At 38.6% G+C, this 72,089-nt stretch overlaps 1 protein-coding gene across 6 annotated transcripts; it reads right to left on the reverse strand.

Moving 5' to 3' along the window:
* Positions 1–514: 514 nt before the first annotated feature.
* On the reverse strand, positions 515–44,268 carry C25H21orf91 (chromosome 25 C21orf91 homolog). 6 transcript variants are annotated; one of them, XM_070455097.1, is made up of 6 exons: positions 43,948–44,268; positions 40,035–40,099; positions 32,057–32,190; positions 7,816–8,352; positions 6,528–6,590; positions 515–5,092 (listed from the first exon to the last, which is right to left on the reverse strand). In XM_070455097.1, the coding sequence occupies exons 1-6, from the start codon at positions 43,972–43,974 to the stop codon at positions 4,926–4,928; spliced, it is 993 nt and encodes a 330-aa protein (XP_070311198.1). In that variant the 5' UTR covers positions 43,975–44,268; the 3' UTR covers positions 515–4,925. The 6 variants fall into 6 exon arrangements, with proteins under 6 accessions (XP_070311198.1, XP_070311203.1, XP_070311200.1 ...); XM_070455102.1 differs by lacking the exon at positions 40,035–40,099 and having other exon boundaries at positions 43,948–43,971; XM_070455099.1 differs by lacking the exons at positions 40,035–40,099; positions 43,948–44,268 and adding an exon at positions 33,435–33,541.
* Between the last annotated feature and the right edge of the window lie 27,821 nt (positions 44,269–72,089).

Below are 72,089 nucleotides of genomic sequence, written 5' to 3' on the forward strand. Positions count from 1 at the left end.
GAAGACCAGTACCAGTCAGCTCAAAAAGACGGAATGAACTACCGATCCTTGCACTAATACAGATGAGTTTTAAAGTAGCCAGTTGAGTGGGGAAAAAAAAAGCCAGAGGCAAACAAGTACATCCTGCAGAATAACATTTATGTAAAGTTCTAAGGCAGGCAAATGCAAGGTACGGTGACAGAGATCAGAACACTGGAAAGGAAATGGAGAATGAAGAGATTTGAAAGGCATCCTAAGAGGAGATGGTTATACAGTTGTATACACTTATTAAAACTTAACACACTTAAAACCTTAAAAAGTTGCACAGGCATCTAGGAAGCCACAAGAATCTTATTTTCTGCTTCTGAACTCTTGGGGCAGAGGGAATATTATCAAAGAAAGAGTCTCACCAAGAATTAAGAAACTGTTAGATAACCATTCTTAAATACAGACTTCCTAAACCTGAAAATTAAACTTTTCACTTGGTCAATAATTTAGAGAAAATATATGGACACTTAAAAATAGCCACTAAAGCTAACAGATAATAAAATATTTATTTTATTTTTGTAAAATTAAAAATAGTAGACAAGCATATGTAGTTACAGTTCCAAAGCAGAGCAATAGAAATATATAAATTATTGCAGTTTTAAAAGGAAAGTATAACAGCCAAGTAATGTCTAAATAAATTTTGAAACCAACTTGGTTTTCATCACGGCAGCTTCCTTTTCTTTTCTCAAATCTTAGACAATTTTGAATGTTCTGCTAAAACTTAAAGCAAGATTAACACACACACACAAATTATAAAAGTATGAATAGCATTTAACAGAAGTCACTACTGAACACTTTCTAAAATGCCTCTTTTGGAGGCAGCAGGATGGCAGTAAACATTCTATGTTTGAAAGAAGAAACACATTTACTAAAATTCTTTTTTTTGGTGCAGTTGAGGGAAGCTCCAAGTAACACTTTTTGAACAGAGGGTGGAGGGCAATACTCACTTGCATGATTTTTGTAATTTGTTGAGGTTAAAATTGTGGACTAATTCAACATCACTAAAATGCATTAGTAATCTGGATTCTTTTAAAATGAAAAAGAGTATGAAAAGTGTATGTTACAAACTAGGTGTTAAAGATATCTCAGTTTTAGAGACTTGCTATGATATGGTTCACAGCAAGGCGATCAAGTTGCTTAATAGGTTAGGCTACATTATTAATAAGGGCAGTTATGAAAGGATGAAGTGGATGAAAATCCCGAGACACTGGACAGAACCTTGTTATTCCAAGCACAGTATTAGAGCCCTTCTCCAAGATACATTTACTTGTGCCAGGGCTTCATTACCTTATTATTTGGTCAATGAACTCTCTCCCATTCCACCACAAATTTCCTCAAATAATTATTTCCACCAACCTAAACTTAAAAACGCAATTGAATACTGAAATCAATTATCTTTGTTTTACAGCCACATCTGAACAGAGACTTGAGTACTAAACATTTATTAAGTACTTTAAAAGTACTCAAACATCTTACTTCAGCATAAAAATAACACTACAAGAACTTTACACTGTACCATTTGAAAGTTTTTATGTCACATAACCTAATTTTATGGTCACTAGACTGAACTGCTTACTGAGCTACACAAATAATTTACTCTTTAAAAGTTCCTACTGAAGTTTTCAGCATATACATTTTGTATTACATTTTACAACATTAATAACACTAGCAGATTTCTTCTAAAACAAAATAAAGCCAAAATTTGTAAACATTAACACACACATCTATCCCCAGAAATTAATTAAAAACACACACACACACACAGCAAAAGCTGACTGAAAGGAACAGCGTAAACACCAAGGTAAAAAAATATATAAACAAAAAGAATGAGCTCTAAACCATTTTCAGTGGTAAACGGTAAAATAAAAAACCCCAGAAATCTCAAGATGCCAACAATATATTTTGACTATATTTCTGAAATCACTTCCCAACATGAACTTATTTAAAAATAATCCTCCAATGTTTATAAAAATGGGCACTCTGTGGTGAAATGAACATATAATTTGAAAAACTAAAAACATTTCTTTGCTCCAACACTGCAAGAAGCTACATAATGGAGTGGCACACTGGCTGCCTGCATGCATCATCTATTGCTGGTCTGGTTTGAAAGTGCATGCCTTTCAAAAGACTAATTTGGACACTGAATACTAGGATCAAAGGATAATAATCGCAAAGTAAACACATTTTTAGCTTAATTAAAAGGCTGACAGCATTTTAAATCTTTAAAGAGAACAATCTTGTGTTGTCAAAATCACTTTCAACTTCAAACTAATTTTTTAAACTTAATTCAACTTGTCTAATTATGAAATCTAAAGTGAAAAAATATTAGTCTTATTTCACTCTTCTTAATCATATAAGCTATTAAATAGCTGACTGGCAATCTCTTTTTTGCCATTTTTGAAACTAAAAGTATAGGTGAGATTTTCTTCTAAACATCCTCAAAAAGTACTAACAACTCTGCCGAAAAATGGCCAAGGATGGTAACCAATATTTGGAGTATTTCATGTTCTCTGAAGGTAGAACTCAACTCTATCCCTTATCCTTACTTTAGCATATAGAATAACTGCATATTTGAGAAAACTAACATAGGAATATAAAATAAGTTTACCAAATATTTGGATAAACTGCTGTGCAAAATACTTTTGTCAAAAAATTTTTTAAACTAGAATATCCACCCAAATCAAGTACTAGTGTGAGTACCAGCACCACAGATATTTTTTAAGAGCACCATGCCTTTGAAGAGCTTACGTATAAATATCTAAATGGAGTAAGTCAGTCTCCAAATAAGACCTTGGTACCTATATGATCCCATCTAATTGTGCCAAGCTCAGCAGTAAAGCTACATATTTGCCAGAAATAAGCAAACACTTTCTTTGGATAACACTGTTGTATTCAGGATGGTACTATATGCCTGCTGTTCTGGAAACAAGCTACTGCTTCTGTCAAAGGCAACACATCCCCAGTTTTTATGACTGTCCCTAAGTGATCTAAATAGAAGCACAAATGTGTGCAAGCACACTGGCTGGTAACATCCTTAATGAATTATGCCAAAAAAAGAGAGTAAAGTCAAATTTGAGCATCTGTCCATAACAATGAAGCACTGAGATACTTACTGGCATCAGGAAACATCCTATTCAACTTACAATTTATAGGGATTTTTGATATTGCACACATTTAATTTAAAGCTTGTCAAAACTAAGGCAATGAATTCATTCCCCACTCCTTGGATTTTAAATTCATTTTGGATGACTCAAAGAATCGAGAGAAATGGAAAGCGTCTTTCAAAAGCTCCCTCCAAAAAGCAGTTATGTCGTATTTCACAAAATCAGTAACCTATTTCACAAAAATCAGTAACGTATCAATTAGTATCCTCAGGCAAATTTAACACATTTTATATTTTAGCATGACAAAAATTTGTTTTCTACTAGATAGAGGTGTTTCTTTGTTTGGTCAAATACTCTTTGTGTTCAAGACTAAAATCTGACCCAAGCCAGGGCAGCCTGCCAAATTTAAGGCAGAAGTTATTCATGTCTTTAAGTACGAAACTGCCCAGTTAATGGGCTTTTCTGTTGATGCTTTCATGCAAAGGATCCTGTCTCATAAATACATTCTAAGTACCAGTAGAAAACAGAATTTAGAGCCCATTTTAAATCTGCGTTGGTTATAGCATTCACTATACTATATGGCTTGAAAACTTATCTGTTTGAGACAACCTATTTGTTCAGAACTCTTGGAAACATGAGAAGCAACTAACAAGAATATCTTCTTAAAAAGGAGCTTATTTTTTTGAATTAGAATTTTACTTTTCTGTCACAAGCAATCTTCTCTTTTCCTTTTGATTCTAAAATTTAGGAAATGCTTTCTTTGGGCATGACTTTCAATGATGTTAACAGAATTTGGACAGTTGAATTCTTGAACTTTTATCTAGCACACAAAATAATTTTTTTCAAAGATAGGACACCAGTTTCATGGCATATTAAATTTGAAGATAGATAATATATTTGACTTGGAAGTGAGGCTTGACTTAAACTCTTGTCCAAATTCTAACACATCAAAGTCATTATTGAAAGTAATACTGACTAAAATAGGCTCTTACTTCTACAGAGATAAGCTGACATACAAAAACTAGATTAGTATTTTCTTCCTGAACTCATAATTGCTTTTGTTATTAAAAAATAATGTCTTTTATTTTCCCGTATACTTGCTTTAAAAAGTTATTAACTCCTCTTCCATAAGAGTTATTAGAAGTCAAAACAGTTCAACTAGATAGATTTCTATTCCAAAATACATTTATCTTTGGAAAACAAGGTAACAGCTGTAAAAACATTATTAAGAGAATAAAATGCAGTGATGTGAAATATGAGTAACATACTCACACACGAAGTGTAACTATAATATACAGAGCCATTCAAATGCACATTTATAAAGAGGATGAAAAGTACCTAAAATAGCATTTTTATATATAAAATTTTCATATTAAAATATTGCTCAATAAATAAGAGGTGATATTATGAATTCCATTTCCCTCTTGTTATCTTTAGTAATTTAGACTAATATAAGAACTTTATTAACCTTCTGTTGTTTTGACAGGTGAATTACATTAAAACATGTTTAATAAAATCACACTGTAACAGTATATTTAAGTAGTCACATGTGGTATAAATTAGGGAGGGCTATTTAGTAATTATGGGAAAACAGATTCCCCAAATGAATCAAAATGATTAACCCTAGAAGACTAGAGTGTAATGGTCTGCTTTATTTGGCAAAGATGTTGCCTTAATCTTTGCAAATTTAATGACCATAAAATAATTGACCATAACTTTCTTCAATTTCTTCAAAGTGAACATGCCCAGCAGACCAAAAAATGGCAGAGCATGGGAAGGAAGTGTAAGCTGAGTTCAGTTGTTTATGGGCAGGTGTGACTTCAATCCCGTTCGGCCCATCTGCAGACATGGTAACTTGGAATAGTTCTTGAGAAGCTGTTCGATGGCAACGTGGCGGACATGGAGCTCTGAGGCTAAAGAATCCTTCTCTTGCACTTGGTGGGCTAACTCTTCAAAAACTCCTGTAAAGATTTAAAAAGTAATTCTATTTTTAATACACAGAAAGCTAATCTATGATTTATATTTCAAGTACTTAAGCTGAAATGAACACATTGGGCAAGTGTTTGTAATGAAAGTAGTTTGAAACCAAGGAACAGCTGAGTTTGATCATCCTAGGAAGTTGAAAACTTTGCATAGCCAACTGGAATATGGTGTCCTTCTCCATCAGATAAAACTTGCGAGTCCTAAGCAATGACCCAGATGCACAGCAGAGATGGCCGTTACAATCACCTCTGAGATCTTTCCTCACACCGAATAAAGAGGTTCAATGAATTTCTAATATGATTTATGGACAGTAAAGTGCCTGTTAGTACACAGGTCTGGAACCTCCTCTAAGAGGCTTTGGAATCAGACTACCTGAATTTTTGTTCTGACTCTTATGTGTCTCAGGCAAGTAACTTAAAGTATGTTTTAATTTCCTCTTATGGAATAACCTTGATAATGAAAGTAAGCACCTCACAGGGTTACTGTGAGAATTAAATAAGATCATACTTGTCATACTTGATAAGTACTTGTCACAGGATAAGTACTTGACAAATGTTAAGTTGCTATTATTTTATTATCCTGAGAGGCTGTGTAGTCAAGAAAGACCATTACCTTTGGAGTTAAAAGGACAGGAATTAGAATCCTTAATCTGTTGCTTACTGAATGCAAGATCTCTGTAAGCAACTAAAGCAATTGTAAGCAACTTAAGGTTTCTGAAATGTGGTTTCCTTACCTAAATGGGAATTAATTGTAGGGGAAAAAGAAAAAAAGACAATTGGGGAAATTGAACACCGTTAACTGTATTAGCATCCTGCTTGAATGATATTAACACACTACTGTTCTTTTTTTAAAAACATGAGGTTGTGATTGCCTAAAAAAGAACATTATCTTTTAGAGAAAATTCTACACTATTACATTTATGGACAACAAAACAAAATACTGTCTGGAATTTGTTCCAAAATAATCCATGCTGGAGGTGGGGGTAGGGGAAGGAAAACGGGTGCAAGTAGAGAAGGAAAATTAGCCAGTTGAAATTGGGAAAGAGGGTTTCACTACATTATTCTGACTACTTTCGTGTTTGGAAGAGTTAATAATAATTAAAAAAAAAAAAGAAAACAAAACGGGGCCAATACCACCTGCCTTAAAAATCTGCTAAGGAGCACACCTGTGCAGTGCCTCACACAATAGTAGGCAGTAAAGAAACATGTTAGTAAGAGATTACGTTGTAGTCTCTGTTTTCACCAGAAAAAGAAGAATCTACGTCATCAGCAGTTCACTGAGAAGACTAAGAAAAATGCTTTTTGCTCTGGAAAGTCTAAGAGGATCATTTCTAAATTTAAATGCAAATAATGATAATAAGGGATTTTCTGTAACAAAACTGGCACATGTAAAAAGTATGACATGAGTCTTTACCCTGTATTTGTTGTTGGAGCTCTGCATTCAGTTGCTTTACCTCACCAAGAGTCATCGAATTCACTGAAACATGAAAATACATTCATTACTACCATGACAACCTGGGGAAGTAAGTTTTCTACACCATCAACACAACATCCTATTTAAAACAAAGCATCTGCATTTATTTCTGAACATGACATTTAACAGGACCCTAGGATTCACTCATTAACTCCTAAAGTGCTGGGTTTTCAAATTCTGCCCACAATCCACAACCAGTCTATTTCACAACAGGTCTCTCTCCACCTGAAATAAAACGTTCACTGAAAAATTCTTAGCACTAGGTCCAGTGGGTTCTGGTGTTTCTTATGCTGTTTCCATTTTTAAAGCTCGTTACTAGCCACTGAGTTGACTTTGCTAAAGCGCTACATGCTTCATGATGTGTAGCTTGAAAAAGATTAACGTACTGCAGAAACAGTTTGAAAATCAATCTATCTAGCTGTATGTTGTTGTTAAGTCGCTAAGCTGTGTCTGACTCTTGGGACCCGATAGACTGCAACCCACCAGGCTCTTCTGGCTGTGGACTTCTCAGCCAAGAACACCGGAGGCGGCTGCCATTTCCTACTCCAGGGGATCTTCCCGCCCCAGGAACTGAACCTTCGTCTCCTGAACTGGCAGGAGACTCTTCAGTGCTGGGCCACCGGGGGAGCACCGTCTACGTATACGACTGTAGATAACTCAGATGCAGAATCAAGGAGTTATACAAAAATAGACCCAAGGGCCCTTCTAGCTCTAAGATCACTTGATTCTAAGTTAATTAAAATCACGTTTGCTCCTGTGCATTTCTGAAGAAACAGATGCAGACTGAATGAGTCAGTTTTTCCAGGTGCACACATTACCTTTAACCTTTGGGAACATGTCAGATTTCTGCTTTTGAAATACCAGCCCCAATTAGTCTTGTAGGATTAGCAACATGACCGTGTGTGTTTGTCAATGGTGGAGGCTCTACTTCTAAACTATATGAACCCTGAACTTCCTAATTCCCAAACTGTTGATTCCATTCTATTAATAATTTAAAATGGCAAAACAAATGATGGGACTGTAGAATTCCAGTGGTTTTAGGGCGTACTAAGAAATATTCCAAAGAAATGATAGCATTTTTGCTAGGGTGAACCTGTCATTTAAATGCTAAATTAACCAAATCTGTAATTCCACAGCAAAATTCTTGACACATCACATATGTGAAACATTAAAAAAATAAAAAAGAACCAACAAAACTCCAATCTTTACCCCCTTCCCCTATACTTACATTCCTCTCTGCTGTAATGTGGATGCTGGGTCTGGACATGAGCCTCTGGACCAGAGATGGTCTTTTCCTTTTTCTGTTCCCGGTTGTGACTGTGAGGCCACAGTACATTACTGTGGCATAAAGTGGCACCCGAATCTTGTAACACAGCAAGCCCAAAGTCTGTGTTCTCCCTCTGTTCCAACATTCGTTGTGTACAGTTTGAGAGGCCACCTGCATTTCCTTCTATCCACTTTGCAGAATACTTTGGTACTTGAGAGTCAAACTGTGGGAGTAACTTTTTATCTGGCTTATGCCTGAAGTTAAACAGGTGATGCTGGGGGTTTTTAGAACACTCGGAGTCTGAATCCAGATCCTTATTTTGTGCATATTGTACAATCCAATTTATCTTCTTGCTCAAAATGGTTTTAACTTCTTCATAAGTACTTTTTGAAAGCTTAGATCGAGGACAATCCTGGTTTGCAATCAAATGATATTTTTCAAAGCAGTCTTTATGGCCCCTTAACGATTTGGTGTGCAAGAGATCAGATTTTGGTATTCCTAAAAGAAAAAAAGTAAGACGTGACACAATTTTGTTTTTCTATAAGCTGCATTAAAAAATATAAATCTTAGTAAAATACCGAGTCACCAATTAATTTACGAAGTAGTGGAAAAATGCTAAAGAATATTAGTAATATACATATATATTACAATAATGATACAGCCTAATAATTTATTCTTCAGTTTAACAATATATTCAATAAATTCTGAATAGCAGAAATATTAAATTCTTATGAATAGCAAAGCCTTTCTTAAGGACTTAATGATTCAATTTCAATATCAGTCCAGGGGCATGTTATTGCACAATATTAAAAAATACCACCGAACCAGCAATTTTTATTTACAGAATGTTGACCTGTACATTATAAAGCTTTCTTCACTAGCTCTCCTGAAGTTATACACTTGTAAAATTTTTGTTATAGGTTTAATAAGAGAAATGCTTCACAATTTTTTCCCTAACAAAAAAACACAGTAAATCATGATTTTAAATTAATAGTTATATTTTTACTGGGGAAAGATAAACCAGAATCAGAAAAATATACATTAATAAAAGCCTCAAAAAGTCAATGAACTGTTTAGATTTTTTCAAGTAAGAAAATAAAAACATCTAAAATGTTTTCACACGTTTAATACTTACTAAAACTTTATAATTTTATCTCTAGAAGAAATGCACTACACACAATTCTTATTCACAGAGCAACAAATTCAATCTACCAAGACACGATATAATTCTTCAACTCACAAATGTTCATTACATACCACAAATCATGGAAAATACTACACATTTACATTTCCAACTTTTTAGTAGAGCTCAAGTATGCTATCTCTATTGTTTTTTAAAAGAGAATACATTTTCAAATATACAACATACTTTGAAATACAGAATACATTGATACAGTTTTGTAAGTTCAAACCATTTAAAATAAAACAGCAGTGCTTTTATGTTGAAGGTGAACATGGGATGTGGAATGGAAAATTAATGCCTGCAAGAATTAAGCAGTCTAAATTGCTTAGCTTTGAAAACAGGAAGTTGAGAACCACTCAGGTGTTAACTTAAAAAGTTTTAACTGACTCATCAGAAAAAATTACATTCTGTATCCATCCCTTGTTTTAAAAGCTGAAGTTGTAATAATTTAATTCATTGACTTGCTGGCTAATACTAAAATAGTGATGTATCTGTATTTTAACAGTATTAAATCAGGTGCAAAATACTTACAAATACTAACTTGTTCTAAAACATCACATCAGCCAATGATGGGTCCTGCCCAAACCAGTACTAACTGGGCTGTCAGTCCCCTCACAAGTAAGCTACGGGGGCACCCCTCTTAAATATTAACCGTCTAACTAAGCAGAAGTGCCTCACCAGGTAAACTCAACCATCTCAGTCGTGTTTCTTCCACTAAGTGCAAAAACGAAACTTAAAACAATTGCATACACATTTTATTTACTCCTTTGGTGCCTGTGCTGTATTTGTGTGTGTATATACTTTTTTACCAGTTATTGTCTGGTTAGTTCAAATTTCCTGCAAAATTAAAATATTCAAGCACAAAACTTCAAAGCTCTATTTGACAACACTGTGTATGCCTTCGAAACCTGGTAAATTAACATAAGGAAGTGCACAAATCTTGATTAGAATAAACATATTAAGAGTACTTTATAATATTATGTATATTTTAATATCATAAGACAAAAAGGCAGTAAGTATCAATTATAGATAAAAGAAGAAACACCTCCATTCTGCTGTCTGATTCTAATACTGATTGCTAGGCAGAGAGAACCTGAAGCTCGCTTATTTTAGTAACTTTGGAAAATTCATTAAAGAGCTTTCTTACTCTCAGGGCTCGGTGCCAACAGGTAGCTGGCCAATCCCGGAAACCGTAAATGGTCTCATTCTCACTCAGTCCATTGCCACAGCACTAATCTATGTAGCAATGGTTTAGCTGAATCTAAACATTGTAAATTGTATTTCTCCTTTACTATACATGAGAGGAAATCCTTCTGTGTATAAGAAGGATTCTAAGCTAGGCTATGTGCATTTGTGCTAAGTTGCTTCAGTCCTGTCTGCCTCTTTGTGGCCCCAAGGACCAAAGCCTGTCAGGCTCCTCTGTGCATGGGATTCTTCAGGCAAGAATACTGGAGTGGGTGGCCACGCTCTCCTCCTGGGGATCTTCCCAACCCAGGGATCAAACCCGCATCTCTTATGTCTCCTGCACTGGCAGGTGGGTTCTTTACCACTGGTGCCACCTGGGAAGCCAAAAGCAAGTCATTTTTCTTTGCTGCTAGTTTTTTGGGGGTTTTAAAAAATTTACTTGGAATGTTCAGAAGTTGTATTAAAAAAAGACAAAAATATGAAATGACAACTTTCCCAATGTGCCCCAGAGCTTTAATAACAAGTCAATATAATAAATGTTTATTTGAAGAGTAATGTGGGCTTTTAAAGTTAATGATTTTTTTAATCCAATCTTTCTTCTTAGTAATTTATGTAATATAACTTTTTGTTCTTCAGAAATAATTTTTTCTTTTAACTTTTACTTAAAATCCCCACCCAAATGAACGTTTGGAGCCCAGTAAACACACAATTATATGCATACTGGTAATCAGCTGAGATGAAAAGCAAATCAGAGAACAACAGTATTCAATTTACTGTGAAAATATGTAAATGTAAAGTAAATTTCAGATTCAGACACTCAAGTGAAAAATCCCCTATAAAAGACAAAAAAAGTCATGACAGGAAGAGTGCTGAATGTGGGAATATTTCTAGTTAGACGTCCCATGTGCTTATTTGCTCAGTCATGTCCGACTCTGATCCCACGGACTGGAGCCCGCCAGGCTCCTCTGTCCATGGTATCCTCCAGACAAGAACACTGGAGGGGTTGCCATGCCCCTAGAGATCCCATTTGCTCCTCACATTCCCCCCGCCTCTTCCTCCATCCTTACACCCACACCCACTCCTCCTCCTGAGTCTGGCACACCCCACTGCTCAGGGAAGAAATCTGGGTGTCCTCTGTGCCAGTTCTTCCTTGCGCTGCATCCCAGATGTTTTACTGTCCACCTTCACAGACTTCTCCCCGCTAAAACCTAGCACACTAAATCTTCCTTCACACCGTTACCACTCCCCCTCCATCATCTGGGTCTTCATACCAGCCCCTCTCTAGTTCCTCCTTCCTCTGAGAAGCTTTTTCTAACCAGTTACATCTGAGCTAATGGCACCAGATTTTCAAATTGCTTCTTCACTGGCCTTTATCTCCTGCTAGAGGTAAATTCTGTAAGAAAGAGCACCATCTGTTTTATATACATCCTTATTATCATAGTGCCTGGCACATAGTGAATACTCAAGAAAAAGTCATTACATGAATAAAGGAAAATTAAAATTGCATTTAAAAAGCCCACCTAAAACTTATTACCAATTATTATTTGAGGTCTACTGCAATGAAGTTTTGCCCATCCGCAAGCTAACGAGGCTGTGCAGCTTTGCAGGCTCTCAGAAGTTAACTGCGCTTCCCAGCTGGCACAGTGGTAAAGAATTCGCCTGCCAATGCAGGAGACCCAAGTTCAATTCCTGGGTTGGGAAGATCCCCTGGAGGAGGAAATGGCCACCCCCTCCAGTATTCTTGCCTGGGAAATCCCATGGACAGATAAGCCTGGTGGGTTATAGTCCATGGGGGTTACAAAGAGTTGGATGTGACTGAGCAAACACAAACACACACAGAACTTAATTAAAGGCATCTTCCAGTGAAGTTACTCCTGTTTGGTTTAATATGACATTAATCCCAAGAACTGATGAGTGGCACTAATATATAGAGATGCATTCCAGTGGCATCATTCAATCTGCCAAATAAAATCAGGAACTTCTACTCAATTACTTATTTTTTATTAGAAATATACATACTGTGAATATACAAGGCTGTTTTATGTAAACTGTAGCTCACTCATCCAGATCTGTACCTATAGCTTCTTTAGCTCACTAAAAATTGAAAACCTGAATCAGTTTTAAAGTTTAATTTGAAAATACTTGTTTTGTAAACATAGTTTAAAATACCCAATTAGGAAAATTTAATATACTGACACTTCATATACCTTTTTACTAGAAAAGAATGTGAGTAGCCCACTCAATTTGTATCAACAATATATGTCATTTTATAAATTCCTGAAGTGATTTTGTTTTTTCACCTCATCAGTTTGAATTAATATAAGAGAAACAACCACTGCTATTATCAGAGATCCCAGTGAGTTTTCCAATTGACGTTATAAATTTTAATTGCATTTACAAGTGCTAACAGCTCTGAGCACTAATTTGTTTCTTCAGCAGCTTTTGAAAGGGAATGAATCTAAATGCAATTAAATGAGTTGGTACTTTTTAGAAACTGAGTTAGAAGTAATTTCCAAACCAGTTCCACAAAAACTGTACTACAACTTCCTAATAAAACTTCTGAGGACCAATATAATTGACATCCTAAGTATTAGGAAAACTTTAAAACTTATCCCATAGATGGCTATGTAACTTTGGGTCTTGAGTTCCTGATCAGTAGAGAACCAGGACCTTACTTGGCAACCATAATTGCTAATATTTTGGAAATTTATTTAGGTGGACATTTCTGTATGAACAGTGGTATTTTTAAAAATTAAGCGGTTTCTATTCAATAGTTTTCTTTACAACGTTTTTCCCCATTTTCATTTCTGATTTTGTTATACCATTCTCACATACTTTGAAAACCCTCCCACTAACCCATCTGCTATGCTATCCCCGTTTCTATTCTTTAAATTCCTTTCTAGGATCAATTCAAGAAAACTTGGTTAAAGCCATAAAAGGGCAAAAGCCACTCAAATGTAGATCTTCTCGTTTGCCTATCATTGTCACCCTTTTAAAATAAAGATGTTTCCATGCATGTATTTAATATGTTTATTGTATAACAGTTTGTCCTCTCACAAGATGATACTCCAAATGGCACTAAATAACAGCCACAGAACCCCAAACACTTAAGTTCTACGACATGTCCCATCACCTTCTGCTTTTCCCTTTTAGCCTCTTGAAGATCTTATTTATGATTTGGTGGTAATTAGATAAGCAAAGCAATCTTTTCCTGCTGGTTCCCCAGCTGGTCCTATCAAACAGTGCCATCTCTCAGCCGACTACACTGATGTTACATCTCTTCTTATTTTCACAGGTTCTCGAATCATATCATCTGACTGCCATATATACATATTTACTCTCTGTCAATTAGTCTTCCTTCTGAATATGACTGCTGTATTTCATTCCTCAGTCACAGGACTGGCTTCATATAATTCGGTATTCCATAGGTTGATCAAATATAATATAACTAACTGTTGGATGTAAAGCTGTAATACCTGTTATCATATCAGCAGGAGACTGGAAAGCTGTAAGAAAGTAAGCATTTCAACTTTTACTACAACCTCAAAAAAAAAAAAAAAAATTAGAGAACTGGCAGTATTGGTTTTCCAAATGGTGGGTTTGTGTGTTCTTTCTTAATTTTAAAATAAGGCAAGATAATTTAGTTACGTCAAGTTTCAGGTTAACAGTCTGTGAAGAAATTTTAAGCACACTGCCTCCAGACATAACCAACATTTGTGCAACAATTCACAGTACTGCTTCAGAATCTTTTTTTATGGAGGCTCACATTTGCCCAGCATAAAGAATTTTCCACGAGTTGAGGTGTTTTCTTTTTATGATGATCTTATCCTGGTTGCTAGGAATGGAGAACAAGCACCTACACATTTATGTGTTGCCCATATTAAGCCAAGTTTACGTACATCTTTGTTGTTCAGTTGGGTCCGAATATTTGCGACCCCATGAACTGGAGCATGCCAGGCTTCCTTGCCCTTCGCTCTCTCTGTGCTCAAACTCATGTCCACTGAGTCAATGATGCCATCCAACCATCTCTCCTCTTGCCCTCAAATCTTTTCCAGCATCAAGGTCTTTTCCAATGAGTCAGCTCTTCGCATCAGGTGGCCAAAGTATTGGAGCTTCATTCTTCAAATGAATATTCAGGCCTGCTTTCTCTCTAGGACTGGCTGGTGTGATCTCTCTGCAGTCCAAGGGACTCTTGAGAGTGTTCTCCGGCACCGCAATTCGACAGCATCAGTTCTTCAGCGCTCAGCTCTCTTTATGGTTCAACTCTCACATCCATACATGACTACTGGAAAAAACATGGCTTTGACTATATAGACCTTTGTCAGCAGAGTGATGTCTCATGTTTTTAACGTGCTGTCAAGGTTTGTCATAGCTTTTCTTCCAAGGAGCAAGTGTCTTTAATTCACGGTGGCAGTCACTGTTTGCAGTGATTGTGGAGCCCAAGAAAATAAAGTCTGTCACTGTTTCCACTTTTCCAGTAGTATTAATTGTAAAGATGGGAGCAAAGAGCTAAACTCTATTGAATTAAGAAGGAAAGGAAGGAGCTGTTATGCCTTTGTTTCTGAGGAGCAGGTTCCCATTTCTGAAAAAAGGAATAGAGGAAAAGTTGGGGCTTCCCTGATGGCTCAGATGGTAAAGAATCTGCCTGCAATGCAGGAGACCCAGGTTTGATCCCTGGGTCAGGAAGACTCCCTGGAAAAGGGAATGGCTACCCACTCCAGTATTCTTGTCTGGAGAATTCCATGGACAGAGGAACCTGGCAGGCTATAGTCCATGGGGTCGCCAAGAGTCAGATATGACTGAGTGACTAACACTTTTCACTTTTCTGGAAGCAAGGTGGCATGCCCACAGCCTGAAGTCTGGATCCATACTGTAGCAAGTTCTGCTTAGCCTATAAATGTTTTTTAAAAATTTAGATTCACTTACAGTTTTTGATTTCTGGTTTCCCTTAAAAACATAATCAGAAGATCTGACAGCAACTGGCTAGTAATGAGAAGCAGACACTGCCTGAAAACTGGGCAAGTGCTCTTCAACAGTCCTGCTCTTTCCCTTCGGGAGCGTGCAGGTATTGGGACTTATCCAGGAGCAAGCACAGCCATGCTGGTTAGCGACCCGCACACTACACGAGACTGACGACGCAGGTCTGGATTGCTTCTGCGTGGGTAATGGCTGGACACCCCAGGTGACCAGGCTCCTCTGCATTTGATGATCAAGCAGCAGCCAAGCCATGATTCAAGAAGAGTGATCACCTTTAGATCTACTGCCAGTCACAGGCATGCAGTGGGAGGACGCTCAGACTGTCTACGCTCTTACTAGCAAAAGGCAGATTAGCCTGAAGGTGGGAAGATGAGCATGGATACTTGGGGCACCTATATCCTTAAATCGCAACAGGGAAAATTGTATCAGTTGTCCTCTGTGCCTCAGTGGGCTCTGTGGTGAACAGTGCTCCAGTCCCCTCCCAACATCACTTAAGAGTCTGTCATGTTCAAATACCCAACATACTGTTCAAAGAATAGGGAATTGCTCATCTCTGCATTGGAAACAGATGGAATTATTGGAAACTGTACTAAGCCAATACACAGATGGGCTCAGCAACTTGCTTTTCCAAATTTTGAGAATCATTGCCTTAAAGAAAGATATACCAACAGGTGGTCTGTGGACAGCGTATTTCAGTTTAGGAGATGTTTATGCCAAAGGTTTTTGTGTGTGCGGAGAGAAGGATTAAGCAGTTAGTCAAAGCAGATTTAGCCAATAAACGAATTATAAGGGCAAGTTTCAATTAGCAAAGAGTTCAGAAGGTTGATGTTAAAGATAAACCTCAACCTCAAATAACCAAGGAAGCCACAGTAGAACTGAATTCTTGTAATGATGGATGTATAAACTGCAAATAATTTATCAAAAAGAAAACCTTTCTCAGTGAATTTTACTTTTTCATCATAACAGTTGGGAAACTGGAGAAACACACTTACATAACAACTGTTTATTACTAACTGGGTACAAAAAATAATCTACACTCAAATTCTGCTCTCAAATTTAACTACCTATTTTAACGAGAAAGGTCCAATAGAACTCTCTGTGATAGTGGACGTGTTCTCATCCTGTGCTATATACAATACCATAGCCACTAACCTTCTGTGGCTGCCAAGCATGTGAAATGTAGAGAGCATGACCAAGGAACTAGGGTTTTAATTTTGACTTTAATTAACTTAAATTAAATCACTACATTGTGGCTAGGTTACCAAATTGGACAGGGTAGCCTGTCCATAGATAACTGATGAAGTACAAGGGTATTTGCAAAAAGAATACGAATGGAAGTTATCCATCTTTAGTATACTAAGCTCACAGTAGCACAGAATATAAAAAGCTAAAATTGCTTTTCTAGCACATTAAAAATACTATGTTTAGACTATAATTGTTAAGTGGCACAAAGAATTAAAAGTTACAAAAACTTCTACTAAATAATCCAGTTGACCTAAGTAACCCTCTACTTATTTAGTTTTTCTAAGTAAAATTTTCCCCCAAATAGGCAAGGTTAAAAAGATACACATTACTTAAACAAAAGATAAGTCTAGAAAAAAAGCATTCATAATAACAAGGATGAACGAGAATAAACCACTATGACAAAGGAAATTTATGGGGTCAAAAGTAAGAAATGTGATAGCTATGTGAACTCTGCCCTTTATCTCCTGAACTGCCCTCTGCCTAGTTAAGGTTTTACCTGATTTATTTTCTTACAAATAAGAAAAACAAAATAAAAGCTGTCCTGCAGCTATTTATAAAACATCTGTTTTGTATCTCAACTTCTTTGCACATACCTGAATCACTGTTCCTGAAGTTCTAGCTGACTATTCCTTATATAATGCTTTACAGCAGCATCTATTTAATAGAGATTTACTAGCAAGTGAATTTGAAGTCATTTATAATTCAATTACTACTATAGGTAGTAAATGGTAAAAATCAAAACTGATGGGAAACAATCACTACAACTCACCAACCATTTGATTAATAAAACTAAAGATTTTTCAAAAAGGCAATAATTGATGAATCCTACTGAAAAATGCTAAAAAAGAAAGATTGTGACTATGTACTATAATTGAATCACAGCATTTCTAGAGTAAAAGGAACTTTGATTTGCAGAAAGGGTTTGGAGAGCTAGTGTCCAGTAAAATCGTTCCATGATGAAACAAAGTTATAAAAATTACAGTCCAATGCAGTGCAACCTTTTTTATCCATTTATATGAAAAAGATGTTTCTGATATATTAAATTAAAAGACCAGTTATAAATGGTACACATAGCCTGATTTCATTTTTAAACACAACTTACCATGTATACATGCATACTGTACTGCAGAAAATAATTTATAAAACACACCAAAAATATTAAGATTATTGGTAGATATGTGGGATTATAAATCTTAAAATTTTTTGCTTCCTGTATTTTGATTTTTCTGTAATAGTTTGATTTTTCAATGAAAATAAAGAGATGAAAAGAGAGAAATTTCATTTCAAAGAGAGAAATAAAATTTTTCATCATTTAAATAGTGAAAATTTAAAACATTTTTTAAAAAGCTTACAAAGAAATATTTTGGTTTGGGAAAGAAAACAGGGTGTCTTAGTGCAAGACAAATTAGGTTTTAAGTTATATACTGTATGTTCCAATGAACTAAGTAAAACAAAAAAATTATAATACTGGAATGATAAAAGATACATAGTCCTAAAATATCCCAATATTATGAATATTTTTAAGGTTGAAAATTTCCTTAGGCTAACAATGTATCTAGCAAAGGGTAACCTTCAAATCAGAGATTCCTCTCCTCCGAAGTCAAGATTATAACCACTGCATAGTTTTATCTGGAAATCCTTGTTGGAGACCCAAAGACCTGAAAGGCACTAAGGGAAAAAGACACTGACGTGTGAACACAATCCGTATTGTTGAAAGAAACTGGGGAAAGGACTAGCTGGGCAGTTGCTGTGGTTGCTGCTGTCTAATTGCTCAGCCTTGCCCAAGTCTTTGTGACCCTATGGACAGGAGCAGGCTAGGCTCCTCTGTCCAGGGCATTTCCCAGGCAAGAATACTGGAGTGGGTTGCTGTTTCCTTCTCCAGGGGGTTTTCCCAGGGACTGAACTCACGTCTTCTGCTTGGCAGGCAGATTCTTTTACCACTGAGTCACCAGGGCAGCTGATACATGAGGGAAATTACGGTGGCTAGAGCAGAAAAATCTACTGAAAACCAAATCATAAAAAGGTAAACTCAGGGGACTTCCCCAGTGGTCCAGGAGCTAAGACTCTGCACTCCCAATGCAGGGAGCCCAGGTTCTACCCCTAGTCAGGAAACTAGATCCCACATGTTGCAAACTAAGAGTTTGCATGAAGCAACTAAGACCCAGTACAGCCAAAACTGAGGATAAAGTCAAACTTCAATGTGTATAAAACACTGAATTATTTTGGCAATGGAAGAGTTGTTCAAATGAACAACACAAATGAGTGAACAACACAACTCAACACAAATGAACAACACAAGCTCAATACATAAATGAGTCAGAATGATCTTTCCAGTAGACTTTCATCTTTTCAGATGAGATGAAAACAAAACACTTCTATATTTCAATTTAAATCAACATGAAGAGCTGCACCACATACTGCTGATATATTAACCAAAGAGCTCCTACACTTACTATCTTTTTGTGATCCTTGAAGTGGCCCTGTGAACACTGGCAACAGTGTAATTTATCATCTCTATTTAATATCAATAAACGTTAGGCAGTTGCATACTAGGAGGAAGCCGAAGTCAATGATGTTTAAGACACAGGAAACTAAATAAAATATGGAAGTGAGAAAGAAATGGAGGAAACTAGAGGAAGGGAGAGACAGTGGGCATGGATGATTGGCTTGTAGAGTGCCTCTGAAGAGGTAATGAAGGTATAGCCAGTTAAGCAGATACCTGGTCATGAAATGTCTCATGTGTCATGTTAGGGAGTTAACAGTCTAACCAGAAGAAAATGGTAAGGAATCAGTGAGGAGTTCTAAGAAAATTAATGGTATATCAGATTAGCACTTTAAAGACCCTTCTGGTGATGCTGAGAGAACTAGGGGTGTGGGGTAGTGATGGGGAAGGGAGATCAAGTCTGTAAATCTGACTAAGTGGGTCTTGAGGTGGTACTGTAAGAAGGAATAAAGGCATACAGCTTGAAATGCAGAGCTTAGGTCAGCCACAACCCATCACACCTCAACTGCACAGCTTTATATGGAAAGCCCTGAAGAAACTGGAACCATTCATTCGCAGGACAGTTTTTCAAAGTTTGGTCCCGGGACCACCTGCATAGGAGTCAGCTGGGATTCCCGTCAAAATGCAAACTCCGAGACTCAACTGTAGATCTACTGAAACACAATCTCTGGGGTATTGGACCTGGAATTCCATGTGAACCAAAGATGAAAGAAATAAAAATGCCATGTGTATATGGAAGTAAGGAGATAAATTTAGTCTGAGAAACTTATATTCAAGATTCCTGTGTTGTTGTTCAGTCACTTGATCGTGTCCGACTCTTTGCTATCCCATGGACTGCAACATGCCAGGCTGCCCTGTCCTTCACCATCTTCCAGAGTTTGCTCAAACTCATGTCCATTGAGTCCGTGATGCCATCCAACCATCTCATTCTCTGTCGCCCCCTTCTCTACCTGCCCTCAGTCTTTTCCAGCATCAGGGTCTTTACCATTGAGTTGGCTCTTCGCATCAGGAGGCCAAAGCATTGGAGCTTTAGCTTTATCAGTCCTTCCAATGAATATTCAGGGTTGATTTCTTTTAGGATTGACTGGTTTGATCCCTTTGCTCAACAAGGGACTGTCAAGAATCTTCTCCAATACTTCAGTTCAAAAGCATCAATTCTTCGGCACTCAGCTGTCTTTATAGTCCAACTCTCACATCCATACATGACTACTGGAAAAACCATTGCTTTGACTATATGGACCTTTGTAGGCAAAGTAATGTCTCTGCTTTTTAATACGCTGTCTAGGTCTGTCATTGCTTTTCTGCCAAGGAGCAAATGTCTTTTAGCATCTAAGATACTTGTAGAATATCTAAATGGAGAGGCCCAGAAGGTGGTTGGATATATAGGTCTGGCATTTAAAAGAAAATTGGCCTATGATATGTTTATGGAGTTCCATTAGCTTACAAAGGTATAGCTGAAGCTCATGCAGTGAAAGAAACAGATAGTGAAATATGAGAAGAAAAGAAAAACAAGGACAGCATTCAATGAAACAGTGGTATTTCAGGGATCTGCAATAGGTAATGAACTAAAGAAAAAGAAAAGAGGGCAGAAATAAGAGGCCAGAGCTATTTTAACAGAGAACCCAGGAAGCTGAGTGTTTCAAAAAAGAGGGAAATGTTAAATGTCAGATTTTGAAAATGGCAATGACATTAAACTATTTGTTGTGTTGACAACTAGGAAGTCACTGGTGAAAGCAAAAGAGGAGGCCAATTACAGGGGCACTGAAGAGGAAGTGGGGAGGAGGGACAGAGGAGACACTGAATGGACACTGCTCTTGCGAGAACTACAGCTTAAGGGACAGAGAGGAACGCTTTCTCCCTTGATTTTCTTATAAATATGGGAGACAGGAGCATTTCTGCCATTCTAATCATCTTTTTGGTCACTCTTGTCAGGTTACGGAGAAGATAACTAACTATGCAAGATGTGTCAGTATACGATAAAACAAATGAAGGCAAGAGTGGGTGGTAGAAAAGAGAGGGTGTAAGAAACATGAAATTAAATTATGCTTTAATTAGTCTTGACTGAGAATTGTGATATTTTAATTTCTTTCCTCAGATACTTATGACTGCTAGCTATTTCATTTGGTTGGTAAATACACTGGTAATAAAAAACTAAGTTTTCTGAAGAACTGTCTTATACATTACATAGGAATTATTATATTGTATTTGTTCTACTTTGTAGTATAAATACAGCCAAAATGTTGACTGACAATGAACTGAACTTGATTGTTGACATACTGAAATTATTCCAATGAGTCAAAGTAACATGGTCAAGGTTATAAAGGATACTTTAATACCATCAGACTTCCTCTATGTGTGAACTGTTTTCATAAGAGACTAGCAATTATCATTTGCTAAATTCACGGCAGATATTATTTCACCAGTTATTGTGAGTTTTAGATATTGAAGATGTCATTTAAGTGTATTTGAATAGCACTCTGGTGGTTGGAAGGCACTTTTACTATTAAATTTAATCTTCATTTTATGTAGGAAATGAACACTAAATGTAAATTTTAAATAAGGTAATACATGGAAAAGTATACCAGTGATTGAATTTATTCTTCATAAAAGGCAAATGACTCTATATTGCCTTCTAATATACCATATAACTTATTCTTGTTAACTGTATTATCTTTAGCTATGATACAATTGCTGGCACACAGCAGTTGCCTAATTAATATTTACTGAGTGAATGTGTATAAAAATCTCTATGAACATAGCTTTGACTCTAAGATTCAGATTTTCATGGGTGCCACAAACCATTGTTTTGCCTTGCTGTTATACAGTTGAGACAGTAATGCCAAAAGCTAACTGAAATAGATACACTAGTTTAAAATTATTTGTAAACAGACACTGTTTTCCCTTATTACAAACTATAAATCCAAGGCTCGGTGTTTAATGGGCTTATTCCCCTTATCAAAATCCTAATAGATGGTGTGCCAAACTAGATTAGAATGATTTAAATTCATTCTAACTAGAACTGTGACAACATTTTGATAATTTTGCAATGTTACTCAGCCACTTGGATTTCAATTACTTGTTACATTTTCCATGTTAACACCTTATTTGAAATTCACAATTAGTGTTACTATTCTTTATAAGGTAGAAATTAAATTTAAGATGCTGCAAAAGTACCTTTGAACATCTAAAGTGCTATATAAAGTTAGGCTGTCTTACCACCTGCTTCTTCTCTTTCTAGGAAGTATTCCTAGATGAACAAAAGGGAGATAGCATGCAATTCCAGGATTGGTGCTGATAATTTCACTTTAGTTTGTACTGTCTGCCTCCACTTACTCAGAACCTATTCTCTCTTGAGAGGAAGACTAATCAGGCTAAGTATGTTAGCCTCTGTTATGTGAACGGCTGCAAGGATGGAGAGCAGTGTCAGAACACTGCCTCCTGATGAGCTGACACCTGTAAAGATTCTGCAGCAAGTGTCAGTCTGCAGCTCAGCCTCCTGTGTCTTCTGGGCAGCAAGACTGTCTTGTGTGTGTCTCTTCTTCCCAGTCCTTCCCTCTTCTCTGATGACCTAATCTACATTTTCTTGACAGACTATTTAGATTACAACCTATATGGAGACTGTATCATCCTACTCTCTTAGGTCATGAAAAAGGTCTACTTTTGGATATTCCACCAAATGTGTATTAATCAAACAGCATCACAAGTAGAAATAGCTTTTAAAAAGCAAGCACTTCTTGGGACCCAAATTTTGTTCCTTGCCTAACCATTCACATTGGTGTAATTCATCTGTAATTTTGCCTAGAAGTTACTTAGTATCTCTGAGATTTCTTAGGAGTTCATGTAATTATCATTGGAAGCAGAAATGATTTAGGCACTTGGACTTTTGGGGTCAGGTTTGAACTTCCAAGCTGTGTGATTCTAGATTAGCTTCCCAGACTCTCTCCTTACCTCCCTCATTTATCAAATTGGGATAACCTAGCACCTATCTCATATAGCTGTATTAAGAATGAAATAGTGCATGTGAAACACAGAATAGCTGATAAATACCTATTATTTAGATAAGTCACTTACCTAAAAGTATAAATCCCTTAAGTATTTGACAGCTGGACTAGCTTCTCCCAACTAGAGCGTGATTATTTCATTTCTTCCTGAGTAGAGAAATTTATCTTTGTCTTCTTTCTTCATAGGCAGTATTATTTTGTATGCAACAGAAAAATTCCCCTTTATTTCTGGGCAGCTAATTTCTTTTTATCAGCTTTCTAGTAACAATTATTATAAAATTATTTCAATAATGAAAAGTGTATCCCTTTACTGAGAATAGATGATTCTGAGCTAACAATGAAAAGATTTCCAATCTAGATTTAATTTGTTTCTGGATAACTCATAAAACATTTCTTTTCATCTTTGCCAACACACTGGGTGGAAATGAATTATGAATTTGAATCAGAATGTCATTTTTATCTATTGTAACAAATGCTTTATTTATAATCATGATGTTTCTATTAATAAGATATGCTGGGTAGTATACTGTTTCTTTGTTTTCAACTTTAAATCACTGATTTAAAGAGTATACTTTTATCACAGACTTAACAAGCACTCCAGATCAAACACCTTGAAGGGGTCATCATCATGAGCAAACACCACTCTGCTGAGGTGTTCGGAATAATAGAGTTGCAGCATGTAAATGAATGTAGAAATTTCCACTCTAAGCACAGTCCTGTTTAAGACTTCTTGCTCTGTAGAGAAAAAATACTATCTGTTTTCTATCCTCCTGATTGCAAAAAAAAATAACCAGATATCACTGTTAATATTATTTGCTACATTTTTCTTCTGAATATAATACAAAGTTCTGTTAGTAAGAGTCACAAAGCTTTTAGGAGGCTCTAGAAAGATGGCAGACAATTCTGTGGAAGGGCAGAAAAATAGCAGAAGAGCTTCACTGTGGGCAAGATTAAGGGAAAAACAGAAAAAAAAAAAAAAAAAAAGACAGTCCTCTACAGTCTCCTTTAGGCTAATTCACTCATCAGTCAAATATTTCAAATACTCATTCATAACTTCTGGCCAATCCTTGTGCTACTGCTAATTATATACTAGTAAATAAAGGAGGCTCAAACCCAAGTCCTTATGGAGCTAGAAATGGAGGAGGGTGAGCACAAATAAACAAAGAAATAAACCAATAGTTACAGCAACAAATTAAAGCAAGTGCCATGAAGAAAAGGGTGCTACTAGCAGGAAAAGAACATGGGGTTGACAGTGCTGCTGGGGGGCAGGGAAGGCTGCTTTGAGAAGTATTAATAACTTTTAAAAAATTAGGGCAGGCAGATTCTTGCTGTGGCACCACCTCTCAAGTATTTTAGCCAGGCATGTATCTGTTCACCTTTTCCATGGTTCACTTCCAACCCCAACATTTTTTGTTGTAGGGATGGAGGGGGAATTTGCTTATTTATTTATTCATTCATTTTGAAAAGAAATATATGTAGTATAGGATAATACTTTACCTTTAGACATGCAGTGTGAAGTACATACGGGCTATACAAGTGAGGATGTCTACACATTAGCTGCATATGCAGATGTGTAGTTTACGGGTGGGGAGAAACACTCTGCAGTCTCATTCTGAGCATCAGGAGCAAACCAATCTGAGCACCACTGCTTATACAGCCAAGTATTCTTGGAACAAACGGCAACAACTGGAGCTCAGCCTTCTGAATTAGATTCTGGCACAATAATTTCAAGATTAAGAAATGAAAGTACAAAATTTGAGAACCAGTATGACACAATGAACTTAAGATATCTTGCCAAGAAAATCCAACTAGTAAGTGGCAGAGTCAAGATTCAAGGCCAGGTCTGAGTCCAGGGCCCACATGGAGCAGAAGGAGAGCAGTGGCAGATGTACCCAGCTGTTGAAAAGCAATCTTCCCTGGAAAGGTGAAAGAAAATTAGAGATACCAAGGGAACATTTCATGCAGAGATGGGCTCAATAAAGGACAGAAATGGTATGGACCTAACAGAAGCATAAGATATTAAGAAGAGGTGGCAAGAATACACAGAAGAACTGTACAAAAAAGATCTTCACGACCCAGATAATCACAATGGTGTGACCACTCACCTAGAGCCAGACATCCTGGAATGTGAAGTCAAGTGGGCCTTAGAAAGCATCACTATGAACAAAGCTAGTGGAGGTGATGGAGTTCCAGTTGAACTATTTCAAATGCTACATGATGATGCTGTGAAAGTGCTGCACTCAATATGCTAGCAAATTTGGAAAATTCAGAAGTGGTCAGAGGACTGGAAAAGATCAGTTTTCATTCCAATCCCAAAGAAAGGCAATGACAAAGAATACTCAAATGAATGTACAGTTGGACTCATCTCACACGCTAGTAAAGTAATGCTCAAAATTCTCCAAGCCAGGCTTCAACAGTACGTGAACCATGAACTTCCACATGTTCAAACTGGATTTAGAAAAGGCAGAGTAACCAGAGATCAAATTGCCAACATCTGCTGGATCATCGAAAAGGCAAGAGAATTCCAGAAAAATATCTATTTCTGCTTTATTGACCATGCCAAAGCCTCTGACTGTGTGAACCAACAAACTCTGAAAAATTCTGAAAGAGATGGGAATACCAGACCAGTTGACCAGCCTCTTGAGAAATCTGTATGCAGGTCAGTAAGCAACAGTTAGAACTGGACATGAAACAACAGACTGGTTCCAAATAGGGAAAGGAATCCGTCAAGGCTGCATATTGTCACCCTGCTTATTTAACTTATATGCAGAGTACATCATGAGAAATGCTGAGGCTGGATGAAGCACAAGCTGGAATCAAAATTGCTGGGAGAAATATCAATAACCTCAGATATGCAGATGACACCACCCTTATGGCAGAAAGTGAAGAGGAACTAAAGAGCCTCTTGATGAAAGTGAAAGAGGAGAGTGAAAAAGTTGTCTTAAAACTCAACACTCAGAAACTAAGATCATGGCATCTGGTCTCATCACTTCATGGCAAATAGATGGGGAAACAATGGAAACAGTGACAGGCTTTACTTTTTTGGGCTCCAAAATCACTGCTGATGGTGATTGCAGCCATGAAATTAAAAGATGCTTACTCCTTGGGAGAATGGTTATGACCAACCTAGACAGCATATTAAAAAGCAGAGACATTACTTTGTCAACAAAGGTCTGTCTAGTCAAGACTATGATTTTTGCAGTAGTCATGTATGGATGTGAGGGTTGGAATATAAAGAAAGCTGAGCGCTGAAGCATCGATGCTTTTGGACTGTGGTGTTGGAGAAGACTCTTGGGAGTCTTTTGGACTGCAAGGAGATCCAACCAGTCCATCCTAAAGGAAATCAGTCCTGAATATTCCTTGGAAGGACTGATGCTGAAACTCCCAATACTTTTGGCACTTGATGCGAAGAGCTGACTCATTTGAAAAGACCCAGATGCTGGGAAAGATTGAAGGCAGGAGGAGGAGGGGACGACAGAGGATGAGATGGTTGGATGGCATCACTGACTCAATGGACAGGAGTTTGAGTAAACTCCGGGAGTTGGGGATGGACAAGGAAGCCTGGCGTGCTGTGGTCCACGGGGTCACAAAGAGTCGGACACGACCGAGCCACTGAACTGAACTGGAAAGGTGTGAGGAATTACCGTGTTAGTCTATCAAGAAGAGAGGCTGAGAGGAAGCAGGGTGAGTTTATAGTATCTAACACATGTATAATGAGCAGTAGTATTAACCATATTTTATGTCCTGAGATGGGTCAGAAACTTGAAAATTCTCATAGCTTTTTTGCAACAAGTTCACATGAGATCTGGCTGTATGCCTATCCTCAGAATACAAGGCTTCCTTTGTAAAAATCCATTCCATTTCAAACTCCTGTGTTAGAAGAATCACGGGACCTTTACTTGTTGGTCTTAGTTGTAGCTCAAATAGTTTGCTTTCAACATGGTAACCTTCAATTACTAGAAAGGCCTCTCTCTTGCTGATCTTGTTAGGTGGACACTCAACATCTTTTGTCCCTTTCTTTGTAAAATACTGATTTTATTTGGAGCAGCTTCTCTTGAAAGAGCAGTGAAACGTATAACAAATTGTTAAGGAGGACTTTGGGAAAAGCTCCTTTATAGATTCAGGAGAGATGGCTACCATGTACCTTTTGTCAGATGCCCCTTCTATTCTGTCCGAGAATAAGGAAGCAATGGCTGGAGTTCCAGCAGCTATCCTGGCTCACGAGATGACTGATGATGGCAAATATGTGTTAAAGAAAGCGGGTTAGTAAAACAGAAGCAGCTTGAGTCTTTCTGATCATGGTGCTACCACACAGACTACAGAATCAATTTCTTTTACTATGAGATATGTAAATATCCATCCCATATTATTTTATCATTATTATTTGGATTTTCTGTTACATACAGCCAGACCTAATTTCTAACGGGTATATCTTTCCAACCAAAATTTGTTTATGATCTCAATTTTAAGTTCATCCTAAACTTTAGAATTAGAAAAGTTTGAAGTTAAAAAGAGAAAAAGTTGGGAGTAACTAAAACGAGGCCATCATAAAATTAGGACAGGGAAAGGAATCTGGAACCTGGCTCCTCAGATATGGCTTGTTAGCTTAATAGATGTGGCTAGCCTAGCTTTATCTTTTTAAAAAAATATTCTATAAAGTTATCACCGATTAAACCTACAATTTCACTTCCACCCCTCCTAACTCCTGTCCAAATAAAGAGGTTTTACTGTTAGAGCCATTTTAAGTGTTCAAATTTAAAGTGACATTAAAAGGCAGTTAAAAAATTAATTCTTCATCTGTACTTCTAAGTATAAAGAGAGCTAAGCTAAATTCAAAAGTCAAATCAGGCTTTATATTTAAAAGTGCTCTTTTAGCTAATAGCAAGGCATGATGTTTGTCATTATGAGAAGCAAGAGAAAGAGGTAAATGCCAAATGGAGTTAGCAACATACAGCCTCCGTATCACAAGTAAAGTGGTGGACCTTTACTCAAGTGGAAAGATGCTGACGTGTTAGAAACAAGACAAAGGGAAGAGCTGTTGACAGGCTCTGAGTAGTTAATAATCAGTCCTGACTTCCAAGCTAAATCAGGGATTTAATATGAGATTCAAACTGCTCCTTGACTACTGGCCATGGGAACAACGCTTTGGTCAAAGACTCAGAGAATCAAGGAAAAATGAGATTAAAAGTGAGCACTGGGTTCACCAGTGCCTTAACTAAGAGAAAACATCTACAGACTTCTTGCTGGGAAGATTATTAAGGATCTGAATTTGGGTCTGTTTCTAAAAAAGTTCCCAGAAGGTTCCACCAATTAGGGGAGAATGAAGTCTGAGATAGATTTTACAGTTTAGGGTGGACTAGTAATTATATGAAATGCTTACTTAATCAACTAGCACGATCAACTCACACTGAAAACTTTGGCATAAGAGGAATTGATCTCTGTCTTATAAAAAGCTCCTCGTCACTGAATAAAAAGGAAGTCAATTACTAGAGGAGGAAGGTAAAAATACTAAGGGTTTCCCTGGAGGCTCGGACAGTAAAAAAGCTGCCTGCAATGCAGGAGACCTGGGTTCGATCCTTGGTCAGGATGAGCACCTGGAGAAGGGAATGGCTACCCACCCACTCCGGTATTCTTGCCTGGAGAATCCCAGAGACAGAGGAGCCTGGCGGTTAGTACATGGGGTTGTACAGAGTCAGACAAGACTGAATGACTAACACATTCATACACAAAAATACTAATTATTCACACAGTATTTTGGCACAAAATGAAAACTGATACTATGAAGTAACAGACTAGCCCTGGATCTCCCCCACCCCCTCAACTTTAGTTTCATTTCTGACTGTGCTATTTACAGCTGAGTTTCATGACTGGCTCCTGACTACCCTGGGCTACCTTCTTCCCAGCCTTAATAGCCTAGGGAACAGTAGTCAGTAAAGAACTTTAGAAAAATTTGAGAACCATGAACTATGATGCATGTTAGTGTATTTGATTATACATGCATAAAATGTTTATAGTGTCTTGGCGCCAAGGACAGGTCATAAGTATTAAGAAGTTTATACATCTTTCTCTTACTCCTAGAAGTAGACAAGTAATTCCAATGGTGAATTATGTGTCCCTCCCCACCCCTTGCCCAAATCAATTTCCTTAGAGTGTATTTTTTAGGTTCTTGAAGTATATCACCTCTGGTTTGAAAGTATATAAAAATGGAGGTACTCATTTATTTGTAAGTACTGCAAAGATACAGAAAAAAGGCAACTTAGAGCCATGCTCAGAATATAAAATCTTTCCTACAAGATTTTTTTCTTTCTTCTTTCATTTTCATTTTATAAATATATGTATGCCCACAGTTTAAAAAATGTGATAAGCTTAATATTGATTTTATGCAAGCAACATGAGATTAGGCTAGTTTTGATCTGACATAAGCTACAATCCAGAAGGTGTAAGATATTAATATTTTTGTTTACTATGAATCTGTGGACTAAAAAATTCTAAGAAAATTTTTAACTAGCCTCTTAGGTGAAAGAAGAATAGAAGGCTTTAGAGCAAACTTGGCAGTTAGAGAGCTAAGAAACCAAATGAGGGCAACACTACCACACTACAGAAAGGTTATACCAAAAGTAGGAAAGTTAAATGCCCTACTTTTTAAAGTCCCACTTACTTATCTAACATTTATTGATTGATACTGTGCTTAGAATTTGGTAGGGGACAATAATGTTCAAAAACATTTTAAAAGGTTTACTGACATAAACAAAGAATATAATTTGTTTTAACCTTTTTTTCATTGATTTAAAAAAAAACCTGTATACTGATATAAAAATTGAAATTTTATGGCATTCAGGGTTCTCATTTCCCTTCTTTTCCCCTAAGATTTCTAAGATTAAAAAAATAATCTCATATTAAAATGGCTATAATGCAGAAGCTCATCATTGTGTTAAATATGAAATGTATTATATTTGTGAGACTCAGGAATTGACTTCAGATAAGTTGAGAAGAAAATTTAATTCTAAAGTAATTTTCCCTAGGAAAGTTTAACTGGCATTAAAAAAAGTCAATTATATTTAATTTCATATTTAATAATATTTAATATTTAATTTATATTTAAAAATATAAAACCTTGAGTGTATGTAGAACATAAAAAGAAACAGTTCTCATTCAAATTGAGAATTATTTTTGCCTTTTAAGTTAAAGATAAGTATATTTCAACAATGTAGGGCTTATGACAAGCTTATACACTGAGATAGATTTATCAGAGATGAAATATTTATAAGGATGGTACCTGAGAAAAATCTTATATTGTCTATACAGTGATGAAGAATCAGTTAAAAGGCATTAAAAAAAAAAAACCTAGAAAAGCTAATATGAAAGTTTAGGTTTCTTCAGAAAAATCTGATCACAGCATGAACACCCCTAATGGTAATGTAGCCGGAAACACTGGCTAGGAAAGGTTGGCTGGCCGAATATCAAGGACAGCAATTACGATTTAGGAAAATAGGTTTCTAATATTACCCCATCAACTAAAATAACCATTGACAGTAGATCAATGGAATTAAAAGGACATATACTAGAACTAGATGCCAGGCTTCCAGAGTTGAGCAATGTCATTCATTGCTGAGCAACTTCAAAGTGCAGTTTCTAGGTCTTGAAAGTTAGGCTCCATCAACTTTAAAATGGATAATAGTAGCCATCACAGATCTATTTTGAGTTGAATAACATAATCCATATAAGGTGCTTAGTGCAGGGCCTCGGCACGCAACAAGAGCCTGCCATCACCACTACAGCCACCCTGAACCTGAACCTGATTGTCAGTTTTCCTCAACGTAAACACAACTTTGGGCTGGGTCATTTCCAATGTCTCTGTCCATCTAGAACCAAAATTTACAATGAAAAAGAATATACAGGGCCAATACTGTTATGCAATCCACAGGAAATCCATGTTCTTCCATACATTATCATGTTTAGCAATTACACTTCTGAGAGTACAATGGCAAAACTGTCACAACCAGTATCTTAAATGGAAAATGAATGTCATATAATTAACTCTACATGTTTTTAATAGTCTATTCATAGTTATAATTTTGACTTTTACTACAGAGTATCTAAATATATTAATTTGGTGCCTACAATAATTTCTGAAAAACAAGGCTTAAGAGGAATCTCAAAGTAGATAACCCTTTTTTTATCAAATGGAAAGAACATTTGTTATCTCCTACTTAATAAACAGAGCCAGTAAAGAAATTAATCTAAAAATTAATCTAAAGGTCTAACAAAATCTTTCTACTGGTATGTTACAATTCAAAATTCAAATGGCAGGCAAACTTATCACCAGAACATTAAGATCCTTTTTTGTGTGACATAAATATTTAAAAAAATCAGAATTTATCAAGGTAACATCAAGATTAAGGAAACATATTCCACATGTTTCTTGGGGGTAAACTACTGATACCCACAGACACATTAGCTGTGCATCAACCTAAATACTTTAATAATAGAGATTAAAAAAAAGTATTGGAGAACTCATTTATGTACTGTTGGATACACTACTGAGAAATTTTAAAAGCCTTTTTAGTTTAAAAATTATTAAAGGTGTGTGTGATCACTGACAAGTTATCTAAAAATTTTAAAATGTGTTTCAGATAATAAGAAGAGAAAAAATTATAGCTCACCTCAATTATGTACTAGCATGGTATGGCCAAAACAACAAACTTACATTTGCCTATCAATGTAAATGTTTGGTTATGTTAGTTCTTAAATATTAAAACAAAACACACAGATCTGTTAAAATCTGACAACCCAATAAGCTCTCAAAACAGAAAAGTTTAGCAGTCAATACTCATTTTTCATTTTTATATTAGTAAAACTGAGTTAATACTGTGGGAGTAAAAAAAACAAAACAAAAAAAAAAAAAAAAAAAAACCAAACCAGTTTCTCTTAAATTCATAGCTGTGCTACCTTTAGTTTCATTTCCAGAAACCCTTATCTTTAACAGATTTCCACTTGACACAATTTACAATCATTCAAGAAACTTTAGTTTTACCTTATAACCAGAGTTCAGCATGAAGTAGTTCTGTAAATTTCACGGCATAAAATGAATCTATCCTGTGTCCTTACCGTCAATATTTAGCTCAAAACAAACGTGGCAGAAGGAGAGTGTTTCTTTGTCTGTTCCCAGTTTACAAACACTGCAGATGTTGTCATCATTCAAGTCAATGCTTACAAACTGCTCCTCTTCGTTCATAGTGCCCCTATTAAGAAATAGAAAAAGAAAGTTACACAATTTCAAGAACTTGTCATCACGGCAATAGTAGGAACTTCTAGGAAAGAGAAGGATGCTTTTCAGTTTATCTAAGGCAACAGCCTCTCGAAACAAGCATCGCCACACTAATACTTCTACTGTGCAAGGACACAAAGCTAGTAAAACTTAAAAGTCCAGCCGCAAGTCACACTATGCCCAAGTGCCTTTTTTGGTCCTGTGTTGTATTTAGTTGAGGGGAGCTGATGAAGAGCAGTTTTCGGGTATTCTAGACCGCTTCCATCCCCGACCAGGCGCAGAAAGAGCTTAGCAGCGCGGCCTGTTTCGCTACCGGGGTCTGTCAACCTACTTATCGCTGTTGAAGGGAGGACGAGCGAGGCGCTCGGGACACCGCTCTCCTTACTTCCTTGTGGGAACCTTAGATGCGTCTCGCTAGCTCGGCGTAGCGAGGTGTGCTATTCCAGGTCCGCGGCGGGCAAACTGCACGTGGAAAAAGTGAACGCTAGGGAGGGGGTCTGGCCGCGTCCCTGGCATCCGCACGGGAGGTCGGGCAGCGGCTCAGCGGAGCGGCTCGGGCACTGCCGGAGAAGCCGGGATGGCTAAGCCCGGCCGGGGGGGAGGCGGGGTCCCAGAGAGCCCGGCCGGCGGGAGCGTCGCGTCCCCTCGCCCCGGGGCTTCCTCCCACCCCGGCAGAAGGCGTTCGAGAGCCCCAGCAGCCGGTCCGTCCAGACTCAGCGTTTCGGGGAGCCTGGTTCCCGCCCGGCCTCCGGCGTTTGGGGGCGCGCGCCCGCCCCTCAGGGTGCCGCGTCCTTCTCCCCGACTGTCCGTCGGGGCGTCCCGCGCGCAACAAAGACGGGGGCCGCGGGGCTGAGGGCTAAGGCGGCGGGATCGCGGGGTCGGGGACCAGGGTGCGGGCGAGGAGAGCAGGAGCTTTACCGTCCGGGTTCGCGCCGCCACAGCCGCCGCCGATGCGCGCGGCTCGGGCTCCTCACTATTGTTTCCGGCCGCAGCCGAGCAGCCAGCCCGCGCGGCCCCGCCCCCTCCCGGGAGCCCCGCCCCCTCCCGCCGGTGCCATCCTTCCGAAGCTCTGAGGGGAGAACGGCGGGGCGGCGCGGAGGGCGAGGCCGCGCGCTCGATCGCCGGCCGCCAACCCCAGCAGCTCCCCGGCTGCACCGACGCCGCCGCCTCGGCTCGGATTTCCTCCTGATCCCGCGTCTCTTGGCCCGGGTGTCTCACCGTTTGGTGGAAGGTGGCTCCTCACACGCCCCTCCTCGAGGCAAGTAGATAGAGGAGTCCGTTATCACCTCCCCCTTTAGCGTAGGGGAAACTACTGCCTCCGGGCGGGGGCCGCGTGGGCCGCAAAGTGACGAGGCCGGGGGACACGGCCAGAGATACGCGGGGAGGACTTTGGGTGAACTCGCTAGACCGAGGCAAAATAGTATCACTGAACTTTGAGTTAGGTGCTGGTTGACGAGTTTAATGGGAGAAAAGTTTGTGTTTCAAGTTTTCGTCATTTAGGGGTAATTTCAAATGCAGAAGCTTTATTTTTTAAGATTGTTGTAGAAATGGGGCGCCCCTCCCCTGTAATATGGCGCATTCCTAACACGCCCACGAGGATAATCCCGGAGCCCCACCTCTTATTTTAGGTTCCGCCCCTTTAAAAAACGGAGGTACTCAAGATCTCTTTTGCCGAGTTTGCTTGCTGTTATGATTCATATAACACTTTGACTTACGTTTTCTATTGTAAGACTCAAAACAGCTTAGAAAAGAGAAACCAGAAGAGTTCTTATTTTGCCTCCTAAAAATGACTAACCCAGATTATCTATTGGTTAGAATCAGAGGTGGGGACTTGGTCACAGGAGTTAGCTGTTATTTTCCAGAACATCATAAACACCTCTATTGTTTACAAAGACGGGACTAGGTTGTCAGTCTACAGGTGACTGGTGGTAGGAATGGATTCCGTAGAACTTGGGAACTTCTAGACCAAACTAGCACTTAATGTAAACGATCAGTGCCCCAGAAAAGTGATCAGTGTTTTTGCTACTTGAAGTATAGAAGGTGAGTCAGCAATATTGGCCTGGTATCTTGTTAGAGGGAGGAGAAGGGGACTACAGATGAGATGGTTGGATGACATCACCGACTGGATGGACATGGGTTTGAGCAAGCTCGGAGGGTTGGTGCTGGACAGGGAAGCCCGGCATGCTGCAGTCCATGGAGTCGCAAAGAGTCAGACATGACTGAGCAACTGAACTGACTGATCTTGTTAGAAGCGTAGAATATAAAGTCTCACCCAAGACATCCTGAATCTGAACCTGCTTTTCACAAAACCCAGAGGTGATTACTGTACACCTCTGAGACTTTGAGAAGCACTAATAGAGACAGAAGGGCCTCCCAGGTGGTTCAGTTGTAAAGAATCTGCCTGCATATGCAGCAGCCTTGGGCTGGATCCCTGGGTTGGATCCCTGGCAACCTACTCTGGTGTTCTTGCCTGGGAAATCCCATGGACAGAGGAGCCCAGTGGGCTGAGGTCCATGGGTTCTCAAGTGAGTGAGCCATAACTTAGCTGACTGAACAACAGATTGAAATAGAAAAGTCTTTGTGTTAACCTATTTGAATTTCACATTTTATGGAAATATGACTGAAATGTCTTACATCTTGGGTTCTACTCATTTTTTTCAATCAAGTGTTTTCTACAATCAGTAATGATTTTCTTGTATCGAAGTTATTTTCATTTCTCAGTGTTCTCTATCTTTCTGTAGCATTTTGCCTATCTACCTCTCCTTAAAACTTTTTACCTTGTTTTTTATTTTTAAATTATTTTTAAAAGTCTACTCTTTGGGGTTTAACTTACAGAAATAGAACTTTCCCATTTTAAAAGTAGAGTCCCTGAGTTTTGCCAAAAGTATACAATAGCATGTCCACCACCCCAATCAAGATATAGAACATTTCCACAACTTTGAAATTCTCTATGCCCCTTCTCAAACCACCTCCCCCATCTGATCTAATTTATATCTCTAAAGATATGGTTTGCCTACTCTAGAACTTTACATATGTGAAAATAAATGGTGTGTATTCTTTTGTGATTGCCTTATTCAACATATTTCTGAGATTCATGGTGCTGTTTTGTAATAGGAGTTCCTTTTTGTTGCTGAATAATGTTCCACAATTTGTTCATCCATTCAGCCCTGTGCTCTGTGATGACCTAGGGGGGTGGGATGCAGGGTGGGATGGGGATGGGAGGGAGGCTCAAGCAGGAGAGGAATAAATGTATATTTATGGCTGATTCACATTGTTGTATGGCAGAAATTAAAGACATTAAAAAAAAAAAAAAAAGACTGGACCCCAGCAGACACCAGCTAGGAAATGGGACTTTAGTCCTAAAACTTCAGGGAACTGAATTCAGCCAAAAAACTGGATGGATTTGGATGTTCAATTCAATACCTGTCTGATGTCTTGATTTTAGCCTTGTGAGGTTCTAAATGGAGGATTAGAATTCCCTTGTACCTGGACTTCTTACCTATCGAATTTGAAGATAGTAAATTGTATTATTTTAAACCATTAAATTTGTGTCAATTTGTTATGACAGCATTATAAAATGAATACATTTGAATATCCAGGTTTTAAAAGAGTATTGGGCTTTGTTTTGGAAGGCTGTTACTCTAGTAGCTTATTAAACTTTGTGAGTGTCTAGACTATCCTTTTGTTATAAGAATTTCTAGTTCTCTTCTTAAGGAGTGACTTAAGCCTTCTATTGTATGTCACAGGTCTTCCAATAAAGTTTCTATTCTCTAGTTGTATAAAACTCAATTGATTACTTTCCTATGAGTTCCAGTAGTTGTAAAGATTGTCAGTTCAGTTTGGTTCAGTTCAGTCGCTCAGTCATGTCCGACTTTTTGTGACCCCCGTGGACTGCAGCATGCCAGGTCTCCATATCCATTACCTACTCCTGGAATTTACTCAAACTCATGTTCATTGGGTCGGTGATGCCATCCAACCATCTCATCCTTCTACTCCCCTTCTCCTCCTGCCTTCAATCTTTCCCAGCATCAGGGTCTTTTCAAATGAGTCAGCTCTTCACATCAGGTGGCCAAAGTATTGGAGTTTCAACTTCAGCATCAGTCCTTCCAATGACCACTCAGGACTGATCTCCTTCGGGATGGACTGGTTGGGTCTCCTTGCAGTCCAAGGGACTTTCAAGAGTCTTCTCCAACACATTTCAAAAAGCATAATTCTCGGCACTCAGCTTTCTTTATAGTCAACTCTCACATCCATACATGACTACTGGAAAAATCATAGCCTTGACTAGATGGACCTTTGTTGACAAAGTCATGTCTCTGCTTTTTAATATGTTGTCTAGGTTGGTCATAACTTTTCTTCTAATGAGTGAGTGTCTTTTAATATCATGGCTGTAGTCACCATCTGCAGTGATTTTGGAGCCCCCAAAATTAAGTCTGTCACTGTTTCCACTGTTTCCCCATCTATTTGCCATGAAGTGATGGGACCAGATGCCATGATCCTGTTTTTCTGAATGTTGAGTTTTAAGCCAACTTTTCCACTCTCCTCTTTCACCTTCATCAGGAGGCTCTTTAGTTCTTTGCTTTCTGCCATAAGAGTGGTGTCATCTGCATATCTGAGATTATTGATATTTCTCCCAGCCATCTTGATTCTAGCTTGTGATTCATCCATCCCAGCATTTCTCATGATCGACTCTGCACATAAGTTAAATAAGCAGGGTGACAATATACAGCCTTGACGAACTCCTTTTCCTATTTGGAACCAGTCTGTTGTTCCATGTCCAATTCTAATTGTTGCTTCCTGACCTGCATATAGATTTCTCAAGAGGCGGGTCAGGTGGTCTGGTATTCCTATCTCTTTAAGAATTTTCCATAGTTTGTGGTGATCCACCAGTAGTCATGTATAGATGTGAGAGTTGGACTATAGAGAAAGTTGAGTGCTGAAGAATTAATGCTTTTGAACTGTGGTGTTGGAGAAGACTCTTGAGAGTCCCTTGGACTGCAAGGAGACCCAATCAGTCCATCCCAAAGGAGATTAGTCCTGAGCATTCATTGGAAGGACTGATGTTGAAGCTGAAATTCCAATACTTTGGCCACCTGATGTGAAGAGCTGACTCATTTGAAAAGACCCTGATGCTGGGAAAGATTGAAGACAGGAGGAGAAGGGGAATAGAAGGATGAGATGGTTGGATGGCATCACTGACTCAATGGACATGAGTTTGGGTAAACTCTGGGAGTTGGTGATGGACAGGGAGGCCTGGTGTGCTGTGGTCAATGGGGTCACAAAGAGTCGGACAGGACTAAGCGACTGAACTGAACTGAACGGAACACAGTCAGAGCCTTTGGCATAGTCAGTAAAGCAGAAGTAGATGTTTTTCTGGAATTCTCTTGCTTTTTCGATAACCCAACAGATGTTGTCAATTTGATGTCTGGTTCCTCTGCCTTTCCTAAAACTAGCTTGAACATCTGAAAGTTCTCGGTTCATGTACTGTTGAAGCCTGGCTTGGAGAATTTTGAGCATCACCTTACTAGCGTGTGAGATAGAGCAATTGTGCGGTAGTTTGAGCATTCTTTGTCATTGCCTTTCTTTGGGATAGGAATGAAAACTGACCTTTTCCAGTCCTGTGGTTACTGCTGAGTTTTCCAAATTTGCTGGCATATTGCATGCAGTACTTTCACAGCATCATCATTTAGCATTTGAAATAGTTCAACTGGAATTCCATCACCTCCATCCACTAGCTTTGTTCATAGTGATGCCTCCTAAGGCCCACTTGACTTTGCATTCCAGGATGTCTTGACTCTGGGTGAGTGATCATACCATCGTGATTATCTGAGTCATGAAGCTCTTTTTTGTATAATTCTCCTGTGTATTCTTGCCACCTCTTAATATCTTCTGCTTCTGTTAGGTCCATACCATTTCTGTTCTTTATTGAGCCCATCTCTGCATGAAATGTTCCCTTGGTATCTCTAATTTTCTTGAAGAGATCTCTAGTCTTTCCCATTCTGTTGTTTTCCTCTCTTTCTTTGCATTGATCCGTGAGGATTTCTTCTCTCTCCTTGCTATTCTTTGGAACTCTGCATTCACATGGGAATATCTTTCCTTTTCTCCTTTGCTTTCACTTCTTTTCTTTTCACAGCTATTTGTAAGGCCTTCTCAGACAACCATTTTGCTTTTTTGCATTTCTTTTTCTTGGGGGTGGTCTTGATCCCTGACTGCTGTAGAATGTCACGAACCTCTTTTGTCCATAGTTCATCAGGCACTCTGTCTGTTAGATCTAATCCCTTGAATCTATTTCTCTTGAATCTATTTGTTCAGATTGTAGTTCCCTGGTAATTCTTTTTACTCTGATGATTAATTTTTGCCCAGCCTTTCATAGCTTCTACGCTGTACATGCACAGTGCATTCAAGTGAAGTATTCAAGTGAAGGCTTAAAGCATATTCTGAAACTCTTTCTCTGAGTAGTTCTTCCTTTCTGCACTGCTAATTGCAAATTCCAGACATCTCATACTCCCCAAACTCAATTTTTGTCTCTTCATACCAGCTTTGCTAGGATATGCTTATGTGGACTTTGGTCTGAAAGTGTCTCCAGGCATAAAACCAGGGCAATTGTAAGGCTTACCTCAGTTATTTCCTTTTTTTCTGAGATCACATTTTGCTCTGCCTGTGTTTCAGCATCTGAAAATAGGTATTTCATTTACTTTGTCCTGTTTTCTAACTTTGCAGAGCTATTCTGGTACTCCTTACTCCATCCTGGCTGGAATCCCTTGTTATTTTGTCAGTGAATCCTTCATTTATCAGAGCTTCTTCCCAGGTCTCTTTGCTTCCAGTCTAGTTTTTTCAATCCATCTTTCACAGTCCATTATTAAATAAACACAGATGAACTCCCCTTCTCAAAAACTTGTCATAGCTTCTTGCCTTTCTTATAACAGTAATATATAAATCTATTTAGTGTTTAGACAGTTACATCAGGCTTTCCAGTTTACTGTCTCATTTAATAAAATCTAACTTATTTACTTGAATAGTCAAGGATTTTATATTTAACTGCAACCCTTACTGATTTAGTAACTGAGTAAGGAGTGCAAAAATGTGTTATAAACTGTAAGGGGACATATCAATACAAAGATCAGTTATATAGTTGGTTCTGGACCTAAAACGGATATCACCTTGATTTTAGGCTTATATCAGTTTAGGAATCCTTTCAGATGCAAGTAACAGAAAACCTGATTAACAGTATCTGAATCAGGGTAAAGTTTTATATGTTTAGCCAAACAAGGTCAGAAGAACCAACTGCGGGTTCACCATCACAGACCATCCCCTCTGCATCTATTCTGGCTTTCCCTCCTAAGAGCAGAAAGACTGCCCTACATAGTCTTCCAGGAAAGAAGATAGAAATGGAAGATGGAGGGCGAAGTGGGAGGGAAAGCCGCCATTTCACTTTTGTCAGGAAGAAACAGTGTTACTGAGGGGTCCCAGCAGAACTTACATTGCAACAGTGGATTCTAGGGAAGCGAGTATTTAGTTTTATCATCCTCTGCAACAGAAGGCAAGGCAAGGAAATTAGGTGTATAAGCCAACACGGACTGCTAGAGAATGCATAATCTGCTTTTCTGAAAATCCTTTTTATGTCTGCTCTCGTGAAGATGACCCATACTCGTCATTCCAATGAATGTCTGCTACACAAAGTTCTCTGATCTTCTCACTTTTCTGAATCCTCACAACACTTGTCCGTGTTATTGCTATTCTTGGTATTTTTTCTGACATGTTCCTCTTTTAAAGTAAAGGATTCAGTATGCTTTGTGTATCTATCCACCCATCTCTTACCTTGACTGTCTTTGTTTCTCTTCACGTGTTAAGTCATTCTCTGCCATTGGAGACATCGTTTTAGCCTGGAAGATTAGCACATGCAACCTTAGGCTTAGAGCCTTCTAAGACCACCATGACCCTAGAGGTGTCAGAAACCTAGAGGTGTCAGATGTGTGCATAACTGACACATTGATTGTGTGCATTATCATTCCCACTTCTTCATATCCTCTGTCTGCTATGTGAACTCATAGTTCACTATAGTGGGCAGAATGTATTTCCCCACCCAATGAAATATTAATCAGAATGACATGAGCAGAGACCTTAAATGTGCTTGTGTGATTTAGCTTGACTTGTGCCTCAGCCATATATCACTAAGAGAATTTCACTCAGGTTGTTGCCAGTCCAAGGAGGATGAGAGACGTGGAGCGGATCTGCGTCCAGTCAGCAGCTTGAAGCTAGGGAGACCCAGAAGACCTACAGATCTGTGATGGATGCTTGTTGTAAGCACTGAGTCCTGAGTTGTTTTGTTATGTGACATCTTGTAGTGATGGTCATTAACACAGCAGGATTCTAAATGGCTAAGTTTAATTGGCTCATTTCTGAATCAGTTTGACTGACTGGTACTTTAATTGGCCAGGCTTGGATTACATTCCCACCTCTCCCCTTCACCCCTCCCCCCAAAATAGATTGACTGAAGAATGGGGCTACAAGGATGAAAATCTGACCTCATAATATGAGAGAGATATTTCTTCGAAGAAAAGTGGTTATTGTTACCTGAAGAAGGGAGTTGGTTTGAAAATAGAACAAACAGGCAAAAATAGTCATAATTCACTTCAGTGTTGTTTATACTTCAGTATCGATTGCTAGAACTTAAGCTGGCTGGCTGTGTGCAAGGAAATCTGCTTCAGTCATCTTGTATTTCAGTACTTACCTTACAGGTTGAGCTTGTGTCAGTTAGGATTAGGTTCACTGCAGTAATATAAAAATCCCCAATACAAGTGACTTTAAAAGATAGGACTTTATTTTTTTCTCTTGCATTGAAGTCTGAAGATGGACAGTCTAGGATGGATGTGATAGCCCTGACCTAAAAGTCCTCAGGAACGAATGCGGGTTCTAGCTTTCTAGTCTGTCATCCCTAGGATGTGGGCTCATCGTTTTGTGCAAGAGAGAGCCTCTTTCATTAGAGACACATTTTAAACAGCAAGGTGGAGAAAGATGAGAAGACAGAGCAAAGAATATATACTGGCTGCTTTTTAAGGATATTTCTCAGGAACTGTGACATAACATTTCTGGTTACCTCCCACCCTTTCAGTGGTGAGAGCCAGGATGAAAGGGAGACTTGGGATCAGATCTTTATTCCAACATCCAGGCACCCAGCTAAAAATTAGGACTTCTAAGCAGGGACAGTGGGCTTCTCGGTGGCTCAGCTGGTAAAGGACCTGCCTGCTAATGCAGGAGACCCAGGTCTGGTCCCTGGGTTGGGAAGGTCCCCTGGAGCAGGGAATGGCTAGTATTTTGGCCTGGAATATCCCATGCACAGAGGAGCCTGGTGGGCTATGGTCCATGGGGTCGCAAAGAGTTGGACACGACTGAGAGACTAACACTTTATCTTTTTTCAAGTAGGGACAATGGATATTACACTAGGCAATAAACAATCTCTGTCCTAGTACTCAATACATATTTCTTGAATAAATCTGTTGATTGAATGAATCATGTATTAAAAATTAAATTTGGTTAGTAAACACTGAAAACTAAGTTTTCAGTCTTAGACTAAATGCTGGCTTAAATAATGTATTTGAGATAAAATACCTATTTCAACTATTTCTCATTTTTAATAAGCAAAAAAGGAAAAAATGACTATTTGCTTTAGAATTCTTTTTGCTTTACACTCGAATGGTGTGGTAGGCTTATTTCAGTATTGTTGATCTGTTTTCTAAAAGTCTAATTTTTATAGGATTCTCGACTGAGTTTCATGCTTCTCCATTGGAATTCTTGACTCTGAAGAACATGTCTCTCTTAAAATTATGGGTCCTCTTAAGCTTAGACCAGCATCCCTTTGAAAGTTTGGGCTACAAATACTTGCATTAAAGGGATTTACCACCTATAGTTTCAGTAATGCTGACATTATGGGTAAGCTGTCTGCTGATCCATTGTCCTATTGTGCAAGCAGACAAACCAAACCTATTTCCTGTCTGTGGATAAATTCAACATTGACATTGCTGGAAGGAGATTGGGAGTTAACTACTAGCTATTGATTTTTTTTTTTTTCCACTGTGGGCCAAATCCAGTTTTTAGTAATATGCACAATTCCTGCTGTTAAATTCAGAGTGATAAAAGGAAAGTTTGGAGTTGATGTCAGAGTTAGAAATCTATTTCATAATATTTTACCAAAGGTTTATTTTTATGTTTCATCTTATAAATATCAGATGTCTGAGTGTGGAATACTCAAGCTAGAAATTGAAATCCTGACATAGTTCTGAGTTAACTATTAGTGTGCCTGTCAAGCTAGATAGGGTATTTTAAATTTCAGAATTTTAAATTTTTAGGATTTTCTTTAATTCAGAGAGATTTGTTGTTGAGAGATGATAGCATTAATGGTGAAAAAGAATACAACTTTTTTGTTTTTTGAGTTTCATTTTGACTAATCATGGTACTTTTCCACAAAAGTTAAAACTAATTCAATATTTAAAATACTTTTTTTCATTCATTCATTTATTTATTCATTTAACAATTTCTTATTAAATGTTCATTATATTTTTTGAAACTGTTCTGGGTATTAGTTATATAGTAGGAAGCAATAGAATCCCTACTCTTGAGAAATTTCCCACCTGATGTAAGAGAAAGGCATTATTAAGTAATTGCTTTTGGAATGGAGTTTTTAATGGCATTGGAATATATTTTCATTTTAATTGCTGTAGCACTATAAAAATGTCTAAGTACCACATTGGTCTATATTTTTCTGTGCTTTTTTTCTTCATTATTCTGCTAAATTTTACATGCTAAGTGTAGTAATGATTCACTTATCTATAATCTGTAGGAAATAAGTGGTTCCACCACAGTTTTTTTTTTTAAATAACTGGAAAATAATAGTTTTTAAAGCTTTAAAAATTTTTAGCTGTTTTGAAAGAAAGTTGCAATAGGCTGAATGTTCTCCCCAAATCCTTATGTTGAAATCCTAACCACCAATGTGATGGGATTTGGAGGGTGGAGCCCTCATGAATAAGATTAGTATTCTTATAAATAAAAGAGGCCTCCATGAGCTCCCTTCCTCTCCTGCCTCAAGAGAACTCAGTGACAAGGTGGCTATCTATGAACCAGGAAGTAGCATCTCACCTGGATACTGAATCTGCCAGCAGTACCTCAGTCTTGGACTTCTAGCCTCCAGAACTATGAGAAATAAATTTATGCTGTTTATAAGCCCCTTAGTCTAAGGCATTCTGTAATAGCAGCCAAACAGATTAAGACAAAAGTTTTCTAAAATGTATTATGTGCTTTTTGGCTATGTAGAAGATAAATAAATATATATATATATGTGTGTGTGTGTGTGTATATATATATATATATATATATATATATATATATAAGATAATTGCTACACTAGCTTGGGAGTTATGTTTCTGTGTTAGACTGAGTTGCTGTGAAAATAGACTTAGAAAATCAGTGACTTCGTGAACAAGAAGGTTATTTCTTCCTAACAGAATAACTGAGCGTATACCAGATTGGGCTTCCCTGGTGGCTCAGATGACAAAGAATCTGCCTGCAATGCTGGAGACCCAGGTTTGATCCCTTATTCAGGAAGATCCCTTGGAGAAGCAAATGGCAACCCATTGCAGTGTTCTTGCCTGGAAAATGCCATGGACAGAGGAGCCTGGAAAGCTGCAGTCTATGGGGTTGAAAAAGAGTTGGACACGACTGAGTGCCTAATACACACCTGGTTGGTAGTAACTCTGTTCCACATGGCAAGTCAGGGATCCGGATTCTCCCGTCTTGTCACCTTGTGATGCTTTTATCCTCTAGAATCTTGTCATCAGGTCAAGACTTGTTCAGGTTTCAGCCAATGGAGACAGCAGCATGTGGACAAGGCACAGCTCTCTTAAAGGCTGGAGTTGCGAAGAATCAGGCACACGCCACAGCTGCTCATGTATCCTGGGGCTTCCCTGGTGGTTCAGCGGTACCCACTTGCCAATGCAGGAGCCTCGGGTTCGATCCTGGGCAGGAAGATTTGCTGGAGAAGGGAGTGGCAACCCACTCCAGTATTGTTGCCTGAAATCCCAAGGATAGAGGAGCCTAGTGGGCTATAGTCCATGGGGTCACAAAAGATTCAGATATGACTTAGTGACTCAACAATAATAACATATATCACAGCTGGGATTTTAGTCACATAGCTACATCAGTCTGCAAGGGAAACTGAGAATGTCACCTAATTATGTGGCAGGAAAAAGGGGTGGATGAATATTGGTGGGCAGCTAGCTATCTCTCATAGCCTGCAACTCTGACTGCCTATTTTTGCATGTATCCTTCTCACATTCATCCTTTTTACATGCAAGAGCACATAGAGCACACTCACCTCTATCCCAAGGCAGATGACTCAAAGTTCCATCCAGTTACTGTATCCAGCTTTAATCCAAAGATTTCTGAGTGACATTCAGTCTTTCCACTCAGGTCTAAATATAACTCAGGTAGATCAGAGTGGGCCAGGAAATTAAAACCCCTGTTCAGATGAGAGAAGAATGAGAGACACAGCAGTCGTTGGTCCCCAGCACTGATGGGGACCAGCTGGGCAGGGGTCTCAAAGCCCTCTGCTCTGGCACTGGAGGACGTTCCTTGATTGGATCCTGTTTCTGCTCCTCGGGAGGGAATTCTTACCCGTTGCTTTCTGTGGTCCCCTACCCTACTCTCTGGAAGAATCTTCCTCATCTGTTAATCTTGTTGGCCACATCTGAAGTGGGTTGTGGAAATATGTTCCCCTTTGGAGCTGTATTTTGCAGCTGTTTGTAGGCCTAAAGTTTGTTTTAAGACTCAGAGAGACACACAGCTATTTGGTTCTCAGGCTCATGGATTCTTTACCAACATAGTTTCCTCAGTCTTACTAAGCCTGCAGTTCGCTTGCTTTCAATATGTCTGTAAGCACAACCCCAATTTTTTTCTGGATATATTCAACATAGTACTTCAGTTTTTGCTTTCTTGTTCTTCCTGTGACATGTTCTTTTATTTTAGTGGCAGCTATCTTGAGGCCATCTGAAAAGTTAGGTTGGACCAGAAAGGCAACAGTCTGATCTGCTATTTAATCACTATCACTCCCTCAGGAGGTCTTCTGTGATTAACCTATTTAGAGCCCCATCTCAGTCCCACCTTACCCCAATCTTGAAAAAGAAAACAAACAAACAAACATATCACTTTATTATATTTACAAAATACATATACATGTGATGCATTTATCTTATTTATAATACTTGTGTATTGTCGATCTTTGTCCTCTAGCATGTAAATTTCATGAGATTTGGAAGTCATATTTTGTTTTCTCATGTATCTCAGGGACAGAGAATATTGTTATTTAAGCACTAAGTTGTGTCCCACCCTTTTGTGACCCCATGGACCATAGCCCACCAGGCTCCTCTGTCCATGGGATTTTCCAGGCAAGAATACAAGAAGAAATCCCTTCTCCAGGGGATCTTCCTGACCCAGGGATCTAACCCTCATCTCTTACTTTGACAGGTGGGTTCTTTACCACTGAGCCACCAGGGAAGTCCTGGGACAGAGAATAGTGCCTGCCAAATATTTGTTGAATGAATAAATGAATGAGTGATTTGAGAGTGTGATGACTTTTCTGTATATTATGCTGTTAATGAGCTGTGCAAATACTGTGGATTATAGCTATTTCCTCTTCTTGCATGGAAACAGAATTCTCATTTTGTTCATTTGGTGTAGAGGAGAGCAGGGAGGATACATCTTTGTTCTATGTTCTTTAGCCATAGAGAACTCTTCTATGCTGGTTATGGAAATTCTGTTCTTTTTCATATTGTCTTATGACAAATCTAAACAGTGTATTAAAAAAGCAGAGACATCATTTTGCCAAGAAAGATCTGTATAGTCAAAGCTGTGGTTTTTCCAATAGTCACATATGAATGTGAGAACTGGACCATAAAGAAGGCTGAATGCTGAGGAATTGATGATTTTGAACTGTGGTGCTGGGGAAAACTCTTGAGAGTCCCTTGGACAGCAAGAAGATCAAACTATAGTCAATCCTAAAGGAAATCAATCCTGAATATTCATGGAAGGACTGATGCTGAAGCTGAAGCTCCAACCCTTTGGCAACCTAATGAAAAGAGCTGACTTATTATAAAAGACCCTGATGCTAGTGAAGATTGAGGGCAAGAGGAGAAGAGGGTGACAGAGGGTGAGATGGTTGGATGGCATCATTGACTCAATGGACATGAGTTTGAGCAAACTCCAGGAGATGGTGAAGGATGGGAAAGCCTGGCATGCTGCAGTCAACAGGGTCGCAAAGAGAGGGGCACAACTTAGCAACTGAACAACAACAAGCAATATCAGTCTTGACAAGTGAGAGGTAAGCAAAAATGTAGTAGAATGGAAAAAACCTGTGGAAATAAAAATAATATGCTTACCCACTTCCTGCTTTGGCTGTTGTTTACCCTTGTGTTGGTGTGATCGTGAAGCTTTAGCCACCATCTTGTGACCCCAAAGGCAGACATCTCTAACAAATTGAGGTGGGAAGAGTGGAAGGATAGAAAGAACCCACATGACATAATTGAATCACTGCACCAACCTTGGATTCACTTTCTTTTTTAAATGAGATGATAGTGTCCACTTCATTTAATCCTGTTCTGTTATTAATCCTGTAATCCTGTAAAATGTAAACATTTAATCTTGTTCTGTTATTAATCCTGTAATCCAGTATTCTGTCACTTGTTGATTGCAGCTGAAAACATCCTAACTGATAGAGTAACAGTATCTTCAGTGGTTGCTGAGGCTAATTGGCCACCATTCTGTTACTCATTCAACCATTTGTCTATTTACTCATTTATTAAGTTTACTATATACCAGGCAAAACTTAGAGTAAAGAGATTAAGAGACAGCTCATGCATATCCTAGAGGAATTGACAATAAAGTTACAAACAAATAATCACTGAGTCATCTATCTAGCACACTGGTACCACAGAGCAGGTGCTTATTAGCTTTCAAATTCACTATAACTAGTGGAATTTGTTAGTCTTTTAGGCACTTCTAATTGGATACAGGTAGTCAATCCTGTCATTTCTGCAGTGGGCCCATGTGAGGTCTACTCTCAGGCATGATTTGAGAGAGGCTTTTTTCTGTTTCCAGAAAGGAGTGACACCAATGTAGGCAATTTAGTCATATTGTTTATTTCTTGTCTACTCAGACATAAACTCCCTGTTGAAGATTATAGGGTTAAGGAATGGGTGAGTCAGTTTGCCTTTTATTCCTCCATCTTTACCCAAAATCCTTTTTAAACACCCAGGCTAGAATGTGTTGATCGACTTGTGGCAGCTTAAGTTTTTGCTACAGGCTATTGGTAAAATTTGCATGTATGCCTAGAAAATAAATTAGAATTGCAGATTATTAAATATTTCAGTTTAATCATCTGGAAAGCCATAGTGTTTTTGTCTTCAAAAACAAAGCAAAACAAAAGCCCTGCAGCTATATCATCTAGTCATTGATATATTGAACTTTTAAAAAATTTTTTTACAGAGTCATTCAGTATGTGCAAATGGTAATGTTAGCTGCCAAATGAGGGTTAGGCTTTCTACCTAGAACTCAGTAAGAGAAGATGCTATTTTCATAATTAAAGTTCAAATGACAAATTCATGTGTACTCAGGATGAGTCTTAATCTCCCTATGGTGGATCGTAATTTTAAGTTCATTGACTTACCTTTTATGTTGGGTTCATTAAAAGTTTACGCAGGAAAAAAGTTTATATAGCAAGCTCAAGAAAAGTTATTAGTGACTGATAGTAGTATACTGATTTCTGAAAGACTTAACATGTAGATAAATTCAAACAGTCATGGGAAACTGTTCCAGAGCTACTCTTAGTTTATTAAAGTTTGTATCAAGTACTTTTAAGTCTAAATATCCCTATTTTTTTCTTTCTGCCTTAGAATGGTTTGGGGATTTTTTCATTCCATTCTATGTTTCTGTTTACTATTTGGTCACCAACTTCTCTTAATGATATTTGACCCTTTGTTTGCTTTTGGTTTATGATATTTAATAACTTGGCACAGTTAACCAGATGTAAGGGAGAGGTTATATTTTCACACATAAGCTTTATTTTTTATAAATATTTTTATGTATTTGGGCTTGCATGGTGCCTCGAACAGTAAAGAATCCACTTGCAATGTGGGAGACCTTGGTTTGAGCCCTGGGTCAGGAAGATCCCCTGGAGGAGGACATGGCAGCCCACTCCAGTATTCTTGCCTAAAGAATCCCCAAGGACAGAGGAGCCTGCTGGGCTACAGCTCATGGGGTTGCAAAGAGTCAGACACGACTGAGTGACTAAACCACCACATTTATTTGCTTAGTTGACTGTGCCAAATGTTAGTTGCGGCCTGCAGGATCTTTGATCTTCCTTGTGGCATGCGAGATCTTTTTTGTTCAGTTGCAGTGTGCAGATTCTTTTAGTTGTGGCATGAGAACTCGTAGTTGCATGTGGGATCCAGTTCCCCCACCAGGGATCAAACCTGGGCCCCCTGCATTGGAAGCGTGGAGTCTTAGCCACTGGACCACGAGAGAAGTCTCCAGTACATATAAACTAAAGAGGAACTACTTATGTATATATCTGAGAGGAAAACAAACATAGAAATACATTATTGGGCATCCCTCTTCAGTCAGACTCTTGCAGCAGTCCTCACATCTGTCAGGTGACTGATCTCTGGCTTCCAAGTTGACAATTCAGGTGCAAGGAGATGAGACACATGCATGCGGTCCTGATATGAAAGTGTCATATCTCAAATAGGAAACAGTATCTATTATAACAACATTTGAGGCATAAATTCTGGAGTTTCTGCAAGGGGATTGCCTAGTTCTAAGAGTCATCACATACAGGGAGCCCCAAACTTTGGTTTCCCATCAGGTTTATACAGTTTATATATAGTTTCTCTCCTCCCAGATGCAATTTGTCATGTTTTATCATAAGAAATACTGTCTAGTAACACCACTTCGGTTCTGCTTTTTTTAGGTTTCTAGGGAAACGGTGCTATAAAGTTAGCCAGGGTCAAGTTTATTCATAAAGGACAAGAGGTTTTGTTAATGCTTTACCCTCAGTGATGTAGTCTCTTCTGTACTATTAAGACTGAGCTGGAGTCTTAGCAGATCTTGGTCTCTGGTCAAGTGTATACTTGCTCTGGTCCTTGAAAGGATGGAGTGGGTTACTTTTGCTTTATTTTTATAAAGAAAATCCTGTTATTCCATATTTGATATTTAAATCCTGTTATTCCATATTTGATATTGACTACTTTAAGTAGAGATTGAATTCACTCTTGTCACTTGCCCAGTAGTGCAGGTCAAACATATTGGAGAACATAGCCCCACTGTTGGGAATTCCCACTGAGATTAAATGTAATCTAGAGAGAAACAACCTTCAGCACATAATCTGACTCTCTACTTACGTCTAAAAGGGCACAGATGAAGACAGATCTTCTCAGATATACAAGAGATTCAGGCACTCCCCAACAGGATTTCTCCTAGTTAAGCTTTTTTCTAGTAGAATACCTGTGACTTTTAATAAGTCATAAAGTGTACATATCTTAGCTGTAGGAAAAATTTATACTTGTGGTTCTAAAATGTAATATATATATTTTTGAGGTGTAATTTACATATGGTGAAATGCACACATATTAAGTATATAATTCAATAACAAATCAATACACCCATGTAATCTACTCCATTGTCAAAATTAAAATATTTCCATTACCTTGGAAAATTTCCTTATACCCTATACCCCTTCCTGTTCAATCTCCTATCTTTCTCCCTGCCCCAAGGCAATCAGTATTCTAATTTATATCAATATCAGGATCAATTAATTTTACCTGTTTTGAAATTCATATAATGGAACCATAAAGTATAAACTCTTTTGTGTCTGGCTTCTTTTGCTCATCATTTTTCTGGATTCATCTGTATTATTGTTTACAGCTGTAGTTCATTTATCATTGTATGAATATAGTAAAATTTGTCTGCTATCTCTTGTTGAACAATTGTGTGGCTTCTAGTTTTATTATGAATATGGCCACTAAGTATTTTTGTATAAACTTCTGATGGACATATTTTCACTTCTCTTGAGTAAGTACCTAGAGTTGCTGGGTCATAGAGTATGTATATTTTTAACAGCTTAAGAACCTACCAAGCAATTTTCCAAAATGCTTGTACCATTTTTCATTCTTAGCAGCAAATTATGAAAGATATGGTTGTTCCATATCCTTACCTACATTAGGTGTTGTCAATGTTTATTTTTAGACATTCTAATGCATATTTATATGAAACTTCTAGAAGGAAGAAGCATGAGGATATCTTTGTAACCTAGAGGTAGGTAGAAATTTCTTACAGATAACATTAACCATGAAAGTAAAAGCTAAACAATTGGATTCATTAAAATTAAAAGCTTCTTCTCTTTGAAAAACATTTAAAAATGAAAAGCAGACTATAAACTGGAGAAAAATATTCACAGTGCATGTGTTTGACAAAGGACTTACACCTAGAATATATAAGCAACTCATATCTCAATAGTATAAATACATTAAAAAAACAAGTTGTTTCAGTTGTGTTTGACTCTTTGGAAATACATACAATTAACTAAAAGAAACAGCTAAAGTACTTGAACAGAACTTAACAAAGGAAGGTGTGCAAGTACCCTCTGTGCGAGCTAAGTTGCTTCAGTCGTGCCTGACTCTTTGCAGCCCTTTGGACTGTAGCCCTCCAGTAAGTATATGAAAAATATTGTTGGTTGTCAGTGAAATGAAAAATCAGCAAAATATTGCCAACAAAACAATGTTTAGGAGTGTTTTTGAGTTATTTAAGCCACAACATCAGACTCACATGTTGATATTTTGAAAATCTCTTGAGTCTTAGGAGAGGTGATGTTGCTTAGGAGAGTATGTTGCTAAATTATTAGCTGTATCGATTTGTTGTTTATTGGGAAGTAATGTTTCAAACATTATATGTCCTAATGTGAGAGTTCGTTAATTATTTAAGATTGTTTTACTGAGTTTTAGAACATTGGCCGTGGGTTTGTGGTTGACATATACATTATAATTTTTCCATTTAAAATTGTGGTGGTTACGTTCACAGAAGTGTTTTTCACAGAACTATTCAAGAACAGATTACTGAAATTAAGAGGGAGATGGCCATTTATTGATTAATTGATTGTATAATTAAAGGAGGAAAATATTTAAAGACAGTCTGTACTTTCTATTTAGAAGGGAAAATATTTCTTAAAACAATCAAATGACCATTTAAAATTTTGAAGTTTATATTTTTCAAAGCTAATTTCACTAAATGACCCAGTGATTTGTTTCCCAGTATGATAGAAATGATAATGTTGGACTTCTCTTACACACTTCAGGCTTCCCTTGCGGCTCAGCTGGTAAAGCATCTGCCCGCAATGTGGGAGACCTGGGTTCGATCCCTGGGTTGGGAAGATCCCCTGGAGAAGGAAAAGGCTACCCACTCCAGTATTCTGGCCTTGAGAATTCCATGTACTCTATAGTCCATGGGATCACTAAAAGTCAGACTGAGCAACTTTCACTTTCACTTACGAACTTCTTCCTGTCTCTCTTTTCTACCTCTCCCCTGATCTTTGCATTTAAATACTCAGACTATAGAATCCAAAATAGTCAGATGAGTAGATGGTTATCTATATCTTTCTTGCTCTAAACTATAGCTAGAGCCAAGTTTACCTGAATTTTATTATTATTATCATCATGAGCAGCTCTTTTTAAAAGAAAAGTTATTTTTTGGTGACAATTCTGGAAGTTTTCTCCAAGCTCCTCCCAAAACAAATGATCCCATGAACACTGTTTTTTTTTTTTTTTTTGTCAGCACTTCAAAATGATCAGTCAACTTCAAGAGGCTGCCAGGATCCTCAGCGTGGGTAGGCCTCCCCTCTAAATGTCAATTTAGCATTGAAGCATTTCAGTCGGTCATTTATTATGTTTTTTTTAAATAAAATATGTTATAGTTCCCCCAAAAGAGTTCTTAATCCTCTTTAAGAATGTGGTAAATTCCTTTGTACCTGCTATAAGTATAATTTTTGTGAACACTGAAATCATATTTTCAAAACAGGTAACATTTTATTTTTCCAGTTTTGCATTTAGTTTCTATTATATGCCTTATTTTTCCTGATGCTATAAAACTATATCTAGTCATTTCTAGGTGAACTCAATCTTTGTCATACTTTTTCAGTCAAGCTTAAAATTGTGTCAGTTCTGGATTTTACCTTCTTTCCTTCTGTTTAGGGTGGCCCTCCTGTTCCAAGGCTTGTATGTGATAATGACAGGATGGGGGTTGAGATGGGAAGTCAGGGAGAGAGAGTATCTGCTCTCTGGTGGTCATAATATTTGTCACTCTTCTGAAATCTCTGCATTTATAAAAACCTCAGTTTCGTGATTCACAGTGGCATTTGGTTTACAAATTTAAGCCCCTTTGGCTCTTAACTGTCTCCTTCAACTGACATCTGAGCCCTGCTTGGGAAAGTGGGGAAAGTTTATTTGTCTACTTCTCAGTGGTGAGTTTAAGGTAGAATCAGAGCCACATCATCCCCTTATGTCACACCCAGCATGTCTAACTGTTCGCTTGATGTCATTATGGTGTAGAGAGAGACCCACACCATCACTTCTGCCCCGAAGCTTCAATACCAAACTGAAGTGATAGATCTAGAACACTGTACTCTTCTCCATCCTTCTGTCTCCCTCAGCTACACATCTGGGAAAGTAGGTCATGTTCCAGACCTCCTTGCATGTGTGTTTAACCCCTTTCCTTCTCCCTCATGACTTCTTTTCATCCTAATCAGAAAGCTCTTATCTTCTGGGCATGGAAGCTTGAATGGAGAGGAAGGATGTAGTCTCTTTCTGAACGTGCTTTTATAGTGTCTTTGTTTTTTTGGAACATTGCTTTTGAAGTTAGGAGTAAAGAATATGACATCCTTTTATGCTGTTCTGCAGTCATTTTTCTTTTTCCTGAGTTAGAAAATACCTTTGAATAGTGAGGAAAGTTCTTAGGGCAACTTTTTTTTTTTTTATAACTAGTAATTATAAAACATGGATTTTTAATGAATTTCATGTTGCAATGAAGACATAAAAACTTCCCTTCCTCTCTTCTTTCTCTACCCAGAACCAATCAGTTTCTAGCATCTTCTTAGTTTTATCTTATGATCTGATTTTCCTCCATTGCCATGACTACCACTTTCTATTGGCAGACTCAGCATTTTAATAGCCTGCCAGCTAGGCTGTAGTCTCACTTCCACTTTTGCATCTTACATACTGATTTCACACGAATCTTCTTAATAAGTAGTACCAAAACCTTCAAGAATGTTATATTGCCTTTGAGATAAATTGCACTGACATCCTGTATAATCTGACACCAACCTATTTTATAAAATTCACTGTTTATTTCTTCCTGTAATAAAATCTCTGATTTATTTGTGCAGAAGGAAACATGGATAACTTACTATGTTCCAGACACTGGGAAATAAGTGAAAGATTTCATTCACTCAGCCTGAAAGTTTTTTAATGATAAGAACTGTGACCAAAAGGAAACTAAGGAAACAGTACTTATTGCTTTGATAGGTTTCATGCCTTTATACATTTTTCTAATACAGCCAGGCTGAATTTATAATGTAATTAAAAAATTTTAGTAGCCATGTTATAAAAAGTAAAAAGAAACAAGTGAAGTTTATGTTAGTAATACATTTGAAATATTTAACTCAATGTATGTAAAATACTTTTGAAGAAACTTGAGAGTCCCTTGGGTTGCAAGGAGATCAAACCAGTCAATTCTAAAGGAAGTCAACCCTGAATATTTGTTGGGAGAATTGATGTTGAAGCTGAAGTTCCAGTCCTTTGGCCATCTGATGCGAAGAGCCAACTCATTGGAGAAGACCCTGATTCTGGGAAAGATTGAGGGCAAAAAGAGAAGGGGGTGGCAGAGAATGATATGGTTAGATAGCATCACAGACTCAGTGGGCATGAATTTGAGCACACTCCAGAAGATTGTGGAGAACAGAGGAGCCTGGTGTGCTGCAATCCATGGGGTTGCAGAGTCAGACACAGCTTAGTGGCTGAACAATAACAATAAATGTAAAATACTATGATTTCAACAACCAATATGCAATTATTAATAAGGTAGTTTATATTCTTTTTTTATTCTCAGTTTTCAAAATCTGTTATATGGCTTACACTGTCAGCACCTCTTAATTTGGCTTAGCCACGTTTCAAGTCTTCAGTAGCCATGTGTCACTCAGTTCAGTTCAGTCTCTCAGTCGTGTCCGACTCTTTGTGACCCCATGAATCGCAGCACGCCAGGCCTCCCTGTCCATCATAAACTCCTGGAGTTTACTCAAACCCATGCCCATCGAGTTGGTGATGGCATCCAGCCATCTCATCCTCTGTTATCTCCTTCTCCTTCTGCCCCCAATCCCTCCCAGCATCAGGATCTTTTCCAACAACTCAAGTCTTTGCATGAGGTGGCCAAAGTATTGGAGTTTCAGCTTCAGCATCAGTCATTCCAATGAACACCCAGGACTGATCTCCTTCAGGATGGACTAGTTGGATCTCCTTGCAGTCCAAGGGACTCTCAAGAGTCTTCTCCAACACCACAGTTCAAAAGCATCAATTTTTTGGCACTCATCTTTCTTTACAGTCCAACTCTCACATCCATACATGACCACTGGAGAAACCATAGTCTTGACCAGATGGACCTTTGTTGGCAAAGTATGTCTGCTTTTTAATATGCTATCTAGGTTGGTCATAGCTTTCCTTCCAAGGAGTAAGCGTCTTTTAATTTCATGGCTGCAATCACCATCTGCAGTCATTTTGGAGCCCCAAAGAATAAAGTCTGACACTGTTTCCACTGTCTCCCCATCTATTTCCCATGAGGTGATGGGACCAGATGCCATGATCTGAGTTTTCTGAATGTTGAGCTTTAAGCCAACTTTTTCACTCTCCTCTTTCACTTCCATCAAGAGGCTTTTTAGTTCCTCTTCACTTTCTGCCATAAGTGTGGTGTCATCTGCATATCTGAGGTTACTGATATTTCTACCGGCAATCTTGATTCCAGCTTGTGCTTCTTCCAGCCCAGCGTTTCTCATGATGTACTCTGCATATAAGTTAAATAAGCAGGGTGACAATATACAGCCTTGACATACTCCTTTTCCTATTTGGAAACAGTCTGTTGTTCCATGTCCAGTTCTAACTGTTGCCTCCTGACCTGCATACAGGTTTCTCAAGAGGCAGGTCAGGTGGTCTGGTATTCCCATCTCTTTCAGAAGTTTCCACAGTTTATTGTGATCCACACAGTCGAAGGCTTCGGTGTAGTCAATAAAGCAGAAATAGATGTTTTTCTGGAACTCTCTTGCTTTTTCGATGATCCAGTGGATATTGGCAATTTGATCTCTTGTTCCTCTGCCTTTCCTAAAACCAGCTTGAACATCTGGAAGTTCTCAGTTCACTTATTGCTGAAACCTGGCTTGGAGAATTTTGAGCATTACTTTACTAGCGTGTGAGATGAGTGCAATTGTGTGGTAGTTTGAGCATTCTTTGGCATTGCCTTTCTTAGGGATTGGAATGAAAACTGACCTTTTCCAGTCCTGTGGCCACTGCTGAGTTTTCAAATTTGAGTGCATATTGAGTGCAGCACTTCCACAGCATCATCTTTCAGGATTTGAAATAGCTCAACTGGAATTCCATCACCTCTGCTAGCTTTGTTCATAGTGATGCTTTCTAAGGCCCACTTGACTTCACATTCCAGGATGTCTGGCTCTAGGTGAGTGATCATACCATCGTGATTATCTGGGTCGTGACGATCTTTTTTGTACAGTTCTTCTGTGTATTCTTGCCACCTCTTCTTAATATCTTCTGCTTCTGTTAGGTCCATACCATTTCTGTCCTTTATTGAGCCCATCTTTGCATGAAATGTTCCCTTGGTATCTCTAATTTTCTTGAAGAGATCTCTAGTCTTTCCCATTCTGTTGTTTTCCTCTGTTTCTTTGCATTGGTCACTGAGGAGGCTTTTTTATCTCTCCTGGCTATTCTTTGGAACTCTGCATTCAAATGGGAATATCTTTCCTTTTCTCCTTTGCCTTTTGCTTCTCTTCATTTCACAACTATTTGTAAGGCCTCCTCAGACAACCATTTTGCCTTTTTCCATTTCTTTTCCATGGGGATGGTCTTGATCCCTGTCTCCTGTACAATGTCACAAACCTCTGTCCATAGTTCATCAGGCTCTCTGTCTATCAGATCTAGCCCCTTAAATCTATTTCTCACTTCCACTGTATAGTCATAAGGGATTTGATTTAGGTCATACCTGAATGGTCTAGTGGTTATCCCTACTTTCTTCAGTTTAAGTCTGAATTTGGCAATAAGGAGTTCATGATCTGAGCCACAGTCAGCTCCCAGTCTTGATTTTGCTGACTGTATAGAGCTTCTCCATCTTTGGCTAAAAAGAATGTAATCAATCTGATTTTGGTGTTGACCATCTGGTGATGTCCATGTGTAGAGTCTTCTCTTGTGTTATTGGAAGAGGGTGTTTGCTATGACCAGTGCGTTCTCTTGGTAAACATCTATTAGCCTTTGTCCTGCTTCATTCCGTACTCCAAGAGCAAATTTGCCTGTTACTCCAGGAGTTTCTTGACTTCCTACTTTTGCATTCTAGTCCCCTGTAATGAAAAGGACATCCTTTTTGGGTGTGAGTTCTAAAAGGTCTTGTAGGTCTTCATGGAACCGTTCAACTTCAGCTTCTTCAGCGTTACTGGTTGGGGCATAGACTTGGATTACCAAGATATTGAATGTGTCGCTAGGTTACCATGTTGGATATTTGTATCTAGCACATTTTTATTTTGCAAGAGTAAGTCCTTGATAAGGACTGGAAATCTGATTCATCAGTAGAAGGAATGGCATTTATGAAGAGAGGTAGGTAAGGGAACCATCATGTACCAACCACATCTTTTGTACTTGCACTGTTAAAAGCCCTTTAGTTTGTTTTTTCCTCAAAGTGGAGTCTGAGATAAGCATCTGGGAGAAGGTAATCTGTTAGAGAGATGATTCCAGGAAGCCAATTAAGGGCTGCGGGCAAGTGGTATTCATTTCCACTGGGGGCCTCGAAAGAACTGTGTAGCACCTCCCTTCGGAAACAGAAAAGAAACAAAATTAGAAGTCATTTGTCCACTGACTCCCATTCCTCAGTGGTTGAGGCTTGCCCCTCTGGTTATTAATTGCCCCCATGTGTCTGGAATGTTCTCACAAGGATGATAAATTTTACTTCTTCAGAGCAAGTCCTGAGACAGAAAAGTTGAAAGATAAGACAGATACTTGGGGTAGAGTTTTGCCATCAGCATGGGAATTATCTACCAGAAGTTGGAATTGGAATCAATGGTGGACCAGGCTCATGGTAAAGCCTCTGCTATGCATACATTGTATCATACTTATAAAATGGACAATATTATTTACAGTTTAAAAATGAGGAAACTGAGAGACAAATTCTCATTCCTATTCAAGATGACATAGCCTTCAAGTGATAATGTGTGTTTCTATAAAAATATGACTCATAACAAAGTCCACAAAGGGAGTATTTTCTTTTTTGAGTGCAAAATCCAGAGGTTTTTTTATTTTATTACATCTAATTTATTATTCCAGAAATTTAGACAAATCTACAATGTGGATTTTGATTGAAGTCTCTTTAACCTGTTTTTGTTTTTGCTTTGTTTTTGAAAGGGATGTGTAATAAGCTTTACATCAGAGTCTCCTAAAAATATGATGTACTATTAAAAATACATGTTTGCTGTTGTGCTTAATATGTTCTCTGACCTTCAGAAAAAAATTTCCAATAAATTTTGTAAGCTCACTTATTTCCGTATTCACTGCTGGATTTCTAGTGCAGAGCTCATTTTCAAGTCCATTATTAGTGCAACAGATCCTCCCTAAATGGAGTAGACCGAACACATCACACACTGGACAGCTCCCATTATCTGAAATAGCCATAAGCGGCTTTAATGTTAGAGATTTGGTTTAAAGGATTGTCCTCTTGGAAGGCTGTCTGTGGTTGTTTGTGAGGCAGAACAAATTATAAAACTATTATGGCTTCAGAGATGTATGTTTCTAAATGATTGCTTCACCAATCCGTAAAATGTCTGCTTTTAAAAGAACAGGTGAAATATGAGAGCCTTAAGAGATTAGATCACTGGGATATTATTAAAAATGTCTTTATAGAACCTGGATGCAAGGCCACTGGGGTATATAACTTACCAGGAATACTGACAGGAAGTCATCCGCATAAAGAAAGAAAGGCAAGTTTAAAAATGAAAAAGCAAAACCTCAAGAACAAGATAGTAATAAAACTAACCTAGAAAAACAATTGAAAGTGTACAGCCTAAACTGTTAGCTGTGTTTTCCTCTGCAAAGGGGATACTCAGGGGTGAGAGAGGGAAAACCAAGGAGCCTTTTCTGTCTCTGTTTTCTTCTGTATTTACTTGAATTTTATGTACAAAAGCATGTATCATGTACAATTCTTGCAACTAAAAATAACCTTAGACTAGAATGCCACAAGTAAACTTTCAGCTTTATTTTGTTTTCACCTCTGATTTAAATTTAATAACTGCAGAAAAACAAAGATGAAGGCAGGGAATCTTCTGAATATTCTGTTATCAACAGTTCCATTTTATAGTTAAGGAATACATTGCAGGTTCTCCACGTTTTCTTCAAAAGTTAAATTTTACTGTTAAATATGATTTTATGCCTGTCAGACTCATTCTGTGCAGTGAAGGACATGGTGCCCTGTACTAATAGGCACTCATAGAAGCTTTTTACACATTACAATAATGAAAAACCTACCTGAAACAGAGAAGAAATATTTAACAAAAAGAGGAGACTAGATTTTTAATATTCCATGCTCTCCTTTGATCTCTTTTTTTGCAAGTGTTTGAAAGTGGAAGTCTTTCACTCATGTCTGACTGTTTGTGACCCCATGGACTGTAGCCCACCAGGCTCCTCTGTCCATGGGATTCTCCAGGCAAGGATACTGGTGTGGGTTGCCATTTCCTTCTCCAGAGGATCTTCTTGACTCAAGGATCGAACCTGGGTCTCCTGGCATTGCAGGCAGATTCTTTACCATCTGAGTCATGAAATTTTTAATATTTCATTGTCTACATTTGGCCTCTTCTTTAGAAGCATTTATCTTAAAGATATTGGTTAAGTTCTATGTGTCTTCCTAGAGATATATTTGGAGTCTTGCTTGACCTGATTCACTGGAGTTACCTCTGTTCCTGACACTTGGAAGAAAGGGGTTGGGTGGTCATCATATTTTGATCGGCTGACTTCTCATTCCTGGTTCTAGCTGACTGAACCCAACAAGGAGCCTTGATTCACGCTGAGCCAATCACTGTGCCTCCTGTGTATCTGAAGAGGATGGAGACTCAGTCAGGTGGTGGTGGTCTCTGAAACTGGGGGCTGAGACAGAAGCACCCACACGGGGTCCTGTGCGTTGTTCCACAAGCAGAGGAAATCAAGGCGATGAGTCAGAGTCCCAGAAGGAAACATAAGATGCTTGTGCTCATTGAGAATAAGATCAGGATCAGAAACAATGATTGTCTTATTTTATTGCTTCCAGGTTTAAATTTCTTGTGAGACCTGGCCCTGCTTCCTGCCTTTGTTTACATGGGATGGTCCTGAATATTAGCTTGTTTAAAGTAGATTGAGTGAGTTTTGATTTTTGCAAAAGAAATTCAAAGAATACAGAAAAAGTTAAAATTGCCTGTAAAATCATACCTAATGTAAACATTTCCTTTCAGTCTTTTGTTCCTACAGAGGTACTATAATCAGATTCTATAAAATCTCCTGTCTTTCTTTTTTACAAAATTGTGAGCATTTCCCTCTTTTATTAATCTCAGTGCTGGCTGAAGCCAATTCTCATTTATTAAGACCTACCATCATATGGTTGAACAGGTCTGGAGCAAAACACCACCTTGATGACTGGCCTTACTGGTAACTCAGTCTTAAACCACAATGGTCACTTAATAAGTGATAATAATACTGCATATCTCTAGTTCTCCACTTGCCATTTCCCAGAGACTGTTTTCTTCTTTATTTTCTCTCCTCCATGTTTCCTCCCCCATCCTTATCTCTGCTGAGACCTTGTTTTCTCTTTTACTGGGATAATAAAAGACACCAGAACAGTTGTAGCGTGCATCATGTCCACCCAGCTACATACTCTGTGTCCATATATTCTCTTTCCTCACTACAGGTGAACTTGCCACACTCTTGGCTAAGGCCAGTCCCTTCCACTGGCTCACCAGTTCCCATCCCCTGTCACATGTTTAAGGACTGCATATCAGCAGTTGACTTTTCTCTTCTGTAAAATCGTATTTTCTCTGTTGCTTGTTCATTTTCAAGAAACTTATAAAATGCTACTATTTCTTCCAGTATAGGAAAAAAAAAATTCTGGGCTCTATTTCACTTTAGTTACTGGGTCACTTTTTTCTGCTTCTGTGAAAAGCAGATCTTCTTCTATCTACTTGTTATCTGCAGTTTGCTCATCTCCTATTTTCTAATCAGGAATTTAGTCTCGTGACTCCTACAAAACAGCTCTGGTAAGATTTCCATTGAGTTTCACATAGCTAACACTAGTGTTTGCTCGCTCTTTTCGTCTCACTTGAGCTCTTGTCAGGATTTGACAGATGGTCCCTCTTCCCTTAAATATTTTCTTCACTTGACTTTTAGGACACTGTACTCTTGACTCTTCTTCCTCTTTTGGCTCCTTCTTTTCAGGATCCTTTGCTCAGTGCCCTGTGCTCTGGTTCCTGTATATATCCTCAACCTCTCATGTTGGCATGCCCTGGACTCAGCCTCAGATCTCTACTTTTTCTACACTCACTTTCTAGGTGATTTCACCTAATACAAAGGTTTAAAATACTATCTATATACTAAGGCTTTCAGATTTATTTTTCAAGCCCAGACCTTTCTCCTCATCTCCAAATTCACACCTCTAACTCCCTACTCTAAACTTCCTCCTGGATGTCTAATGAACGTTGTGCATACATGTTTACTTGCTCAGTTGTATCCAGCTCTTTGTGACCCCACAGGCTGTAGCCCACCAGCTTCTCTGTCCACGGGACTCTCCAGGCAAGGATATTGGAGTAGGTTGCCTAGCCCTCCTCCAGGGGAGCTTCCCAACCCAGGGATCAAACCCACATCTATTATGTGTCCTGCATTGGCAGGTAGGTTCTTTACCATCTGAGGCCCCAGGGAAGCCTCTCTAAAAAGGCTCATAAATCCCCCAAATTCTGATTACCTCAGGATTCAAACCTTGGAATTCTCCTCTGTTTCTTTTCTTTTCTTTGCTTCTTTATTTTATTTTTTGGACAGTATTCAGTTCAGTTCAGTCACTCAGTCATGTCCGACTCTTTGCGACCCCATGAATCACAGCACGCCAGGCCTCCCTGTCCATCACCAACTCCTGGAATTTACTCAAACTCATGCCCATCGAGTCGGTGATGCCAGCCAGCCATCTCGTCCTCTGTTGTCCCCTTCTGCTCCTGCCCCCAACCCCTCCCAGCTATAATTCACACAGCATACAATTCAACTGTTTGAGGTGTACAATTCAATGGCTTTCAGTATATTTACAAAATTGTTCTATGCTTACCATAATCAATTTTAGAACACTATCATTGCCCTCAAAAGAAACCCCATGTCTCTTAGTTTTTACCATCTACTTAGCTTTTCATTCCCCCATTCCTGCCCTAGACAACCATGGCCTCTACAAATTTGCTTACTGTGGATGTATGAAAATTTATGCTTTCATATAAATGCACTCACAATATGTGGTCCTTTGTGACTGGCTTCTTTCACTATCACGATGTTTTCAAGGCTCATGCACATTGTAGCACATTCTTCATTCCTTTTGATTTCCAAATTACATTCCATTGTGTGTGGATATACCACACTTTACCCATTATCAGTTGATGGTTGAGTTGTGTCCACTTTTTAACTCTTAGCAAATACTTCTGCTGTGATCATTGATACATAGTTTACCTTTAAATATCACAGGTTTGAACTGCACATGTCCACTTACATGTGAATTTTTTTTTTCAATAAACAGGTACTGCAGTAATGCCTAATTCTTGTTTGGTTGAATCTGAGGATGTGGAACCATGGATATGGAGAACTGATAATAAAGTTATACTTGAATTTTTCAACTGCAGGAGGATCAGTGCCTTTACTCCCATGTTGTCCAATATTTTATAATGCATGTTTTCATTTCTCTTGGGTGTATACCTAACAGTGGATTTGCTAGATTATAGGGTGACTGTCGCTTTCCAGGTGGCTCAGTGGGTAAAGAATCCGCCTACAATGCGGAAGACACTGGTTCCATCCCTAGGTCAGGAAGATCTCCTGGTGGAGGGCATAGCAACCCACTCCAGCATTCTTGCCTGGAGAATCCCCATGGACAGAGAAGCTTGGTGGGCTACAGACCATAGTGTCACAAAGATTTGGACTTGACTGAGCAACTGAGCATGCACGCAGGTAACTCTAATGTTTAACCTTTGAGGAGTTGCCATATTGCCTTTCAGAGCAGCTTGGAAATCTTTTCTCTTGGTGCACGTTCCATTGATCTCATCCAGTCCATGATTTTCAATATCATCTATATGCTGAAGACTTGGAAATTTCCGCCTGCAGCCTAGAGCTTGCCCTTGAGTGCCAGATTCATATGACCCATCATTAACCTTTAACACATCCGTCTCTGAACTCCTAATTTCCCCCTTCACCTCATGCTGCTAACTCCAAGCTTGCTTTTCTTCTTGACTTTTTCTCAGTTAGTGATTATTCCATTCCTCTAGTTGCTCAGGACAAAAACCTCAGAGTCACTCTTGACTCCTCTCTGTCCCAACCCACATCTGATCTGGCAACAAATCTTGTTGGCCCTGCTTTCAAAAACTCTCTCCACTCCTGAACAGTCAGATCACCGTTCCATCGGTTCTGCATTACTGTCATAGCCTCCTAACTGATCTCCCTGCTCCAGCTTTGGTTCTGCTTTGGTCTGTTCCCAGCAGAATATCACGGATGGACTCTTCAAAGACCCTCAGATGGCTTTCCATCTCATTCAGAGCAAAATTCTGTCTTTAACATGGCCTATGAGGCTCCCAGCGAACCAGCCCTCCTTTTTTCTCTGATGATATACTTTCCTTTTTGCTTCAAGACCCTTAATGAGTCCTTTATGAGGCCTGTCTTGGAGAAGGAAATAGCAGCCCAGTCCAGGACTCTTGCCTGGGAAATCCCATGGACGGAGGAGCCTGGTAGGCTACCATCCATGGGGTTGCTAAGAGTTGGGCACGACTGAGTGACCTGACTCTCACTTTTCACTTTCATGCGTTGGAGAAGGAAATGGCAGCCCACTCCAGTGTTCTTGCCTGGAGAATCCCAGGGACCGGGGAGCCTGGTGTGCTGCTGTCTATGGGGTCGCACAGAGTCAGACACGACTGAAGTGACTTAGCAGCAGCAGCAGCATGAGGCCTGTCTAAAGGATTTACCCGGCTGAGGGAAGCCAGATCTTCTTCTATCCTGTCATTACCCCTCACTCTGTTCCAAAGCTTTAACTGCTGTCACATCCTAGCATACTCTGGGCACCAGTTTAAAAACAAAACTCCGAGATGAAAGAATTCCCACATAAAAATAACTTTGTTAGTTTACATTAAAATTGTATGCTTGTGTGTGTGTGTTTGTGTGTGGATTCTGAGGGAGTAAGGCCACAGGAGAACTGATGATTTTAGATCATGTTGATTCTAGCGTGATGGGGACCTTCATTGAGATTCTGGATTCAGCGTGCCTCTTCAAGCTGGGAGTTATTCTCATTGTTTGCTTGCTTGGTTGACTTGTAAGAAACAAAGCCCTACACTGTGTTTGTATCAGAAACAACCAGTGGCATTATTATTCTCAAAACCAGCAGATGTTGGGGAAATAGCACAATCTGAACTGATTTCTCCTCACACAAAATTTTTATAGTATATGTAGATTGGAAGACTGTAGGGGAAAAAGAGGAGAAAATAAATGGGGCAGGGGGGAGTTTGTTATAATAAATACATATGAATGAATAAAATCAGACATATTCATTTATTACAATACTGTTTGTTTTCAATTCATTGGAATACTCTCAAACAAAATTTAAAATTTGTTAGGATTTTAAGGGGTAAGATTCATTCACTTGTTATTTCATTAAAATATTTATTGAATATCCCATATGTTCACAGTTTTCTGGGCACTGGAGACATAGCAATAAACCAAGCAGATGAAAATTCCTTCATGTAACTGGTAGTCTGATAGAGGAAAACAGAGGATAAGCAAATACATTGAAACACACAGTATCTTAGAAGGTGATCTGTGTAAAATCAGGATAAATTAAGATTACCAGGATGGGAACTTTTTTTAATTTTAATTTTTTATTAAAAATTTATTTTATTGATTCATTTAAAAATTTTTATTTATTAAAGTTATTTTTAGCTGTACAGCATATGTAATCTTAGTTCCCTGACCAGGAATCAAATTTGAGTCCCCTTCATTGGAAGCTCAGAGTCTTAATCCCTGGACCACCAGGGAAGTCCTAGGGTTTAACTTTTAAAAAGGGTTGTCAGGGTATGAGTCACCAAGAAAGTATTGTTTGATCCATGGCCTGAAGTAGGTGTTGAAGTAGCTCGTGCATTTCCAGAGCAAAAATATTCTAGGTGGAAATAATAAGAAGAGCAGAGGTCATGAATAGGGTTGGCTTGATGGAGGAAGAGAGTAGCTGGGGTCGGGTGAGCCAAGGTGATAATCGTAGGAGGAGATCAGAAGCATGAAGCTGAGCCAGTTTGGATTATTTCTTTACCAATAAGAGGAAGAACAGAAGTTACACAGTAAGCAGTGAAGGATTTGAAACCAACGCTGATGTTAGACATGGCCTGAAGTCCTCTGTCAGCAAGCGAAAGTAATACATTCAGGATGAGGTCCTGGATTGGACCAGGTGTAAAGGATAAGAAATAAGTTGCATAAGTAGTTTTAACTTTCACCTTCCCTCCTCCTGCTGTATTACACTCCACTCTCATGGGAAAATTGCTTCAGATCAACTGACTAAAGAAGAAAACATTTGAATCTGGTTAAAAATAGGTCTTAAAGACATGGGAATACCAGATAACTGACTTGCCTCCTGAGAAATCTGTGCAGGTCAAGAAGCTACAGTTAGAACTGGACATGGAACAACAGACTGGTTCCAAATGGAGAAAGGAGTATCGTCAAGGCTGTATATTGTCACCCTGATTATTTAATTTATATGCAGAGCACATCATGAGAAATGCTGGACTGGATGAAGCATAAGCTGGAATCAAGATTGCTGGGAGAAATAGCAATTACCTCAGGTATGCAGATGACACCACCCTTATGGCAGAAAGTGAAGAACTAAAGAGCCTCTTGATGAAAGTGAAAGAGGAGAGTGAAAAAGTCAGCTTGAAACTCAACATTCAGAAAACTGAGATCATGGCATCTGGTCCCATCACTTCATGGCAAATAGATGTGGAAACAATGTCAGACTTTATTTTGGGGGGCTCCAAAATCATTGCAGATGGTGACTGCAGCCATGAAATTAAAAGACACTTACTCCTTGGAAGAAAAGTTATGACCAACCTAGATAGCATATTAAAAAGCAGAGACATTACTTTGCCAACAAAGGTCCATCTAGTCAAAACTGTGATTTTTGCAGTAGTCATGTATGGATATGAGAGTTGGACTATAAAGAAAGCTGAGTGCCAAAGAATTGATGCTTTTGAACTGTGGTGTTGGAGAAGACTCTTGAGAGTCCCTTGGGCTGCAAGGAGATCCAACCAGTCTATCCAAAAGGATATCAGTCCTGAATATTCATTGGAAGAACTGATGCTAAAGCTGAAACTCCAATCCTTTGGGCACCTGATGCGGAGAACTGACTCATTTGAAAAGACCCTGATGCTGGGAAAGATTGAAGGCAGGAGGAGAAGGGGATGACAGAGGATGAGATGGTTGGATGGCATCACCAACTCAATGGATGTGAGTTTGAGTAAACTCCGGGAATTGGTGATGGACAGGGAGGCCTGGTGTGCTGCAATCCATGGGGTTGCAAAGAGTCAGACACAACTGAGTGATTGAACTGAACTGAACTGCACACGTTTGCACCAACAAGGAGTAGATCACTATAACTTGCTCCCTTAGGAGTGGCCCTCCAGGACAGTGGACACAGAAAATTCTCCTAGTGGACATAAGTCAAACAATTTATCTTCTTTTTCACTTTGTTAGTAGAAAGCCTGAGGGTAAGTATCTATATTGATCAATGGGCAGTGCTAATGATATAATCATATTGTCAGGGACCTAAAAGAAATAGAATTGTAAGACTGGCCACAAAGAGTTTGAGAGCAGACATGTATGACTGAATCTGTTTCAGTGAAGTTCCAAAGTGTGACTGAATTTGTCCTATGTGAATGACCACCAAAAGGTCACTGTGGACAGGCTTTTAATTATCAGGGAAACAAGATGATTTCACTCCGTTTACACTGCCTAGTTTCTTTCCCAAGCCTACTTAGTATTGATCAAAGTGCATTTGGTGACAGGTATTAAGACATGGACTCCTCAAAACTCTGCCCTGCCTGTACTTTCCAGCAATGCTTACCAGCCTTTAGCTTGCAGTGTCGTACCATACCTTGGGGAGGCAAGCTAGCTGCCTGCCATCATGGAGGGGACTGTAACACTTTAAAGTTTAATTTGCCTTTCCTCTCAACTTTTTTGTTTTAGTATCACTGTTCATGGACTAACTGTTTTTATGAACTGTTATGGTACTCTAGCCAACCTTCCTCTGACCAATGAAGTTTATTTTATAGTGAAAGAAGTGGGGCAAATGGTGGTTAAGTGGTCTGAGGTACATCAGGGCCCAGAAACATTCGTGGTCTAGCTGGAGTCTTGAATGTGGTATAGATGAGACACAATACCTTTTGAGTAGTGGACAGTCTTACAGTAATATCCTTTTAAGCTAATGATTAATTTATCATTTATTATTATATTAATTTTAATAAATACTTTTATTAAATAATAATTTTATTATTACTAGTATTAATATTTTTCCCATATATTGAATATATTTGTTTGGAGACAATAGGATGGAAGTGAAAGTAAGTATTCTTCCTACTGTACCTATTACCCTAATTAAAAATATTTTACCTCCCATCTCCATGCTTCTGGACTTAGTTTGTTTGTGTATTATAATATTGAATGGTGGGATGTTTTCACCTGAGCTATAGCAATCATTTCATTTAACCTGAAGTTTAGACTGCCTCTTGGCCATTTATGTTTGTTCATGCCACTGGGTAAATGGGCAAAAAGGAGATAACTGATGAATCTTACCAAAGGTTTCATTACAAAGTGTGTGCAGAGAGCAGCATGGATAGAATGAAAGCAGAATTTCTTCCTAGTACTGCTGTGTTCACTAGTACAATTTAACAAAAGCCTGAAGCAACCTTTATAAGGAGAAGTAGCATCTGCTCAGATACAGCCAGGCTGAAATGCTAAGCCATCCACTAGTGGAAGGGCCATGACTGGAGTCCTGGTTGGAGGTGCACCACTAGGGAGTCGTGGAGAAGGGAGTTCATAAGTGCTGTCCTTTCTCAGTGGAAAGCTGTGGAGCTGATCAAGGCCTTCCTTTCTTTGTGGGCCCTAAACTTCAACTTTTGTTCCCCAGCCCCATGAGACTATTGGAAGCTCTGCTCACCTTCTGATCCTCCACTGAGAATTAGCAAATTCCGTAAGAAGCAGAGTTACTCTGTCAGCTTCGCCTCCATGAACTTCCCTCCTCTCTTGGATTTTAGCCCCATAAGCTGTCATAGCCTCAGTAGCTTTATGACATATTCATGTAGATTTTTAAAATTCCATTTTTCTAGTTTACTTGCTAGGGTGCTTGGTCTGAAACAAGCTAATCTGTGATTAGTAGACTCATAGAACCATATTCCTTTCCTTCTAGCACTCATCTCAGTTTGCAATTATTAACTCATTTCTGTGATAGTTTGCATAATACCTGTCTTCCCCACAACATGGAATTAGATACAATACCTGTTTTTGCTCAGTGTAGTATTTGTGACCTAGCACAGTGCTAATCACATAGCAGACTCTCAATACTAGTAAGTCAGTGAATGAATTAACCTTGGACAGCCTGCTTGTTATTGAAGTCATATGTGTACCTATTAAGTACAAAACAGCAGAGTCAAGATATGGTATTTACAGTCTAAAAATATCTGATCTCAAATCCTATCATTTATCCTTAAAAACAAAGCAAGGCTGAATCGAGGCTTTATCTTACATGGACTTTAAATGGCTCAGGAGGGAGTGAGTGTGTGCAGAAATCATTGCACAGAGTGAATGACCATCTCCTGGGTTGGGGAGAGCTCCAAACAGTGGCATAGAAACAGCTGGTGATACTGACTCTAAGCAGGTCAGAGCCTCTCAGAAAATGGGCCTTAAGATGATTGTTGAAAAGTTAGCATTAAACGCCTGGAGGAGAGGCCATGTGCTGCCAGTGTCTAGGTAGCCACTAAGTAGAGTTTAAACTGAGCCAATATGACGTAAAAATGGCCTGTAGTCACTCTGAGTGGGAATAAGATCAACAAATGAGTAAGTCATTAGAAACACAAGGTATGATACTTGTGAAGTCAGAGACCCAGAACCCAATGTCTATTTGAAATTTGTGTGTGTATATATGTGTGTTGTTGTTTTGTTTTATACTGGATAAGTGGAGAGACTAAGCAAAAAAGTAATAATTTATATTTGCTATCTACATAAAGATTTATATCTGCGCATGCACATAGATACTTGTACATACATGATAGTTTATTAATACTTTCTTGGTTATAAATTCTTGAAAGAACTCTAATTACTCTGTCCTTATTTTTTAATTAGGCACTATGAAACCCCCATAATAGTTACTAGCTGTGAATAAGAATACTATAAAAGCTACTCATGTAATTACCTCAAAAACTCCAACTCTACTAAAGTGTCAAGTCACCGAGTTAAATAGCAGCTGGAAAAACAAAGTAGCTCACTAACTATTAAAAGTCACCCAGCCCACGAGTTTTTGGATGAAGCTGAATAGAGCAATACCTTTAAAACTAGAAGTGTGTTCATCCTAGATGGTCCCATTTATGTGTTTTTTCATGATCAATTTTAGTTTTCAGTTGCATCATTTAAGAAGAAGCTTTTTTAAAAAACTTTATTTTGTATAGGAGTATAGCCGATTAACAAATGATGTATTAGTTTCAGGTCAACAGGGAAGGAACTCAGTCATACATAAGTAAGTAAGTAAAGTTGCTCAGTCGTGTCTGACTCTTTGCAACCCTGTGGACTGTAGCCTACCAGGCTCCTCAGTCCATGGAATTTTCCGGGCAGCAAGAGTACTGGAGCGGGTTGCCATTTCCTTCTCCAGGGGATCGTCCCAACCCAGGGGTCAAAGCTGGGTCTCCTGCATTCCAGACAGACGCTTTACCATCTGAGCCACCAGGGAAGCCCAGTCATACATATCCATGTATCAGTTCTCCCCCACACTCCCCTCCCATCCTGTCTGTACATAACATTGAGCAGAGTTCCATATCCTATAGAGCAGGTCCTTCTTGGGTCTCTGTTTTTAACACAGCAGTCTGTGTACATCCATCCCCAACTCCCTCTCTATCCATTCTCCTCGCCCTTTTCTTCCTCTACCCCCCCAACCATGAGCTCCTTCTTGAAGTCTGTGTTTGTTCCTGTTTTGTAAGTAAGTTCATTTGTATCATTTCTTTTTAGATTCCACATACAAGGGATGCCATATGATATTACTCTAAGAAGAAACTTTTATTCAAACTAGCTGCCACTATTACATTCAGCTTGTAGTAACAAAGACACAGATAGGCTAAACAAAGTATGGACCATAGTCTGTCCTGTAACAGAAGTCTAAAAGAATGCTGTCCCAGGCTTGTATGAAAGCTCCATGGTGGTTCAGTTACCAGACTCCTATCTTTACAGCATGGCTTTGCGTCTTCAAGGACACATGATGTCTCCTGGAACTCTAGACATTGTGAACACATTTCAGGCAAAAGGAGGGGATGAATAAAAGACAAAAGCATCTTTTCCCCAGTTGAGTAAATCTCTTTTAAAGCAGTTTCCAGGGGCCAGCATTGAGTTCTTATATTGCATTGGTCTTCTGTCTTAGCAAGGGAAGTTAAGAAAGTCATCACTGAGCTGGGCACATAGTCACCAGGAATAAAATTGGAATTCAGCAGACTAAAAGAAAGGATAAAAATAGATAAAGGGTTCTGCCACAGAGATTCAAAGTGATCACAAACATTACAGTGCCATAGCAATTTTTAGGTACCTAATGTGTGCCAAGCTGTCCACTACATCCTGGGGCACAAAAACAAATATTATATTGGGCCAGTTCTCAAGGATTTGGTGGTTTAGTGGGAGAGACTGTCTATGAATAGGCAGTTATGTGGTAATGAGAAGTTATGTGGTAATGAGAGGTTTGCCGTGGGTGGCGGGGGTATGTGGGAGAGCAGAGTGAACTCAGTTCAAACCAGAGCTTTGGGCTTCCTGGAAGACATGTTCCCAGAACCTAATCTTGAAGGACGGGTAAGAACTGAGTGACATTTCAGGCTTGAGGACAGCATGAGTGAAGATAAAGATGAAGGTAACGTCTCTGTTTCATAGTAATTGGAAGTTGGTGATTATAGAAGGTAGACGTGAGGAAGTAAATAAAAGAGTCAACTTACAGATGGCCTAGTCTGTTAACTGAATAACAAGGCTGGGGAAAGCCTTTAAGAGCTTTAAGCACAGAAACTCTATAGTCAAATTGAATTTTAGGTATGTCATTCTGGCTTCTGTGTGGGGGAAGCTTCAAAGGAAGGCAAAATTGAGATAAAAAGAGTTATTAGGAGGCTATGTCAGTAGTCAAGGTAAGAAAGAATGGAACCTGATTAGGCAGTAGTAGTAGAAATGGAAAGAAGATTATAGAATGATGTGGGAGGAATAATTAGATAGTGAATGAAAAGGTGTGGGTAGGCAGGAGTTTAGAATGACTACTAGATTTCTGCTTTAGGAAACTAGGTGGATGATGGCACCATTAACTGAGACTGTAAAAGTTAAAAGTAGGAGGAACAGATGGGGGTGGGAGTGGGGGAGTAGAAAAAAGATGAGCTTGGTTGGAACATGCTGAGTTTGAAGTATCTGTATAACATCTAGTTGGAAATACTTAGGAGGCAATTAGATATACAAATCTGAAGCCTGTGATAAGCATGTCAGAAATATATTTTTAAGTCGTAGCATGAAAGAAATATATTTTTAAGTGATAGCATATAGCTGGTTAAATCCATGTAAGTAGATGGGTTTGACTTTGAATAGAGGGTAGACAGAGAGAACCACCAAGTTAAGGTAGAGACTCTGCTGACATCAACTTCTAGGGAAGAAACCCTGTTAAAGACAAGGAAGAAATTTAGACTGGGAGGTTACTGAGTTAAGCAAAACAAAATGAAACAGGATTACTAAGGGCTTCTCATGAACTGAATACTGTACTATGGCTAATAATCCTGCCATGGACATGACAGGTAGAGTCTCTTTCTTCATGGGGCTTAGAGTGCAGGAGATCTGTATGTTAAATAGCATTTACCTCCATTATGAATGATATAAATGAAAAGAATTGCCTATTGGAGCTTAAAAGATGGTGATTGCAGCTAGTTTGGAAAAGGCTTCTTTGAAGAAGTCATATTTTAGCTAAGACCTAATGGAATGATAGGGGAGGTGGTTAGAAACCAAGACAAAAGTATAACAAGAGGATACA

The sequence above is a fragment of the Odocoileus virginianus genome, chromosome 25, assembly GCF_023699985.2.
Source record: "Odocoileus virginianus isolate 20LAN1187 ecotype Illinois chromosome 25, Ovbor_1.2, whole genome shotgun sequence".
In the NCBI taxonomy this organism is placed as follows: Eukaryota; Metazoa; Chordata; class Mammalia; order Artiodactyla; family Cervidae; genus Odocoileus; species Odocoileus virginianus.

What these genes read in the sequence shown, in the direction of transcription:
- C25H21orf91 (XM_070455097.1), bottom strand. Translation starts at nt 43,974, where the DNA reads ATGTGGAACAGAGTTACTACCAACCAG. An exon ending in ACAGAGTTACTACCAACCAG is followed by an intron (nt 40,100 to 43,947) that starts GTGTGTATTAGG and finishes CTAATCTTCCAG; the next exon opens with GCTAAAACGATGTCTCCAAT. An exon ending in GAGAAACAAAGACAGTCAAG is followed by an intron (nt 32,191 to 40,034) that starts GTAAGAGATGGG and finishes ATTTCTTAATAG; the next exon opens with GGGCACTATGAACGAAGAGG.